The sequence below is a fragment of the Ipomoea nil genome, unplaced genomic scaffold, assembly GCF_001879475.1.
Source record: "Ipomoea nil cultivar Tokyo-kokei standard unplaced genomic scaffold, Asagao_1.1 scaffold0519, whole genome shotgun sequence".
Classification (NCBI taxonomy): domain Eukaryota; kingdom Viridiplantae; phylum Streptophyta; class Magnoliopsida; order Solanales; family Convolvulaceae; genus Ipomoea; species Ipomoea nil.
In genome coordinates, this window is record NW_017616947.1 from 1,147,984 (window position 1) to 1,205,096 (window position 57,113).

At 39.9% G+C, this 57,113-nt stretch overlaps 2 protein-coding genes and 1 long non-coding RNA gene across 7 annotated transcripts; all 3 read left to right on the forward strand.

The window, feature by feature from the left end:
• The first annotated feature begins 4,843 nt into the window (after positions 1–4,843).
• LOC109174082 lies at positions 4,844–32,108 on the forward strand. Its single transcript, XR_002053005.1, has 3 exons — positions 4,844–4,941; positions 5,512–5,643; positions 31,977–32,108. It is a non-coding gene; the product is annotated as an uncharacterized LOC109174082 (long non-coding RNA).
• A 3,504-nt stretch (positions 32,109–35,612) lies between these two features.
• Positions 35,613–37,350, forward strand: LOC109174034 (disease resistance protein RPP13-like). Its single transcript, XM_019323327.1, has 3 exons — positions 35,613–35,943; positions 35,991–36,509; positions 36,599–37,350. Exons 1-3 carry the CDS (start codon positions 35,613–35,615, stop codon positions 37,348–37,350), a joined length of 1,602 nt encoding a protein of 533 aa, XP_019178872.1.
• A 12,986-nt stretch (positions 37,351–50,336) lies between these two features.
• On the forward strand, positions 50,337–54,657 carry LOC109174109 (nuclear transcription factor Y subunit A-7-like). 5 transcript variants are annotated; one of them, XM_019323395.1, is made up of 7 exons: positions 50,337–50,518; positions 50,675–50,713; positions 51,004–51,077; positions 51,763–51,887; positions 53,209–53,307; positions 53,381–53,545; positions 54,032–54,657. In XM_019323395.1, the coding sequence occupies exons 3-7, from the start codon at positions 51,050–51,052 to the stop codon at positions 54,215–54,217; spliced, it is 603 nt and encodes a 200-aa protein (XP_019178940.1). In that variant the 5' UTR covers positions 50,337–50,518; positions 50,675–50,713; positions 51,004–51,049; the 3' UTR covers positions 54,218–54,657. The 5 variants fall into 5 exon arrangements, with proteins under 5 accessions (XP_019178940.1, XP_019178943.1, XP_019178944.1 ...); XM_019323398.1 differs by having other exon boundaries at positions 53,393–53,545; XM_019323399.1 differs by having other exon boundaries at positions 51,004–51,062.
• The last annotated feature ends 2,456 nt before the right edge of the window (positions 54,658–57,113 follow it).

Below are 57,113 nucleotides of genomic sequence, written 5' to 3' on the forward strand. Positions count from 1 at the left end.
AACGATCTTTCGTTCAGAGCGCAAAGCAGCTGATAAAGTTTGCCACACAAATGTTTTCCCAGTACCACCGTAACCGTAGACAAAAAAAAAAAAAAAAAAAAAAAAAAAAAAAACCCTGTAGCATTACCAGTCGACGATAGAACAGTGTCATAAACAAAGCGTTGCTCGACTGTCAACCGCTGGACTAAAAGTTCATGTTCCTTTGCTAACAATGCATAATCATAAGATAATTCTTCAGGCAATAATCGATTTTGAGAGACGTACAAAGAAGTCATGTCTGGCACAGGCATACATGGGTAATCACTCAAACTCTTGCTCCATGTTGACAAAAGTTTCTTAAACTCTATCAAGCCATACATTTTCTTCTCTTTTTCCGACAACATTAAGTCTGCACATCATTTACATTTTTTTACATTTACAATAATTACTATATAACTTTATAAGCTGAAAATTGCAAAATAATATACATATATATATATATATATATATATATATATATATATATATATATATATATATATATATATAACAACATTTTACCTGGATTAGCAAATGATTTACGTTGATTATACTTGGCATCCTCACATAGCAGCCAAACAACATCACATACTTTTTCAGGTTGACAAAGTGAATTTGCCGTTAGTAAAGTTACAAATAATCTCCTAAGAGCTGCAGCAGTCTACCATTGACTTGCTTCAACTATCGCATCAATATATTCTTTTTCATCAAAAATCAATCCACGAGCGTAGCATGCATCTCGAAATGACGAATATTCAATACCATCAACAGTTTGTATGTCTTGAAAAGATGTTGGACCACGAACTAAATTTAACAAACATCTAAGATAAAAAAAATCACCCCACTACCTGGTGGGACATAAAACATACGACCAATAGCAAATCCCCATTTTCTTGGATGCCACTCGCGGATATCCGTTTTCCAAACAAAAGCATTAGGCATTTCCCTATAACTCAACGCTCGAGCAGAAGGATACCTCTTATTTGCTTCAAACCATGATAAGAACATGCTATTTCTAACCGTTTGCCTTTCAACAACTGTTTCAACCGAAACCTCATCATTGAAAACAATGCTCTGTTCATTAGGCAAGTGGAAGCTAAGACGTTCAACTGCTGGATTACGAAACTGCACATCATAGCTAAACAAACGCCATGCAGCTTCGCATGGAGAAATATACCGACAATCATAATACATACTGATTTCATCTATAACTTCACTACTTCCTCGGCATTCGGTACTCCTATAAAATTGCACAGTAACTCGATCATGACCTTTGTTCACATATTTAAACAAATATTTGATAGACCGAGATTGGTTACACCATTCTACATTGATGTGTGCTCTATACTTCATCAATAAATATCTATTGTGAGGCACAACAAACCTATTATCCAGTTCAACATCACTCTTAACAATTGTATTACCATTATTTCTACGCTTATAGATGGGATACCCATTAGAATCAAGAATTGAACAATAATCCATAAATTTTTTAGGAAAGTGTTTTGAGCAGTTCCCCTTAACCATACGTGGAGAGTTTTTCCTAGTCACACCACATGGACCATGCATCATAAACTCTCCAACAATTGTATAATACTCAGGATCACTCTCTTTATTAGGAATCTCGGCAGATATAATGGAATCAACATTGGAACCAAATGTAAGAGCAACACCACGATCAATGAACAGAAGAATATGTGCATGTGGCAATCCCCGTTTTTGAAATTCCACGGTATAAATTACTGGAAAGAAATTAATACACATAAGTAAAGCAATCAAAGCGTTGAATTAAAAAATAAAATGTAAACTTAACTTGAAGCACACATACCAGTGACAATTTTCCCAAAGACAGTGCCAGATCGTATCTCTTTAATCAAAGCTTCCAATTTCATTTTAAACACATGGCACAAAATATCAGGCCGATCTTCATATTTCAAGCCTCTACATTGCAAAAAACGTTGAATTTCTGGCCATTTTGGATTGTATGTAAAAGTGATAAAATATTTGGATAACCAATCCAACCACAAATTGCCATTGCATCTTGGTAGTTTTGAACCATATATCGTGCTCCACCAGTAAAAGTTGATGGCAATACAATTCGTCGAGCTTGAGTCCGGGGGTCAACTTCTCCACGTGTCAAAGCATCAAACAATCCTTTATATGAACCACATCGTAGACTCTATTGGTGTGTGCGAATATACAACAACCGAGGAGATTCAACCATCGTATACCCATCGGCCAAAAATTGTTGAAATAACCTTCTGGCATACAAAAATGTTGAGATCTCATCAAGTCTTTCATGAACACGAAAGGATAGGTATTCACGAAGAGAAACAATGTGCCTAGCACCTTTCTCAACACTTCTTTCTACATGGAAAGGAATGTATTCTCTATAACCATCTTCACCATATGGGAACAAAATTGGATATTGAAGTGGAAGATATGCTGGATTAAGTTCATTAATTCTCTTAAGAACACCCGACCGTGTTTCTATCAAAATATCACGTTCACCCAACGTTGGATCCAAATCACCAACAATAACAACAGCAGCCTCAGACACTATTGGAAGTTTATATGTTCTCGCATCTTGGGTGCGTTTCCCAATTAACTTCATTCTAACATCAACTCTTGGATTTGCAAGTATCACTTCTCTAGCCATCCGAAATGACTTTACCAAAACATTATTCTCATCTAATGCTAATTGGATATCAGAGACAATATCTGCATGTAATTCGTTGATCTCATTACCAACCCTACAATAAAGAAAGAATACCAATTAATCACATCACATTACATTCCTATAAATAAAAAAGAAAAAATTAACAATAGCCAGCAACATACCTAACACAATCAAGTCTATTGAAAATCTCATTCTCAGAATCATGGATGAAAAGTTGTGCAAATTTAGGTTTATTACCATCAACAGGTAACAAACTTCCCAACAAATGGAAATTTTGACCATTTAATCTGAAAACGGGAGGTGATTTTCCTGTATTAACATCTTTGTCAATACGACCTCCCATAGATGTGAAGTTAAACATGTTATTGTACGACCTTATATGTTGCAAAAAATGCTTGCTTCTTGCAGATGGATTGAAAAATAATTCAAGAATAGTTTTAGGCGGAACATTCAATTTCGGTAACTTAATTTTGCCATTAGAACAACACCCTGAATATCTTGGAGAAGTAGTAAGCTTCACATTCTTCACTTTCTCATCCCGCCAGAAGATAGTCGAACAATGTTTACAATTAAAAATCGGATCTCCCAGGTCATAATACGGTACTACAATAAAACCAAAACATAAGTCATTACAGAAATCAATTGAATGAAAAAATAAAATTAATAAAGCATAATTTTTAAATCCTTAACAAACAATCTCACCTTGATTAGGAAAACACGAATCTCGAGTAGCCGTAAATAACACATTAAAGTTCACTTGATCTCCTAAAAATTTAAAGAAAAAAAGAAAGATACATAAACATATAAATACCGAAAGTATTAACAACTTTCAGTATTTAAATTATACATATTAGACCACGTAATAGATATAGATAATGGTTTATAATAACACAAACAAAGCAATACCTATCATCATTGCACCCAATTTATCATATTCAATGGTAGAGTAACAATTGACAGTACTTGAGCTGTTTGCAACATCGGACACAACAGGAGATCCGAACTCAACACCCTTGGATTGCATATTATCTGATTTTTTAAGTATTAATACGGATTGAAAATTGAAAATTTTTGTTCAATTTATTAGTAGCATTTAAAAATAAAACACATTATGTTATATATACAGCAATATATATTAAAACAAATTTATTAATTTATTAAATACTTATATATAATATTTATTTGTATAGAATCAAAGAAATTTATACAAATGAAAAAATAACTTTTCGATACCAACAAAATATTATTTTTTTTTTTCATTATTCATAGGCAAATTATTGTGTGGACCATGGTCCACACAATGTTATGTGGACCATAATAAAAAGTACATTTTTAATATATTAAATGTACATTATTTTTGTACTGAATGTACATTATACAATATAATGTACACTCAGAACAAAAATAATGTACATCCCCTGAATAAAATATACATTATTTTTGTATTGAATGTACATTATTTTTATACTGAATGTACACAATTTTACAATAGACAAAATATAGTCCATACAACTTGTGTAGACCATAGTCCATACAATAATGATTGTTATTCATATGATGAGAATTAATGACACTTGTTCCATTAATTATATTAAGTATATTATAAATATGGGCTAACCATAGCCCAACCACAAACTCTAGCCTAATTATAACCCAAATATAAACTCTAGCCTATCAAAGCCCAACCCAAAACCCAAGCCAGAACAAAACACCCTAAACAACTAAATAGTTAGACCATTTTGCCAGAACCCTATCTTCTCGGCTGCGCATATCTTCTCTACACTGTGTCTACTGTTTTTGGAAACTACATCATCCACACATCGCCATTATTGCTTAAGCTATCGCCTCTAGCTCGATGTCATTTTCTAGCCATCTCCATGTTCAAACATCACATTTACAAAACTATGTAGTCCAATCGGAACTACTAACCAGTTACACCCAACAAAACCCTAACACTACCTATTCTTTGTAAATCGATTCTGAAAATTTAACGACATACACATCTATGAACCATTCTTTTTCTATCTCGAATTGCCGTTCTACCAATCTCATTCTCTAACCTATTCTCTATATCTTTTGATGTATTCGATTCACAAATCTAGACTAATTACACCAAAGAAAAGTGTAATCTTGTGTTCAGCGTTTTCAATTCTACGAAACACCACTCAACAGATGAATTGGAACAAATGTTCATATGTTAAATCTAAAAGAAAATCAGCAACCGTGACTACCACATCTATAAGGTAAACATTTATACTTTACTAATTTTGAAGTTAATAATTTATATTTTTTGGTACAAAGACATCTATTATGCAATTTTACCAAAATTAGAAGCATGCATTTTTTTTTTTTTTGTATTTATAAAAATGAAAATACTCAGCTCAATTTGATGAATTTTCGTAAAATCTATGTTCTCTTTAATTTTCTGTTTAATAGCTGCGTTTTTATATTAGATATGTTCTATGCATGAATATTGTTGGAAATTGTGGAAAAATAGTATTAAGATTAGTGTTGTTGTACAATTCAATAATTTAGTTTGAAATTGATTAGTAATACTGAAATTGATTAATTTAGTTTTTTTGAGAGTTCTTTCCACTTCACATGCCATCAAAGGCATAATTTCAGTTTACCGTTCTGCTTAAAAAAAAATGAGTTCATTCCTAAAAAAGTTCAATTTAAATCATATTCACCTGTTATTAAGTAATACTATTTTTAAATCATTGTATCAACAAATTTTATATACAAAACATGTCAACAAACATATTAGTAGTGTTTTGATTTTTTTTAATGACCTCAATAATATTCATTTGCAGGTGTACAGGAAAGTGCTGCATTTACACTCTCTCAATACACTGACAAAAAAAGAAGAGACATAGGGAACCAAATTGGTGCAGATATAGTAAACAAATGGAAAGCAAAGAAGATGAGTATTGCAAACCAAAAATGTAAGTTAACATTTGTTACAATTTTAATGAAGAACAACATGTATGTTTCATTTTTACCTTTGTCTTCAACAACAAGCTTTCTTTTTCCACGAATGATAGTTGAGCTAGTCAATTTTTTCATTATTGTAATTGCTAGCTAAAAACTTTCAGAAGTTCTCTTTTGGAATGAATATATAGTGTACATGTTGCATTCTTAAATGAAGTATATATAGAGATACCAAGTAGTACACATGCTAAGAAGTCTCAATCAAACATTAGTATATAATAGTCAACACTTACCATCCACATTAAATGCTTAGGTATAGGTATAGGTGTATGTGAAAAAGTATTCCTAAATGTATGTCTTGGGTATTGTGTAATTTGTACCATGGCATTGTCAATTTGTTTCTCACTTCTCAAATTGCAGTCCACACTTACCATCCACATTAAATGCTTAGGTATAGGTATAGGTGTATGAGAAAAGTATTCCTACATGTATGTCTTGAGTATTGTGTAATTTGTACCATCGCATTGTCAATTTCTTTCTCACTTCTCAAATTGCTATATGTTGCCATATATATATATATATATATATATATATATATATATATATATATATATATATATATATATATATATATATATATAAAATTTTGTTGCTATAATAGGATTAAATATAATTATTTGCAATATATATATATATATATATATATATATATATATATATATATATATATATATATATGCAATTGATATCCTTTTTCTCAAAAATCAATCTGCTAATCTGCTTTGTCTTTTTTTCCCTTTTTAAAAATGATTTTACCAGGGCCTCTCTGAATTTGTTTGTCATTTCTCAATTTTCAGTATGATGCCACTCTTTTAAAAAAAAAAAAAAAGAAAAAAAAATGTTCCTACATGATGTTTGTGAAATAATAGATTTATTTGCAATACATATGCAAGTCCTTTACCTTAAATATGAGCATGCTAATATATGATATAACTGTTTTTTTTTTGGTATATTAAAGTTTGTTTAATAATAGGTTAATTTGGAATAGATCAGTAATTGAAATACTTTCTATACATATATATGAACAAATACTAACAATCTAAAATCAAAAGCAAGTGATGATAAAGGAGTCTGATGCTTCCTTTTTTTTTTTTAGTTGCTATAATTGAGTTTGTAAAATAAAATATTTATCTGGAATACATGTGCATGGGAGATCCTTTTCTTTAATGATCAGCCTGCTAATCTATTAAATTTTTATTTTTATTTTTGCCCTTTTTGTATATGATTTACCATGGACACTATCAATTTCTTTGTCATTTCTCAAATATTAATCTTTTGATACTTTTTTTTTTTAAATGGGTTCCGATTATTTCACTTAAGGAATAATATATTTCTTTGCAATAAATATGCAAGTAATATGCATTTACTCTAAAATCAACCTCCTAATTTGCTATACCTTTTGTAATTTCTCCCTTTCTTTTTTATCTCATTTACCAGGAAACTATCAGTATGCTGCAATTTTTTTTGGGCTTGCTATAATAGACTTTGTGAAATTATAGATTAATATGATTTAATTTGTTCCTATAATATGCTCTAACTGTTTTTTTCTTTTTTCTTTTTTTAATGATTTGGATTTCTATATTATATATTATACTTTGATTAATAATAGGTTTATTTGTAATATTTGGGTAAGCAATATATACTTATACTTGAATAGAATAAGAACCAAAACACATTAGTGGTTGATTTGCAATTAGAGCAACCAGTCATTACATTTAAAATAGATTAGCAACTGCAACATATGCAGTTTTACACACATTGCCTTCCAAAACACACACTACATACATTGTATTGCTTACCAATACACTGAAACACCTGCAGTGTTCAAAAAACAAACCCATAGGCAAAAACACACTACACACAATCCACTGGCTAACAGTACATTGCAAAAAGCTACAGTTTTCTAGGCATAACCATCAGTTTGGTAGAATTTAGAACACAAAACCCACTTACCAGCTTAGTATTAGTACAACCTATTTCTAAATAAAGAAATTTTCATTACTTTTCCTGCTTCACCACCACCTCCTTAGCACTCGTCTGCTTTGACCCACTGACCCGAACCGTTTGACCCTGGCCGACTATAAAATGAGAACTTGAACGTATCGGGAACCCAGACCTGGGGTATATATCCTACCAAGAATTTTCCCAGGGTTCTCATACTTGCTTTGGACATACAATATACCCCGCTATACACTTCAAATACTATACATACATGGGTCAATACCCCGTATCAAATGGCGCTGTCTGTGGGGACTGCAACAAAAAGTCGTGTCCTCCTAATCTCCAATCCGGTCAACTTAACTAGAGAATCCAGCTTCTACGTTGTGAATTGGCTCCAACTTTGGCTTTGGAATACGCTACTGGCTTTGGACAGCTCAACAGTTCTCCCATAGGCTTGCCAAACGCTACTAATATGAGGAAACGCAGAGTTGTGCTCCCAATCCAAATATCCGATGAATTGATGAAAGTAGAGACCAAATTTTTTGCATGTTTAGCTTTGATGTTCTGTACGTGTGATGTATTGCTGACTGGCTTCGCCGGCGGAAAGATCAGGCCACGAACCATCCTCAAAGCTCCGCCATCATCATCACCTTCTTTGGCAACCCACCAATACGCGTTAAGTATCAATACATATACATAGATATAGTCAAAACCATTTGGAACTGAGGAATACAATATATAGCATTTGAAAACCAAGAGATGAGACAACACTCCATATGACACACTCTCAACAAGAATCAAGACCAACAACTTCAATCAAAGCAATGGAAACCACAACAACAAGCGACAACCACAACTCTAGATGCAACCTACCATTCATAAGGTAGAGTTCATCATAGACATAATCATAAGCAGGAAATACACAATCACATAATGACAAGACACACATTTCAAGTGTCAAGTTCCAACCTTATGGCTACCCCCGACCTTATAACTAGTTCCAACCATTACCTCCAAGTGTCACCCTGTACTTCTGAATCCAACCTTATTCCGCTTGGGACGGTCGTCCCCCACCAATCTCATAGTATTACCACTGATCTCTCAATACACGAGGGTACCATTAAATAACACAATATTACCACCGATCTCGTGAGCAAAGCTCAATAATATTACCACCAATCTCATTCATAGTTACAGATAGTCATTATCAAGAGGATTGAGGCTCATCAATAGCCCAATCAAGTATCAACAAAGGGTACGGTACAACGATTTGTACAAGATCACACCATAAGAATCAACCAAGGGACTTCAATAAAGACATGAATCAATACCCAACAACAATGGACCACAATCCAATACCAAAATGATTGACAACACGAGTTGCCGACCCTCAACAAGAAGGAACAAACCATACATACTAGCCTAACAACATCAAAGCTAGCATGCTCATCAAACGGGTAAACCAAAATGGTTCCAACGAATCTTCAAGACTTATATTAGTCCAACGAATCACAAGGTTGGACCCTTATCACGATTCAAGACTCCAGATCCTAACATAGATTCCTAACACATCGTTCTAGACATACGAAACATCAAGAAGACTCACAAAAGCTCAATAATCCAACAACGGGAGGTCAAAACATCACATACCAAAAAGAAAGAACCATGGGGAAACAATTCCCCGCACTACCAAACACGTTCCCTGCGGGTGGGGTGGCAGGCAGGCCACTGCCTGCCGTTCATCAACAAAGCCAAGTTCAAATCCAAAACACCCAAAACCTCACACACCACAAAGATATGACTTGAACCCAAGAATAGCTCAAAGAAAGGCATTCAAGAACCCTAAATACAAGCTCTAAACATGCATTATCACAAGATCATGCATCAAATCACTCACAACATGAAGAATCATCAAATAGAAGCCAAGTATAAAATAGGGTTTGTAGAGCATGGGTTACCTTTGTAGACCAAAAACCTCTTTCTTCATACACTCTTAAGCCTCTCATTGAAGCTCTTTCTCACCAAAAACTTCTTGCACAACCAAACCACCAACAAAACACCAAAATAAGATAAAGATACCTTAAAGATAACTAAAAATACTAAACAACTTAAGATCTTACCCTTTCCTATGCTAGGGAGGTAGAAAGGTGGAATCTTTGGGTGGAACCTTGCAAGGATAGAGAACCCTTCTTCTAGTTTGGAGAGAAAGCTAAGGTTTCTTTTAGAGAGAAGGTGGAGTGTTTGTCACTTGGCTAACAAGGGAAATGAATGAAATGTCTTGCTAGGGAAAACTTGAGCATCAAACATGTGTGAAAGGTCAACTTTAACGTTACTAAAGTTAGGAAGACAAAAAGGGTTGAGGTACAAAGCATAAGGCAAAAGGTACACTTGGTTGACTAAGGAGGCTAGTCAAATTCTAGTCCCTCGACTATTAAATTTCAGGATTTTTAGAAGGAAATTATCAAAGGAAAATTAGGATTAATTCCTCAATTAATCCCAATTAAGGGTTAGATTTACGGGGTTTCACATCCTCTCCCCCTAACAATAAGCTTCGTCCCCGAAGCTTGGGCACAACGAGATTAACAAAAGGCTAACGATGAACAAAATGTGACAAGAGTAAGAAATGAAAAGGTAAATGAGACTTTAAGCAATAAAGGTGTTCACCAACTAACTGAAGCTAGAGAAACCAAGGATTCAAATTAAGGTGGTAAGATTGATAGACTTAGAAATAAGCTGAAGGTTCACAAAGGTAAGTCAAGAAAGAAAGATAAGGTGATAGATAAAAGATTTACCGGAAGGGAAAACTAATTCTACCTTAAACTCAACTCTCTACCCATTACTAGCCACCGGTCTACACGGAACTAGACGTCTTAGCTAAGGAACAAGCTACAACTAAAACTAACACCAGGATAACTCTTAAGCTGGATTACCCGAGAACGAAGAACAAGGATCACATTTTCAACAGTTCACCGCTGATTTCTCCAACCAAAGGAAGCAAGGTCCTCACAATGCACAACTAGATCTTGGCATCTGCTTGAACTTGATCTGTCACTTCCAAACAAAGACCACTACTGCCAGCTCTAAAACACGAGCAGGATGTCCTTCTCCCTAGATCTTGGGCTAACTTGATGCAGACTGTCAACTTAACACTTGCATTAACACACAACCCCCAACTCTCAAGAAAGAAAGGCTTGAAAACTTCAAAACTTTCGGTCCGGATGAAAGGTCCAAACAGGAACGGTAACAAAGAAGAGAGGTAACTCAGGGGAAAGAAGGTTCACAAGGAGGGATTTGGTTCGACGGAAAAGATTAGAGTGAAAGGTTTAAGATTTGAAAACTCGAAGATCACATTGGTTAAGAAGAAAAGAAAGGCAAACAAGGCTACAACTTAGGAAGTCAAGGTTGTCACCTTGCACGGCAACAATTAAAGAAGAAAGCAAGAATAAGGTTTGGGAAGAACAACGAGGGCTTCTCGGCAAGAAGGATGGTTGGTTCGACTAAAAAGGAGGGAAAAAACGGGTTAAAGAGGGTTAAAGGCTCTCGACTTCAGGCGATCCCTTCTACTGGGCAAGCTGCTTAAAACCTTTTTGACCCACTGACCGATCTCTACTTCGATTCTGGCATGACTTCAAACGAAGATCTTCATTGGACTTCCTTCATGTGCTGATAGAACAACCAACTTTACCACTTCCGAGGAGGACTTCTCACGACGAAGCACAACCGTACCTTTCCATCATAACCCAAGCCTTACGTGCAACTAGATAACTGAACCAAACTGTTAACTACTTTTCCCATTCTTTCCAAGATCTCTCACGGACTAATCAACTGTGAGTTGGCTTGCCTTCCATATCGGTCTTCATCGTTACGTCAGTCATGAAACTCTTAGTAGTCATTCTTAGTCTTCTTGGAGATTCTACTTAATGTCTGACCTTGTTACCCATTAACGGTTAAAACACTGACCACCGCTTTCCTCTTTCCTTAACTGCACTCGGTTGTCTGTTCTTGTCATCACATGACTTGATGATTTTACAAACCAAACTTTCTTCCTTATCGAACCGTAGGACCATCGAGGTCTAGCACCAAAGTATTCCTTGTACCTTCCTTAACATTGTGAACCTTGGTACTCTAACTCTTACCAAAAACTTGTAGAGAGTCATTGGTGTACCCAATCGATAACCACCACTGTAAGAAACTTGCTCCGACCTTAGGGCACATTCCACAGCCTTTGTAAGTCCATAGCGCAAGTTCCCAACTTGCCTCATTGGTCTGCATGATTTTTTCCCGTTAACCATCTAAAGCTGTTTGAATCGTAGAGCTCAACTGCAACCTTAAGTCGAACGCAAACGGTAGTATTTCTCCAAAAGGGTGACGTAAGTCAAAGTCTTTACCAAGGTCAACTTTCTGAGACATTCCAAGATTCCTTACTCAAAGGTTTACTCTTGTCTTTACCAACCGTTCAGTAGGTCGGGTCTTGATCACAGTTAAAAACCTTGCAAACTCTTTAAGTCAGTCAGTTAAAACCCAACTTTGTCTTTTCTTGTCTTGGCTAAGGGTAAGTCTTCCCTGAAAACTTCATTGCCGCACAAACCTTTACCGGAATCTCACATAAGCCTTCACTAGCAAAGTGCAACACACAAGATCAAGAATTTATTCAATTATTAATGGGTTAACAAGACCATTGGCAAGAGAATAGATCAATCATGTGTTACACCTTGACTCATCAATCACAAGTTGAGTTGTAACAAGTTCCACCAAGGCAAACCACAAACTAACAAAGAGGGAGTAATCACAACTTCAAGTGTAGAAAGGCAATTTATTCAACACAAAGCACTATGAGTCATCCAAGCAAATTTTCAAAAATTTTATCAAATTTTGGTCCACCCCCACACTTAGAAATTACATCGTCCTCGATGTGAAAGAAAATAAAACACAAGGGGAAAGGGTAGCACAATAAGCACAAGGAGAACAATCTCTACTAACTATACAAATTAAAGTAAAGCATTATACACAACTTAAAGAAAGTAGAGAAGGTAGATGAGACTCCCCTAATGAATCTCTTGTGCCAAAGAATCATCATGAAGCCTTCTTGGAAGTGAGCATACTCCTTAGTGTCATTCCTAGAGTCAAGAGAGTATATACATGAAAGCACATGTGAAAGCATGGTATATCAAAAATCAAAATATAAAGAAGAAAATAAAATGCAATAAAGTAAAGATAACATGGGGTGCCTCCCATGAAGCGCTAAGTTTAACGTCGCTAGCTCAACTCAACCTCTCAAGTGTTCAACCATCAATGGATTGGAGGAGAAAAATTCCCAGTCATCTTCCTATCAACCTTGCCTTCTAGGTATTTCTTCAAGTGGTGGTCATCAATAAATGTTGTTAGGCTCAAATTCACCACTCCAAGGCTCAAGAGTTGATATTCCTCCACATTAAACTTCATGTTCCTCTCATCTTTAAATCCATTTTTGACCCATAAATCGAACATGGATTTCTTCTCAAACAATTCATCTTGATAATATAGATGAGAGTGATTCATTTCTTTATGCTACCAGACATACCAAACTCTTTCAGCAGATATCTCTTAAGAGGAACACCCACATGTTCACTTTCCAAATCAACAACACCCTTATCCTTAGTTTTGTTAGAACCACCAGCAGTAACCAAATCTTTGACCATAGATCCCTTAACAGCATCAGCAATATGCTCATCCCCTAAATCCTCATAAATGTCATCCAAACCAACAGTGATATCATCTTCCACACCATCAGAGACATCCTCCACTCCAAAAAAACTCCTCTTCATCACTGCCAAACTGTTGCTGCATAAAAATAGTTCTGACCAGTCAATAACCTACTTAGAACCAGTTATAAACCCAAAAATAGAATAATAAGTATACCTCAAAGTTACATCCAACATCCAAAGAACCTCCGACATGACCTGGAACCATTTCAGCAGAAGGGGCACCTGTAACACCCCGTGTTACGGCCCCTAAAACCATTTAATTAATCAATCAATAAGCCCAAGAGAAGGAATAAATCATAATGATTAATTAGGGAAAAAGGCCCACCATAGTCCATGGGCCCTCATATATAAACCCAACCCCTAAACCCAATCCTTAGTTCCGAAATGAATAGAATTAGCAAGCTTATAATATTAGTTCCTAATTAGGACTCCTAAATATATAAATAAGGGACTTAGGAGACACCTAGAACTTCCCACACGCCTAAATGCCCCACCTCCCCAGGAGAGCTCCAAGAATTCCCCTAGAAGAAAGCAAGAAAGCAAGAAAGCTTAAAGAAAGGCCCTTCATAGCCAAGGAACTAATTAAGGCTAAGAGGTAACCCATGTCTCAACAAAACCTATTTTCATAGCTATGATTTCCCCCTTAGGGTTTCCCCATATTATTGTGTATTAATGACTTGTGATAATTATTGTTGATGATTGATGTGATGATCCCATGGGGGATCTTGATAATCTTGATATGGAGAGATTCTTGATAATTATGATATTCTTGATGATTACGTGGAGTTCCTGATGATTATATGTTGTTCTTGATAATTGGGTGATGATCTTGATGATTATGTGTTGTTCTTACCGAATCTTGCAATTAGAAGACGAACCGTATTCTTGTTGATATAAAAGTGATTAGAACCCTAGGTTGTATCGTATGATCTTATTCTTGGATTATCGGGTGGGGAAATCGCATGTTTGGGTGTTGATTATACTTAGAAAAGCATGATAGGTTATGTGCCGTTCGTTCCTCGTATTTGATTCGTTGATTGTCTACGGGTTGTCGTTAATTGTGTTCTAAAGTGTCTAAGCATGGTTTCGGGTTCCATAACGGTTCCCGGGGCGTAAAGTGTGTGAAAAGAGTCAGTGGGGGGTAGGGGACCCGCCACCTACCCATAGCCGTAAACCACCGCCTGGCAGCGGGTGGCCGGCGGGCGGGCAGCTGCCCGCCGGCGACCCGCTGCCCGGAACAGTAGAAACCGGCGGGCAGCCGGCGGGTGGCCCACCACCCACCGGCTACCCGCTGGAAATTCGTCCCACTTGGGACCCCGGCTTCCCCGTTTGACGTTCCCCGTTCCCCGTGGTGTCCCAATGGACCCCGTTTATCGTGCCTATGTCTAGTTTGATGTTTCGGGTACCGTTCGTAGGTTTATGAGTCTATTATATTGCATGCTAGTTGAATTGGTATCCCGTTGACCTAGGTGGAAGAAGTATGAACCCCTTAGGACTACTCTTAGTAAGTGATGGATCACGCATAGGTTTTGTTATACGTTTTCTCCCCCTTCCTAATGTGTAATGTGGGTTGCATGTGCTTGCTATGTGTTATGTGTGTGTTACCCCAATTCGGTTGCGATCGGATTGGTTATCCTGAGCTGCGGTTCAGAAGCTGGCTGCAGTCAGATTGATACTCTTGGGCTGCGGTCCACTGTTTGGTTGCGATCAAACACTATGATGAGCTGCGTTTCATCGGTCGGTTGCGATCGACCCCTCCGTGTTACGATACGGGGCAGGGTGCTGCGGGGCCGTGTCAGAGCTATATGCGCTGACCCTCATGTATGGGCATGCGATTGGTCCTGTGGCGCCAATAAAGTGTGCTATATGTTGTGATATGGATGAGTTGTGATTGTGAGTGTCTTGGGGGATGTGACTATGGGACTTATATTGGGGTTTGATCAGGTTGGGTTATGATTATTGTTTGTGCTTTGCCTTATCTGCCTTATCTATTGTGAACTGCATATGCTCGTTATAACTGTTGCTTGTGTCTGGCCTTATCTGTCGAGTCATTCCCGGTTTTAAAGTTAGAGTTCGTAGGATATATCTTCATGCTCATAATGGTTTTCGTATATCTATATATATCTCTATATGTATTGTATTTCAACGCGTTGGAGTGGGTTACCAGCATCTCTCGCTGAACAGATATATTTGGCTTTCAGGCACAGAGGACTAGAGCACTGGAGCGCGCTAGAACTGGAGCGTAGAAGTAGAGTAGTTTCCCTTTCGGCCTGCGTGCCATATTATGCATTGTGTTTCAATGGATATTAGCTAGACAGCCTGTGCACCTGGGTTCTCGAGCCCAGGTGTGGCATAGCACCCCGTACACTTATGATATACTTTGGGATGTAATGAGATATTACCTTTATTATATAAGCTTAAAATGTCTTGAAAATCTGGGGTGTTACAGTTGGTATCAGAGCCTAAGTTTGACCCTAGGAAAAGACTCTTAAGACCGGACTTTAAGACGTTAGGCTTGAACTCTAAGTACCTAGGAACATAGGACTCAGGGATCTTAGGACGCGCGGTGAGACTGTGAAACCTACACATAACTTCCTTACACGTTGCCTTTCCCCATTCTAAAACCCTTCCCCACTTATCACTTCACCAGAAGTGCGTCGAACTCTAACTTAACATTCTTATAAACACTGACCAGAAAGATGATAGCATGGCACCGAACAGAAGGCAATCAAGGACTCCGGAACCCGCCACCGACGACCCCTTGACCCAAACCCTACAGCAACTAACACAAGTCGTGCAGGCATTAAGCGACGCGGCCCTTCGCAACGCCAGGCCCCCACCGCCTCCGGTGAATGCAAACTCTGACGTCGCTCGACAAGTCTCGAATCACCGACCACCCACGTTCTTCGGAGAGGAGGACCCCGCAGTCCTGGAGGAATGGATTCGGACTCTTGACAAGATTCTAGGGGTAGTAGAATGCCCCGAGGAGCGTCGTGTAGAAATAGCCTCGTTCTACTTCGGACACGAGGCCGACCTCTGGTGGATCCACGAAGGACCCACCCACCGACAAGAACCAGGGTTCAACTGGGAAAGCCTCAAGGCACGATTACGTGAACGGTTCTACCCAACCCACATAAAAGCATCCATGTATGAAGAGTTCCTTCATCTAAAGCAAGGGACGGCCACCGTCGTGGAGTACCATAAACGATTCCTCGAACTGGCGCGCTTCGCACCCGAACTTGTCCCCACCGAGGTGACCAAGGTAGAAAGATTCGTATCGGGCCTCAACTTCGAAGCCCGGAAGGCACTAGTAGTAAGTAGGCCCCGGACCCTCAACGAGGCTTACGTCAGTGCCGCGAACCTCTATCGGATCCAACTACTTCAACGCGGAGCTCAGGAACAAATGCGAAGAAGGAACACCGGAAGTGGGGCACCACCGGTGAAAAGAACAAGGAACGACATCGGCACGAGGTCAAACAACCCGACTAACCCAAGACCGCCCCCGGGAAGCAACGAAGCGAACCCAAGAAACTTTCCTTGCCCGAGATGCAACAAAAGTCACAGAGGCAAGGACTGCGCAGGCAACCCCTGGCGATGCTTCAACTGCGGGGAGGAAGGACACAAGGCCTTCCAATGCACTCGGCCCCAAAGACCGCGTCCCACCACCACAGGCCAACACGGGGGTACCGGTCACCAAGGGGGCTACGGCGCTCCCGGAAAAGTATTCGTCATGAGCCAAACGCAAGCCGACCTCGGAAACGAAGAAGACCTAGAAGGGGAAAACCCAATCCCTGAAGACGAGGACCATACGGACCCCGCCAAAGAAAATCCCGAAAGTGAATTCTGTCTAGGATAAGCCATCACCCCCTTGTAACCGCCCCCTGTATCGTATAAACCACTTATTCAGTTTAATTACTTCGAGAGCATTATGTCTACTTAGCTTAGCTACTTAGAAAGTATTATGAATAAAGATTCCTTTTCGTTCAAATTCCGATTCCACTACGAGGGTAAAACACAAGTTATGCCATCCACCCAACCCTTCCTCACTAAAAGACGAAACAAGGGAAAGGACAAAAGTCACCCCATCAAGGAATGCCTAATGTCACCACTAGGGATTGAACCTTAAACCTCCCATTTATAAGTCCAAGTCCCAGCCACCAAGCTATGAGTGTTTCTTGAAACCTTAAGGGGACACTCCCTTGTTAAACCCCTCTAAATCCCTAAAACCCACAAAATCCCCAAATCAAAAACCCTTCTTCCTCTTCTTCTTCTTCTTCTTCTTCTTCTTCTTCTTCTTCTTCTTCTTCTTCTTCTCTCTCTCCCTCCCCACACCCTCTCCTCCTCCCTCTCGCATACCCCACTGCCCCACCACAGCCACCATCTCCCACCGACGCCGCCACCGCCCGGACGCACCCCGGCAGAGTCGCTCGCCTCGCCGCCGCCCAGACCAAGCCGCCGGAGACCACCCGCCATCCGCCCGGAGTCCGCCCAGCCGAGACCCGCTACCGCCTCCGCCCGAACGCCAATCCCACGCCACCTCCTCCTCATCGTGAACCCCACCTCGCCGCCGCCTCCCTCGCAACCGGAAGACGCCGCCTCGTCGAGGACGCCCGCCGGAAAAACACGCCGGATCGCTGCCCACCTCACTCGCCGGAAATCTCGCCGGAAGCCTCGCCGGAAAACCCACCGGAAAAGTACCACTTATCGCGATGCCAAAGAAACCCCTCGGAATCCGCACCCCGGAGTGGAACAATGCCGATTACACCGTGATCGGAGGTAAAGCACTTGAACCCGACCAATTCTCTCCGGAATTGGTTGATATGCTTAAACACCAAGGACTTTTAGATACGTATCTCACCATCAAAGGGGATACGTACCCCGAATTGGTGAAGGAGTTCTATCAACACCTTGTAGCCACCAAACGGGGTGACAAGGTAGAAATCACCGCCAAGGTCCGCGGCAAGGAAATTGTGCTTTCCGAAGGCCGTTTGGCCAAGCTCTTGAAATTGATCACCACGGGTGTATCCGACTATGACCGGAAGGGGTGGATTGACACCCAAACTACGGGATACAAGGACTATCTCGGGTACTTACTCGGGAAAGAGGATGGGTTCACCTCGGCCACCCGACCAAACCGGAAATGGCTATCGGCGGAGCAAAAGATATTGGTTATGATTGTAACCGATAGCCTCTTGCCCACCAATAACAAGAGCAAGGATGTGGGAAGCTTGGAGTGCACCTTTGCGTATCTCCTAAAACATAAAATCAAGTTCAACCTGCCGGCACTCATGCTAAAGCACATAGAGTTCTGCAAAACAAACAACCGGCTTAGCCTACCTTACGGGATGATCCTAAGTTGGATCATGGAGAAAAAGGGGGTAGACCTAAGCCACACCGAGGTCAAAACCGCCAATGGCATGGTTTTCATTGCCCAAAACCTCCGCCGCAACGACATCTACTTCATCGAAGGAGGACACTATCTCACCCTCGAAGAAATTTGCCAAAAACCCGATGAGGAACGTAGGGAATTGGTTGATCGGTTGGACATCTCCAACAAAAAGCTCAAGCGGGCCATGCAAGATTGCGGAGGCACGGAAGAAAATGAAGAACAAGAGGAGGAAGACGGGCCTAACCCGTCAGTGCACCCACGGCCAGGAGGGAACCCGAGGGGGCAAGACGAGGGTTCGGTCAACGAACGCATACTCGCACAGCTCGACCGACAGAATCAAATCATGGAAGAAGGGTTCTCATCCCTGATCCGCACCACACACGCACTCGATCAAAGGGTAGCAGCGATCGAGGCCGCCTTGGGCACTTGCGGTGCACCCAGTTCCAGCGCAGGAAACCGAGGTACAACCGAAAACTTCCCTATCACAACACCATCAAAAGTTCAGCCTACCCCAAGCCAAGACAAACGTAAGGCCGCAACCCTAATCAGGAGGCCGAGCTACGAGGTGTCTAGGGGTGAAAGGATGGACTATAACACCGGGCTTCGGGGACGAAGCCCCTTGTAAAGGGGGGGAGAGTGTAACACCCCGTGTTACGAACCCTAAAACCATTTAATTAATCAATCAATAAGCCCAAGAGAAGGAATAAATCATAATGATTAATTAGGGAAAAAGGCCCACCATAGTCCATGGGCCCTCATATATAAACCCAACCCCTAAACCCAATCCTTAGTTCCGAAAGGAATAGAATTAGCAAGCCTATAATATTAGTTCCTAATTAGGACTCCTAAATATATAAATAAGGGACTTAGGAGACACCTAGAACTTCCCACACACCTAAACGCCCCACCTCCCCAGGAGAGCTCCAAGAATTCCCCTAGAAGAAAGCAAGAAAGCAAGAAAGCTTAAAGAAAGACCCTTCATAGCCAAGGAACTAATTAAGGCTAAGAGGTAACCCATGTCTCAACAAAACCTATTTTCATAGCTATGATTTCCCCCTTAGGGTTTCCCCATATTATTGTGTATTAATGACTTGTGATAATTATTGTTGATGATTGATGTGATGATCCCATGGGGGATCTTGATAATCTTGATATGGAGAGATTCTTGATAATTATGATATTCTTGATGATTACGTGGAGTTCCTGATGATTATATGTTGTTCTTGATAATTGGGTGATGATCTTGATGATTATGTGTTGTTCTTACCGAATCTTGCAATTAGAAGACGAACCGTATTCTTGTTGATATAAAAGTGATTAGAACCCTAGGTTGTATCGTATGATCTTATTCTTGGATTATCGGGTGGGGAAATCGCATGTTTGGGTGTTGATTATACTTAGAAAAGCATGATAGGTTATGTGCCGTTCGTTCCTCGTATTTGATTCGTTAATTGTCTACGGGTTGTCGTTAATTGTGTTCTAAAGTGTCTAAGCATGGTTTCGGGTTCCATAACGGTTCCCGGGGCGTAAAGTGTGTGAAAAGAGTCAGTGGGGGGTAGGGGACCCGCCACCTACCCATAGCCGTAAACCACCGCCTGGCAGCGGGTGGCCGGCGGGCGGGCAGCTGCCCGCCGGCGACCCGCTGCTCGGAACAGTAGAAACCGGCGGGCAGCCGGCGGGTGGCCCACCACCCACCGGCTACCCGCTGGAAATTCGTCCCACTTGGGACCCCGGCTTCCCCGTTTGACGTTCCCCGTTCCCCGTGGTGTCCCAACGGACCCCGTTTATCGTGCCTATGTCTAGTTTGATGTTTCGGGTACCGTTCGTAGGTTTATGAGTCTATTATATTGCATGCTAGTTGAATTGGAATCCCGTTGACCTAGGTGGAAGAAGTATGAACCCCTTAGGACTACTCTTAGTAAGTGATGGATCACGCATAGGTTTTGTTATACGTTTTCTCCCCCTTCCTAATGTGTAATGTGGGTTGCATGTGCTTGCTATGTGTTATGTGTGTGTTACCCCAATTCGGTTGCGATCGGATTGGTTATCCTGAGCTGCGGTTCAGAAGCTGGCTGCGGTCAGATTGATACTCTTGGGCTGCGGTCCACTGTTTGGTTGCGATCAAACACTATGATGAGCTGCGGTTCACCGGTCGGTTGCGATCGACCCCTCCGTGTTACGATACGGGGCAGGGTGCTGCGGGGCCGTGTCAGAGCTATATGCGCTAACCCTCATGTATGGGCATGCGATTGGTCTTGTGGCGCCAATAAAGTGTGCTATATGTTGTGATATGGATGAGTTGTGATTGTGAGTGTCTTGGGGGATGTGACTATGGGACTTATATTGGGGTTTGATCAGGTTGGGTTATGATTATTGTTTGTGCTTTGCCTTATCTGCCTTATCTATTGTGAACTGCATATGCTCGTTATAACTGTTGCTTGTGTCTGGCCTTATCTGTCGAGTCATTCCCGGTTTTAAAGTTAGAGTTCGTAGGATATATCTTCATGCTCATAATGGTTTTCGTATATCTATATATATCTCTATATGTATTGTATTTCAACGCGTTGGAGTGGGTTACCAGCATCTCTCGCTGAACAGATATATTTGGCTTTCAGGCACAGAGGACTAGAGCACTGGAGCGCGCTAGAACTGGAGCGTAGAAGTAGAGTAGTTTCCCTTTCGGCCTGCGTGCCATATTATGCATTGTGTTTCAATGGATATTAGCTAGACAGCCTGTGCACCTGGGTTCTCTAGCCCAGGTGTGGCATAGCACCCCGTACACTTATGATATACTTTGGGATGTAATGAGATATTACCTTTATTATATAAGCTTAAAATGTCTTGAAAATCTGGGGTGTTACAGCACCTAGAAAACCTGAGCAGGGTTGTGTAACTAATGGCTCATCCCGGCAAATCCTTAGAACCGTAAAGGCAGAATAGTAGCTCTCCACCTGTTCCTTCTTCATAACAATACGGAAAACCATAGACATCCCACGCAAGCGACCAAGTTCTGGTGGAATACAATTATTTCCCTCGAAATATTGGAGAACAGATAAGACATACAAAAGCCAACCACTAAACACCCAATAAAGAAGTGAAATAGTATAGTATACCTCAAGGTACTTAGCCTTTAACTCAGCCGCTGACATACCAACCAAATCTGCACATTCACGATCCCATATAAGCATAGGAGCATCTCCAGTGTGGTCCGCCACACGACAATCAACCTATACCTCACAATTCCTTCATGCCAAGAATTCTTACACCCACCACAGTACATCATGCCACCTTGTTCAGCAAGCTTCTTCTTGAAAGAATTAGTCTTGCAAGAAATGAAATACCAATCACTTATACTCTCTACGCCAACAATTCAGCCTGCAACCCAATACTCCCCCAACTGGTGCACAAAAAAAAAATATCTAGGTCATCTCTTTTATTCTTAGAATTTATAAGTATATAGAAAAAACAAAAAAAAAAAATTAGTAGACAAACAGAAATAATTATCAATTAACATTGTAGCATATTAACCTGTTTTTTCAAGTAAATATCTTCAATAGGAGTAATCAAAATATCATTAGGATGCAGACCATTAGTAGGGAAACCAACATCAAGCCTAGAACCAGATTCTATACACCTCAAAGGGGTGTAGTCACCTGTAAAGCTATTAAAAATAAAAAAGTAAATACTTTCACATCCATTTTGATTTAAAAAGTTGAACAAACACCATAAAATAGAAACACACCTATTCCTGAAGTCACGGGACTCCTTAGACGAATGAGTAAAAAATAGTTGGGTAGCATCAAAGGAGATTTGACACCCCAAAAATCCACACTCCAAACCATGAATTAATTGAGTAATTAATTATATTTCTTTTGAGGAATTGATTCCTAAAATCCTGATTTTTTGATACTCAAGGACTAGTATTTGACTAGTCAATCTTTAAGTGGTGTTGTACCTTGTGCTTTGAGAGGAGTTCCCTTGTTCCAAACACTTTCTAAGAGTTAGTAAGGTATCCTTGTCTTTTCACCAAGAGCTAGTTTTGTAACCTAAACCTAGAAGACTTCTTCATTTTTCATCCCTTACATTTCCTAAAAAATATCTCTACCTTCTCTCTAGAATAGAAGAGTAGCTTGTTCTTCAAGCCAAAAGAAGCCTTTGTCAAGATTCCAAGTTTTGCTCCCAGGATTCAATCTTTCCTCTATTTTGGCATCTAGAAGGGTAAGATCTAAGCTTGTATAGTCTTTCTGGTTCCATCTTGGTTGTCTTTTTCTTAAAGGTTGGATCTTTATGATCTTTTGGTTTGATCTTGAAGTGGGTTTGGCTAGTGAGCTTAGTGGAGAGCTTGTTGCCGTGTAAGAAGAGTCTTTTGGTCTTCAAGAGGTAACCCATGCTCTACAAAACCTATTTTGCTTACCTATATGTGATTTCTTGGCTTCTACATGTGTTATGCTATGAAATGTGAGAGTTTATGCATTTATCTTGTGATATCGCATATCTAGAGCTTGTGTTTAGGATTCCTTTGTGCCATTGCTTGGCATTTTCCTTGGTTCAAGTCATTTTGTTGTGTTTGGTGAGATTTGGCATGTTTTGGACTTGAATTTGTGTTTGGAGGAGAAAATCCCCGAAGGGATTTGTTGTGGTACAGGGACGTACCCGCAGGCGGAACGGCGGGCGGGGCACCACCCGCCGGCCTACCCGCGGGTACATAGCCTGTGGGAATATGTTCCCGCGGGCGGAACCACGGGTGGGGCGCTACCCGTGGGTCCACCCGCGGGTACATGGTTGGTGCTGTGATGGGATTTGTTTGTCTCGGTCTTTGATCTTTTGGCCTCCCGATGTTCTTTTGTGGAACTATTTGAGCGTCTTCTTGATGTTTTGTAGGTCTAGAGCTTTATGGTAGGTATCCATGTAGGATCTTTGGTGTTGTGAATCGTGCTAAGTGTTCAACATTGTGTTTCGCTGAACCGTGTGGTGTCTTGTGTGTTCCTCGGAACTATCTTGAGTTTTCCCGTTGTTGAGCTTGCTAGTTATTATCTTAATGCTAGCGTCGTTGTTGTCGTTGGGTGATGACCCGTCTCTTGATTGAGTATGTTTCATACCTCTTTTGCAATCCGTTACTTGTTTCGTGTGAGTGGTGGTGCGTGTGTGGCTCTACCTGGATTGCACGATTAGTGGTATGGGACGCTAGTCACCAAGGTATTGCAGCGGTCCTCGTGGTGGCCGTGACGTGATTATGGAGTTGTGGCTCAATCCACGTGTTTGGGGGATAACATTGTGTTATCCAGGCATGTGTTGTCGTGAATTGGTGGGTTTTCGTTGGTGGTTATAGGTGGGGGACGACGGTGCCGGCGGAATAAGGTTGGACTTGGCTGTACAGGGGTTTTCTGGAGGTAATGGTTGGCTTTGAAGGTACAAGGTTGGGGGTAGCCATAAGGTTGGAACAGGGCATAAGGAAAGTATATCAACTCGTGATGTGTGATGTCACGAGGGCTTGTGAAGCCGTTGTTGTGTGATCTTCTCTCGTGACGTGTGTAGTCACGGAGTCCTGTGGTGTTTTGGCATGTGTTGCCGTTGGGTGAGTCTTTATCCTTGTGTGTGGTTAACCTTTGTGGTTGGGACGTGTTCCCGGTGTTATCCTTGTGAGTGGTGAGTCTTGTGTTGTCTTTTGATCTTGGCTTTTGACTTATATATATGTATTCCGTTTCGAAAATGGTTTTTATATTATATATCTACCTATTTATGATACTTAACGGTATTGGTTGGTTACCAGCATCTTTCGCTGACCGGGGGTCGCCTCGATGTTTATCTTTGTATCTTTCAGGTGATGCATAGTCGAGCGCGATGTCTAGAGCCGGTAGCTTAGCACCTGTATCTTTAGACAGTGTTTTTGAGGCCTGTGTGCCAATGTCTTTAGATTGTTCTAGTTTGTTGTTTTTGGGATAGTGATACACTTGCAGATTGTCGCCGTAGCGTTTGCCAAGTGTGGTATACGTGGCATAACACCCCGTTTTGGATTCCTTTTATCCAGTTATCTTTCTATCTTCCGCTGTGCTAGTGTTTTGTTGTTTATCTGCATGTGTTAAGACTTGTTTTTAGGTCTTGTTATTTTTGGGGGGTGTTAGAGTTGGTATCAGAGCCTAGGTTTGAACCTTGGTTTAGAGCCTAGGAAGAGTTAAGTCTAGACTTTCTAAGTGTTTAAGTGTGTTTTGAGACCTCTAAGCGACCTTAAGAAGCTAAGTGTTATGCTTAGGACTCTAGGTTGCGCGGCGAGATGTGTGTTGTTTTCTGTCTTGCTTGCTTGCTTTTTGTGGTAACCTTGTTGTTGTAGCAGAAGTGCGATGCCTCCTCGTCCTCACGCCCGCTCCCCAGAGACCCCGACCAACGAGCAGCTCGCCCAGAATCTCCATCAGTTGACGCAGACGATGCAGTCTCTCAGTGAAGCTCTGTTGAACAACAATCAAGCTGCACCGCCTCCGCCTCCGGTTGGGCACCGCGATGTGGATCGTTTAGTGTCCGGGCATCGGCCGCCTTCCTTCGCTGGTGAAGAAGACCCTGTAGTCCTTGAAGAGTGGCTACGGGTGTTTGATAAGATTTTTACCGTGGTGGGTTGTCCCGAAGAGAGGAGAGTAGAACTGGCAACGTTCTACTTCTGCCAAGAAGCTGATCTGTGGTGGGTTCACGAGAGTCCGGCCTTTCTTGAAGAGCCTGGGTTTGATTGGACCGCGCTCAAGGACAGAATGCGCGAAAGGTTCTACCCAGCGCATGTGCGAGCCGCCATGTTTGATGAGTTCCTTCATCTGCAGCAAGGACCCCTATCTGTGGTGGAGTACCACAAGAAGTTTTTAGAGCTGGCGCGCTTCGCGAGGGTGTTGGTGCCTACAGAGCTTGCCAAGGTTGAGCGTTTCGTTGCCGGTCTGAATTATGAGGCACGAAAAGCGTTGACGGTGAGTAGACCCAGTTCCCTCAAGGATGCGTATCTGTGTGCCGCGGATCTGTTTCGTGTTCAGCAGCTTCAGAAGAGTTCGCTTGAGTTGGCTAGGAAGAGAGTTGAGAGTGGTGGTTCTTTTGCTTTCAAGAAGCCCCGACCGAGTTTTCCGGCTAGAGTTGTGTCATCTTCTTCTCAAGGACCAGTTAGGATGGAGCCTCCGGTTCAAGCTAAGTCGGTTGGTTGTCGCAAGTGTGGGAAGGTGCATCCGGGTCAAGTTTGCTATGGCCAGGCGTTTAAGTGTTTTCGCTGTGGGGTTGTTGGTCATAGAGTTGCGGAGTGTCCTCAGCTTGTCGGTCAGAGAGTGTTGCCGCCACCCCCGGGAGTCGGAGGAGCACCAGGAGGGAGTTCGAGTCGTGGAGCTGTTGGAGCTAGGCCGCCGAGGAGAGTTTTTGTGATGGCGCGTTCGCAAGCGGAGTCGGAGGGTCTGGTGGAGGATGAGTTAGCAGGTAACCCTTGTTTGAGCCTATCCTTGTGTCCCCGAGAGCTTTGTGTTCTTTGTTGCCTTGGGTGCTATCTTGTGTTTCGTAGTTGTCTTTGTGTTCTTTGTTGCCTTGGGTGCTATCTTGTGTTTCGTAGTTGTCTTGGTTTGGCAATCCTTGGCTTGTTTCCTTTGCTTGTTTTTCGTTGGATGCTTAGTATAGACTCTTTTCTTGCTAAGTGTTTTCTTTAGTTGGCATCTTGTTTGTGGTAGCCATCTATCCTTGAGTTATCTTGTGCTTAGCCCAATTCTTTCACCTTTGGACTTGGTTGTTTTTACAACAATTCCTTGTGCTTTTCCCTAAATTTTCCAAGTATTCTTTGATTTGGAAAATAGCCAATCCCTACCAAAATCTTTCCTTGTGAAGCCTAAAAATTGAGCCTAATGTTTCTTTGTAGCCTTTAAGTTTCAAACCCTAGCCAATTTCTTTTCTACCCAACCTCTAAACCACTTAAGCCAATTATCTTTCTTGGAACCTAACCCATTTTAATTCTTTCTAAACCTTAAATCCCACTTTGTTCAAAATCCCCAAATTTAATCATCTTTTTCCCCAATCTCACCCAAATCCCTAATTTCTTTCCCCAAAATTCTCTTCTTCTTTTTCCTTCTCCCTACCCGTGAGCTACCCGAAGCCACCCCACCCTGTCGCTCCTTCGCAACCCGCCACCACCAACCTGCCCGTCGCCGTTCGCTGCCGCCTCGCCGTCGGAGCCTCGCCGTCCCGTCGCCGCCGCCGTCCTGCTGTGTGTCGTGCCGCCGAGCAGCCGCGAGAGAGAGAGAGAGCAGCGAGAGAGGGAGAGCCGCGAGAGTGTGGTAGAAGAAGAAGAAGTTGTGGGCTTTGTTTGTTGAGCTTTGGATCATCTTTCACCATGCCTAGAAGGTCAAGTTTGGCAAGAAAAGCGGAATGGGTGGATGCCCACTACCTTGTGCTTGAAGGTAAAGCTTTTGACCCAGAATCTTTTTCAAGTTCCTTGTTGGATTTGCTTAAGTTTCAAGGTTTGCTAGATGGTTTTCTCACCATAAGGGCCGAGACTTACCCGAGTTTGGTGAAGGAGTTTTACCGTCACAAGGTTGTGACGAAGGAAGGTGAAAGGCTTAAGATCACCTCTAAGGTGAGAGGTGTGAAGGTTGTGTTGTCTGAGAAGAGGTTAGCCCAGTTGTTGAGTTTGTCTACTACCGGAGTGGCTCAGTACAGTGGCCATTCTTGGATTAGTACGGATACCATGGGGTACCGTGACTATTTGAGCTATCTGTTTGGCCGTACGAGTGGTTTCACTCAAGCTTCGAGGCCGGAAAAGAAGTGGTTGTCTGCGGAACAAAGGATCTTGGTGATGTTGGTGTCAGATTGTTTGTTGCCTAACAACAACAAGAGCAGTTTGTTGGGTAAGTTGGAATGTACCTTTGCTTTCTGTTTGAATAATATGGTTAAGTTCAATCTGCCTGCTTTGATGATGCAACACATGGTGTTTTGCCGGGATCACAACCGGAAGAGTTTGCCGTATGGCATGGTGTTAAGTTGGATCTTGGTTAAGAAAGGTGTTAGTGTGGATGGTTGTCCCTCGAAGGCTGTGGGAAAGATGGTGTTGGATACCGCCAATCTCTGGAGTTGTAATCTTTTTCAGTTGGATAGTGGTGAGTACATCAAGCTTGAAGAGGTTGCTAGGAAAGCACCTGTTAAGAGAGCAGAGTTAGCTGCTGGGCTTGAGATTCATGCCAGGAAGTTGAGCCTTGCAGTCCAGAGTTTGGGTGGTGACGAAGAAGTTGAGGAGGAAGCAGATCACGAAGAAGAGGAAGGAGCACCGGAGACCGCTGAAGCTGAAGTAAGTGAATCAGACGGTGAGGAACGCCGTAGAAGGGAAGAAGTTCGCACCAAGAGAGGGCATGATGTCGCCTCTTTGCTTCGTCAGCAGAACAGTTTGATCGCCGAGGGTTTTGCGTTTGTGAGGTCACAGTTTGCCGCAGTGCATCAGAGGCTGGATCGGTTTGAAGCTAGTTCTAGTCACAGAGTTGAAGCCGAAGAAGAAGAGTCTGAAGAGGCCGAAGAGTCGGAGAGTGAAGAGTTCTAGTCGTGTTGTGGTAACCCCGTTCGCTTCTTTCTTTGTTGTTTCTTAGCCTTTGTAGCTTGGTGTTTGGTTGTTGTGTGCTTTGTGTGCTTGCTTGTTTTGTTTGTTGCCTTGTTGTTTAGCTAGTGTGTTAGTTGGTGTTTGAGTTAGTAGTTTAGTTCTTGGTTGTAGGCTAGAAGTTGGTTGTTGTGTTGAGGTTAGAGTTCTTGATGCCCAATCTATCCGTTTGTTGACCTCTTGCCTATCCTTGAATTCGTAATGTCTTTCTCTTTGCCTTGGAACCTTGTGAGAACTTTTGGAACTTTTGACCAAAAGGGATATTCTTGGACATCTTGTCACAATTTTGTTTCCTTGTTACCTTTCGTTCTTAATTCGTTGTACCCAAGTTTCGGGGATGAAACTTCTTTGAAGGGGGAGAGGATGTGACACCCCAAAAATCCACACTCCAAACCATGAATTAATTGAGTAATTAATTCTATTTCCTTTGAGGAATTGATTCCTAAAATCCTGATTTTTTTATACTCAAGGACTAGTATTTGACTAGTCAATCTTTAAGTGGTGTTGTACCTTGTGCTTTGAGAGGAGTTCCCTTGTTCCTTACACTTTCTAAGAGTTAGTAAGGGTATCCTTGTCTTTTCACCAAGAGCTAGTTTTGTAACCTAAACCTAGAAGACTTCTTCATTTTTCATCCCATACATTTCCTAGAAAATATCTCTACCTTCTCTCTAGAATAGAAGAGTAGCTTGTTCTTCAAGCCAAAAGAAGCCTTTGTCAAGATTCCAAGTTTTGCTCCCAGGATTCAATCTTTCCTCTATTTTGGCATCTAGAAGGGTAAGATCTAAGCTTGTATAGTCTTTCTGGTTCCATCTTGGTTGTCTTTTTCTTAAAGGTTGGATCTTTATGATCTTTTGGTTTGATCTTGAAGTGGGTTTGGCTAGTGAGCTTAGTGGAGAGCTTGTTGCCGTGTAAGAAGAGTCTTTTGGTCTTCAAGAGGTAACCCATGCTCTACAAAACCTATTTTGCTTACCTATATGTGATTTCTTGGCTTCTACATGTGTTATGCTATGAAATGTGAGAGTTTATGCATTTATCTTGTGATATTGCATATCTAGAGCTTGTGTTTAGGATTCCTTTGTGCCATTGCTTGGCATTTTCCTTGGTTCAAGTCATTTTGTTGTGTTTGGTGAGATTTGGCATGTTTTGGACTTGAATTTGTGTTTGGAGGAGAAAATCCCTGAAGGGATTTGTTGTGGTACAGGGACGTACCCGCGGGCGGAACGGCGGGCGGGGCACCACCCGCCGGCCTACCCGCGGGTACATAGCCTGTGGGAATATGTTCCCGCGGGCGGAACCACGGGTGGGGCGCTACCCGTGGGTCCACCCGCGGATACATGGTTGGTGTTGTGATGGGATTTGTTCCCCGTGATTTGTTATCTCGGTCTTTGATCTTTTGGCCTCCCGATGTTCTTTTGTGGAACTATTTGAGCGTCTTCTTGATGTTTCGTAGGTCTAGAGCTTTATGGTAGGTATCCATGTAGGATCTTTGGTGTTGTGAATCGTGCTAAGTGTTCAACATTGTGTTTCGTTGAACCGTGTGGTGTCTTGTGTGTTCCTCGGAACTATCTTGAGTTTCCCCGTTGTTGAGCTTGCTAGTTATTATCTTAATGCTAGCGTCGTTGTTGTCGTTGGGTGATGACCCGTCTTTTGATTGAGTATGTTTCATACCTCTTTTGCAATCCGTTGCTTGTTTCGTGTGAGTGGTGGTGCGTGTGTGGCTCTACCTGGATTGCACGATTAGTGGTATGGGACGCTAGTCACCAAGGTATTGCAGCGGTCCTCGTGGTGGCCGTGACGTGATTATGGAGTTGTGGCTGAGTCCACGTGTTTGGGGGATAACATTGTGTTATCCAGGCATGTGTTGCCGTGAATTGGTGGGTTTTCGTTGGTGGTTATAGGTGGGAGACGACGGTCCCGGCGGAATAAGGTTGGACTTGGCTGTACAGGGGTTTTCTGGAGGTAATGGTTGGCTTTGAAGGTACAAGGTTGGGGGTAGCCATAAGGTTGGAACAGGGCATAAGGAAGGCATATCAACTCGTGATGTGTGATGTCACGAGGGCTTGTGAAGCCGTTGTTGTGTGATCTTCTCTCTTGACGTGTGTAGTCACGGAGTCTTGTGGTGTTTTGGCATGTTTTGCCGTTGGGTGAGTCTTTATCCTTGTGTGTGGTTAACCTTTGTGGTTGGGACGTGTTCCGGTGTTATCCTTGTGAGTGGTGAGTCTTGTGTTGTCTTTTGATCTTGGCTTTTGACTTATATATATGTATTCCGTTTCAAAAATACCTATTTATGATACTTAACGGTATTGGTGGGTTACCAGCATCTTTCGCTGACTCGGCGTCGCCCCGATGTTTATCTTTGTATCTTTCAGGTGATGCGTAGTCGAGCGCGATGTCTAGAGCCGGTAGCTTAGCACTTGTATCTTTAGACAGTGTTTTTGAGGCCTGTGTGCCAATGTCTTTAGATTGTTCTAGTTTGTTGTTTTGGGGATAGTGATACACTTGCAGATTGTCGCCGTAGCGTATGCCAAGTGTGGTATACGTGGCATAACGCCCCGTTTTGGATTCCTTTTATCCAGTTATCTTTCTATCTTCCGCTGTGCTAGTGTTTTGCTGTTAATCTGCATGTGTTAAGACTTGTTTTTAGGTCTTGTTGTTTTTGGGGTGTGTTACAGGAGCTGCAAATACGAACCTCGCCATCTAACCAGAAAAAATTTTGCTCATTAGGAGATAGGATATTATTTGAAATAGAAAGCACACCCATCCTGGATTAGAACTTATTGTCCATAAACTTGGCCCTACAAAGTTGAATGAGAAGTATGACTGGATCAGATGCAGCAATGTGGAAATAAGGAGTTAGTTGATCCACATGCTCATCCCATAATGTACACTTAATCTAATTTTTACTGCATGAAAATAGAAACCAATTTAAATACCCAACAGAATTAATAATAAGATTTACATCAGCATAGCCAACCCAAAAAAAAAAAAATTACCCATTGTCTTCAAGAACAAAGTCAATAAGCCTTGTTTGTTTTCCAGCTATCACTTTGTCAAGTGGTGTATAAATTTCAACAACTCGGCCAATCACATCTACATAAAATAACAGCAGAATATTAGTTTTGATAGCTATGGTTGAAAACATAATCAAAGTAGCATTCCTTCATTTGAGTATTATATATGTATGCATCCAGTTAAACTCTTACCTATCAACACTTTCTCATCAACATTCTTCTTTGAATGTATGTCCAGGAAACTCTTAAACCGGAACATTATTTTAGGGAAATTCACACGCTGATATTGCTTCAAAACAGTGTCATGTTTGAATTTGATCATATAACGATGTGTGCTTGTTTTATACTTGAAAAAGTTAGTGATACATAGGAAATTTCGAATACCATAGACTTTACCCTCCTTGAACATATTCTGGTATGTTGCAACAATATCCTTAGGTATGTGAACATGAATAAAAATACCCTATATTCAATACACAAAGAAAATATCATAAGTACTTATAAACAGTTAGCAATAGACAATAAAATTAGAAGATAGTAATCTAGGAATAGCACACCTCTTGATCATGAAACACACACTCTTGAATTCTAATTTGTTTTTGTGCTCTGTTTTAAGTGACAACATAGCTCCGCACACAACGCAATCTAATGGCCTTAGAAGTCTGCTGCGGGTGAAGCTGGGCACCAACTATGAACTGCCCAGTCATGTTGGTTTTTGAAAGCTGAAAGTTGTAATATTTTGCTTCGTTTTGTGGTAACACAGATGAAAGAAAGTTGTAATATTTTGTTTTGCTTTGCTTTGAGGCATGAATGTGTAGCTATATATAACCAGCAAACTTAGAGTCTGACAATTGCAAAAATATTAAAATATTACCTATGCACTGCAGTTTAGATCACTCCCATACCAATTAGACTTAAATCACACGTTTCCTATCTAGAAACCCATTAGAATACTAACTCCACAATAGCTCACACCCCTAAACAGCAGGCCTAAAATCATACGGCAATACCAAATCAGTAAATTAAAATTTTCAAATAGGCGGGAAATTGAATAGATTTGAAAAAAAAAAAAAAAAAAAAAAAAAAAAAAAAAACCTAAACGGTGTCGTGTAATTTAGGCGGGAAAATGGAAGGATTTGATTGGCCAAAATCCTATGGCCTTTATATGTATATAGATTTATTGGTTTGATTCCATTGGTCTCAGACTACGTGATAAGCGCCTAATATGCTATGTTTTAGAGTCTATTTTATAGGCTAATTGTGCTTTAATTAGAGTCCTTTATGCTTAATTTGTGCTTAACTAGCTTAATCGGATAGAAATTAGGATTAAGGACTAATTGTATTGCCTTTGTAGAAAAATAGCAAAACATTGTCATTTTGAGGGCATTCCGGTGATAGTTCGGTAGAATGATCATATCTCGAGCTAGGAGTGTCCAAATGTGTTGATTCCAGCGGCTATGGTTCGGCAACTTCAATGGCTACAACTTTGCAGAAGACATAAAGGGAAAATTCCAACGCATGCGTGTTTTACATTGCGTTGTCGGGGAGGACTAAAGTTTAACGAACCCAACAACGCGCGTTGTGAATGCGTTGTGCGGCCAGATTCGTGGAAAAATTAGATTTCAGCCTATTTAAATTCTTGTAATGGGTCTAAATTAGGGGGGATAAGGCATGGATAAGGTAAGTAATTTAATAAAATATCCAAGAATTTGTTGAAAGGAATGGATAAGGCAAGTAATTTAATAAAATATCTTTTTCCTTCAAATTTTGAAAATACTAGCTTATTGACGATTATTTATCAATTTTCAACTTTTAGACCTTGGAAAGATTTGAGAGATTACCCTACAATCAACAAGAGATTGATGAAGTTAGAGACGTATGATCCAAGCTTCTTATTGATGAATATTTTTTAAAAACTTTTAAATAAAACATATGACATCAGTTTTTAGCTTTAAAAAAAAAAAATCAACGTCGTATGTTTAAATTTAAAAACTTTAAAAAATATATGTCCTGAGTTTTTTTATACCTGGCGTCGTATGCATCAAATAACCAACGTTAAAAGTGTTATTTGTAGTAGTGTATGGATATATATATATATATATATATATATATATATATATATATTTTTTTTTATTTATTTATTTATTTATTTATTTATTTATTGATAGTACTAATAAGATATATTGGTAGGATGTATGTACATGTATGTAAGATATAAGAACAATGAACAAAGGAGAGAACAAATGATATAGATCCAAAGGTTCTTTTATTCATGTATGTTCTTGTCAGTTGCTTTAGAGAGCAGGGGGAAGTTTTGGGAGATATGCTCAGAGAGAGAGTGGGATCATGGAGAATTAACCAAAAAGTCCCTACCTTAGAGGGCCAAGGGCCCTTTTATACGCTCGGTGGCGGGTTTGACTCATCACCTTTAGTCTGGACCCGCAGTCCGAGTCCTGAACCGCTCGATCCTGACCTGACTACATACGAGCCCATGGACGTACGGGTGGTCGTGCCGGGGTATATATCCTATCAAGAGTCCCCCCCCCCCCCTCCAGTCCGTGCCCTAACGATGAGCTAACGAGGAAGGGTTCGGGCTGGAAAAACTAGTTATACGGTCTATGAAATGCGCCGGTTGCCTCATTAAAAACCTTAAGCTGATAAAAATCCAGTGGAAAAAAATTTAGCCCAAGAAAAAAGAGCATAACTTTAAGCACAGTCTGGTGAACCAAAAGGGAGCGCCCGACCTAGTGGTCGGACTTGCAACGCAATTTGCGAGATCACACGTGGGAATGCTCTTCCCAATGCCCTTTATTCGGACTAACCACGTGGTCGTCGGTTCGACCCCCACAGACGGCGCCATTTGATAGTACTAATTGCCAGTGGTAGGATGTATGTACATGTATGTAAGATATAAGAACAATGAACAAAGGAGAGAACAAATGATATAGATCCAAAGGTTCTTTTATTCATGTATATGTTCTTGTCAGTTGCTTTAGAGAGCAGGGGGAGTTTTGGGAGATATGCTTAGAGAGAGAGTGGGATCATGGAGAATGAACCAAAAAGCCCCTACCTTAGAGGGCCAAGGGCCCTTTTATACGCCTGGTGCCGGGTTTGACCCGTCAGCTTTGGTCTGGACCCGCAGTCTGAGTCCTGAATCGCTCAATCCTGACCTGACTACAAACGAGCTCATGAACATACGGGTGGTCGATGTCGGGGTATATATATATATATATATATATATATATATATATATATATATATATATATATATATATATATATATATAAGTTCTATTGTAGGTGAATGCTTCACGTGCGGTTGTGCTTAAGTTTTGTACTTAATGTGCGTGAGTTTTGTATTTAATGTGCGTGAGTCTTGTGCTTAAGGTGCATGAGGTTTGTGCTTAATGTGCGTGAATGTGTAGTGCTTAATGTGCGTAAGTTTTGTACTTAAGGTGAATGAGCTTTGTGCATAATGTGCGTCAATTATGTGTTTAATGTGCGCGAGTGTGTATTTAATGTGAGTTGTTATTGAAACTTTAAAGTGCATGAGTTTTGTGCTTAATATGCGTGAGTTTTGTACTTAATGTGCATGAGTGCATACTTAATGCGAGTTGTTGTTAAAACTTAAGGTGCGTGTGTTTTTGTTGTAATGTGCGTGAGTTTTGTGTTTAAGGTGCGTGAGGGTGTACTTAAGGTGCGTGAATTTTGTGTTTAAGGTGCGTGAGTTTGTGTTCTGAATGTATTTTGTTTGTGTGTTTAATGTGCGTCTTAAAGTACGCCAGTGTAATGCTTAATGTGAGTCTACCCGCACAACCGCACGAAAGGCACCACCCGCACCTGATCCCTTCCTTTATATATATTTATCTCGTTAGCTTCAAGGGTTTGGTGGAGATCTTCTCGATGTTAGAAAACAGTTTTGTTTTTCCTCAAGTCTTTATTGTAAGATTCCCAATCTCCATCACAAAAATGCATCAAATATATTTCTGTGAAAAAGTGAGAAAGAGTCTTAATTACATCACAAACAGACAGGGCCGGAGAATGAAGCCGGCCGGCTGCCGTCCTGCTTCTTAAGCTTTTCATCATAAACTCAAAATACATGTAATAATACATTAATACTAAATCTCAGTGAAAGTGTGAAACTTAACCTTTACAGACCAAGTAGGGTTCCAATTACATTACTCACACAAACAAAGAGAGAGATCAGATCGAGTAAAAAAAACACATTTCAATTACAATACAGAGAGAGAAGGATGGCTTGTGTAGCTGTAACTTCTCTTGTAAGGACATTAGAGCTTGAGTTCATGCAACCTCAACTACGTCCAATTGTACAAGACAAAGGACTCATCTCTGGAAACGAAGAGCTCATCAGATCACTCCGCCAAAAGCTTATCAATTTGATGGAACAGTTGGATGATAATGTGCAAAGAATCCATGGAGTTGAAGCAATTAAACGCTTGGAAACAAAGCTTAGAGATGTAGCTTTCAGAGTAGAAGATGAAATAGAATTTCACATAGCAGATCTTTATGTGGAAAACACTCCTCTTGACCGGAGAAATCTTCATCGAGCCAAAGGAAAACGACGTCCTTATTGTCACATCTTCATCTTATATTGCAACGAGCAATAAAAGACATTAATCCCATCGAAGAAAAGTTGGTGGAAGTGAAGAGCAAGTACAAGGATGTCACAGATCTGCAAGGGACAAACACTAGTACTACACTTGATTCCTTCCAACATGCTTCCCACTATGAAGGCATAATGGTTGGGAAAAATGATGAGTTAAAAAGTATTAAGGATATGCTTACCCTACATCCATCTAAGCAACGAGAAGTTGTCACAATTAAAGGTATGGGAGGAATCGGTAAGACAACTTTAGCACGGAAAAGTTATGAAGATTCATCAATTAGTTCCCACTTTGACAAGAGAGCATGGGTTGTTGTGTTACAATTTTATGATAAGAGACAAATGCTCATATGTCTTCATAATTCAATTTTGGAACAAAGCAATGCGGAAAGCTTAATTAATGAGGAACTAGAAGAGCAAATCTACAGATGTTTGAAGCGTCAAAAGTACTTGGTTGTGATGGATGATGTATGGAGCAGAGAGTCGTGGGATGCTATAAAAGCTTGCTTTCCCGATGATGGGAATGGTAGTAGAGTGTTGCTAACTACTCGCTTGAGGAGGTGGCTAATTGTGTAAGTTCTGGCAATGACTTTTCTCACCAAATGAACTTGTTAGATCATAGCGAGAGTTGGACTCTGTTTCATGAAAAGGCATTGTCGGGGGGTGTATCGTCTCAGGGTGTTGAATTCGAGATGATTGGAAGACCCATTGTTGAAAAATGTAAAGGATTGCCTCTGGCGATTGTTGTGGTTGCGGGGCTATTTTCCAAACTGAACACACTAGATGATTGGAAAAGTGTTGCAAATGCTCTTGATGGTTCATCAACTACAACAACTATTGTAGAAGCATGCTCGAAAATACTGTCCTTGAGTTACAACCATTTGCCTCACAACTTTAAGGCTTGCTTTTTATATTTGGAAATTTTTTCAGAAGATGAAGAGATTTATGCTAAAAGACTCGCAAGGCTATGGGGTGCTGAAGGACTTATAAAGGCATCTAAGGATGAGAGTTTGGAAATGGTGGCTCAAAGGCACATAAAAGAACTTATAGATAGAAATCTAATTCTACTAAGCGAGCCGAGCTCCAATGGGACAAGAATTAAGACATTTAGGATGCACGATGTGTTGCATGCCTTCTGTGTGAGAGAAGCTCAAAACGAAAGCCTTCTACATGTTGTCAATGGAAAGGGAACCGAATTTGCTCAGAAAAGTTTCCGTTGGCTAAGTATCCAATCATCAAAGTTTGACATCTCTAGATTATATTCATACCCAAAAACCTGCCGCTCCGTCTTTGATATTTGCAAGTATCAACCATCAAGTTTGGTTTTGCAAAATTTCAAGACATTTGAGAGTTTTGTACACAACTGATACAAAGCCTAAACCATTATTAGTCTATAGAACTGTGCGTCTTGTCAATCCCATCCATCTCAGGTACCTATCTTCCTCAATAGATAAACCACTGAATTCAAAATCGTTGAATGCTTGGAATCTTCAAACACTTTGTGAATCCGTTCCCCCACTCAATTCCATTTCCTCTTTTGACTTAAACTTTCCACATCTAAGCTATTTTCATTGTGACAAAATAAATTGCCTAGATCCTCCAGAGTTTGTTCATCAAAACATAGAGAGCATTTCAGATTTGGGTCTTTTTCATTGCACAAAGGAATTATTTAAAAGTATTCCACATGTGAAGAAAGTAGGCATTGTTGGAGGTAGTTCAAATAGTACTCTCAATTGGGTTCGTTGTCGGATTGGAAACCTTGCCTATTTACAACGACTCGAGAGATTGAAAATTTATGTTTACCATGGTTGTTTCAATTACTCAATTTGTGGCCAAATTGCTCTCTTGAAAAACATTAAGAAGTTGTCGTTTTACAATACCAACTTTTTGTGGGAAGAAATAGGGGTTCTTAGCAAGTTGCCACGGCTTGAGGTGATGAAGTTGGAAAGATGGGCCTGCAAAAGCCAAAAGTGGGAACTAAAATAAGAGAGATTTTGCCACTTAGTTTTTTTTTTGAAATTTGGTGGCGATGATCTCGAGAGTTGGGAGGTCAGTGATTATAATTTTCCTAAACTTGAGAGGCTAATCCTATATGATTGCTCTCGTTTGGTAGAGATCCCAAGAAGCTTTGAAGATATTGTAATGTTAAAGTCAATTAAGTTGAGAAGGTGTCTTCTTTCTGCGGTAACTTCAGCCAAGAAAATTGAAGAAAGCCAACATGATTGTGGAAACAAAGACATGCATGGTTGTCATAGAGGAGAATACAATATGTCAGGTCTCTATCCTTTTTTCTTTTTTCTTTTTTAAAGAAAAAAATTATTTCTGAACTTCATTTAATTTGATCATACCCTAATTTAGTTTGAATATATGATGATTATATTCATGGCAGAGCTGATAAGGCAGGCAGGCAGTATGAGAGTAGAGTAGTAGAAGAAGAAATGGGTATGTATACCTATGTATCCTACTTCTTAAATTACAATACCGAAATTGATATTATATTATATTTTTACATTCTCATTATTACCCATTTACTAACTGAAAAATATCTCCAGTTTTCTGGAAAAACTGGAGAATTGAAGAACATAAAACAAAAAATATGTACTAGCACAATTTTCTATTTTAAAAACAAGAAATAATTTTCTAGTTTTCTAGAAAACTGGAAAACAATTAAAAATTGTTCTCTAAATAAAAAACAAAATTATTTATCTATCTATTTAGTTATATGACACTATAACAACATTCTCACGATTATCAACTTACATAAATTTATTCATTACTATGATTACACTCATTATCATCTTCTTTTACTTATTACCATTTTCTATCTTTTAAACTTGCATTAGGTTTGAATATTTTTATATTTTGATTGAACTCAATTAATTATTGGTTCGAATATTTTTAGTTATGTTATATCGTAATATAAATTTAGTCCGGATATCAAATATTGCGTATATTACTATATTAGAATTCAAACTAAAAATTATATATTTATATACATGTCATTCAAATGAATATATCTAAGAATATTTTAAATATTAGCTCAAAAAAATATTAATATTATCTAAACTAAATTTTAGTTGAACTTAATAGGTTATTGGTTCATATATATATCTTTAGGTATGTTATATAAAAATATAAAGTTGGTTTGGATATTAAATGCAAAAATCTTACATATATTATTGGACATATATAAAAGTAAAAATTATATTTAAACCAAATATATATATGAAGTGGTTCTAGTGCGATGAATGACGCAGGTGAAACATTCAGATAAATCTCAGCCTTAGATCAAGTGCGTGTGTGTGTACACACATATCCCTAAACCAAAATTTAAATGGAGAAACTACAAAAAAAAAAAAAAAAAAAAAAAAAAAAAAAAAACTAAATCCCTAAACCAAAATTTAAAATGGTGAAACTAACAAAACTAAATCATAAACTCTAAAGGATGAACCCTAAGTGCACTACACTTCTACATGAGGTACAATAAACTCTATAATATTATTACAAATTGTACTATGTAGTATCGCAAAGTGCATTTAAAAGTTCAAATTATTTATCAAACTGCCATCACATTTTTCTCTCTCAGCTCATTGCATTACATTCGTTAGAGTTTTCCAGATAGAGGAGTAAAATTGATTCTTAATCTTCTCCGAAGAACAAGTTCTGATCTCATATGATCCCTCATCCTATATATATGCACACATGTTATATTGATTTGCTTAGATTGGAGGAGCTTTTTCAACCTTGAATATGAATTCACTGAACAATGAAGCATTTAATTTATACCTTGTCTTCACAAAATAAAACCTAGATAGGCTCATCTATATATGTTTCTGATTTTCGAGCACTAGCTTTTAATTTCCAGTGGAAAACTGGAGATATATGCTTTTTGCAATACATATGTCATGCATGTCTTACTGATATGGTTTTTATTTCTTGCAGAGTTTCGAGAAGAACATTTATGTAATCAAGATGGATTTGTGGTTTACAATGTTTTCTTTTTAATAGATTTCAATATTATTGTGGTTTGTGATATGTACGTACTACTTTAGCTGTAATTGGATTTGTAGTACGTTTACAATGTTTTCTTCACTAGTACAAGCTTGATACTTTTTTTTTTCCCTTTTTTGTTTTGTTTTGTTTTTGTTTTTGTTTTGTTTTTTTTTTTTTTGGTGGAGGGCTTGTGGTTTGTACTAGTTTTTCCCTAGACTGTAAGATCAGATTTTAATGTTTTGTGAAAAGTTATTATTGTTGGTTTATAGTCACTATGTACAGTTTCATTAAGTCATTATTAATTGTTGATTTATTATTGTTAATTCATTCTTCCAAAAGGCTGAACCCCAACTCTAAGGGCCCCACACACCCCGACCCGACAGAGCATTTGGGAGGATGTAAATCATGGTAACTCAACTGAACATGAACCACATAGGCTAGACCGATGCGCACTGCGCACAACTGAACTGAACAGAACATTATTGTTAATTCATAAAGTCACTATTGCATGCTCATCAATGTCAGAAAAAAGATTGAATGACTTGACAATTTCGTGTATTAAAAAGAATATGCTAAATTGTGGACAGTTCAGTTTGTTCTTAGATGATAGATTGTGAATAATAACATAGGATCAGGCGGGATCTAGTTCTCAGGCCCGCCCAACAAAATGAGTTGCATTTCTTGAAATTATCATGATCTTGGGAACCAAACGACAGTTCAAGCTCTAGTGGAGATGGTCCACTCTAAGAGGCTCATTCTTGTTTTTTTTAAGGGAAACATGAGACAATAGCAATAGAATGCAAACCATTAGGGCATCTTCAATAGTTGGAGATTTTTTTTTCAGATTTTTGTGGGCCCCAACATCCACTATCTCACTCAATTACAAAACTCTTCTTCCATTAGTTTTAAGTTTTTTCATAACAGGTTTTCAAAAAAAAAAAATTCATAACTTTTTGTGGACCCACCATTTTATCTCTCTATTTTGATTTATGGGGAAAGGGAACATAAGAGAAGGTGTATGGTGGGACCACACTGCCAAGCTTGGGGGTTTAAAATTATGACATGAACTTCTCATTTGCAGGAGATAAATTTTGTCAAAAACTTCCCTTCCAAATGGTCAAACCCAAGGGGATTTTACTATTCCAAAAATTGATGATGAATCCCCTATTAGAAATGCCCTTAGAAATAAATTAAACTTCTCTGGTCTATTTACTGTTGGCAGTCTCGATGAAAGCAGAGGTTTGGCCCTCCTTTGAGAAGAGGACATGATAGTTAATATTATGAGTTATTTAAAAAATCACATTGACACAATGGTTACTCTGGCAAATTGCAATACCCCTTGGAGATTTACTAGGTTCTATGGAAACTTGATACGATCGCCCCGCAAACGTATCGATCGTTCTTTTCGAGTAAGAACTAACTCCAAAGAAACTAAATATTCAAGAATACTGTATTTCATTCATGTCTCATGCTTCTTATTATAGAGCTTTTTATAACATGCAAAATAACTACTAAGCTTAAAAGTAGGATCAAACTAGACTAGTGGATGTGAATAATCAGCAAGATAAGCCGGCAATTTACACGTTCTCCTTGGCCTGTCTCTACTGAGTCCACGTACTGCAATATCACCACCCTTGGTATGCATGGTAGTAGTATCATTCATGGCAGTATGTGATAGTGGTGTATCAAAACCCCCACCGGTAGAAGTCACCTTGTCCTCAAGGTGGAAACCTGGGAAGAGATCAGAAAGCACTGCTGTAGGTACCCAAATAGCCTCCTCAGGCGGTAAATCAGCCCAATGGACTAGAACTTGATCTTCAAGTGACCCTCTGTGAAGGACAGAGCGTGAGTCAATAATCTTTAACGGCATCGGCGAGGCATCTTGAAGGAAATCCATTGGCATAGAGGAATGGGAAGTATCAGTAGCACCACCCTTGTAAGGTTTTAGAAGGGATACATGAAATGTGACACCCCGTAATCCAAATTCCATTATGGGATTAATTAAGTAATTAATCCTAAACCAATTGGTATTTTAATTCCTAAAAATCCTGAAAATTCAATAGTCGGGGACTAGTAATTGACTAGTCAACCCCAAAGTCAAAGTTGTACCTTGAGCTTTGAGAGGAGTTCCCTTGTTCCCTTACACCTCTTTATGTTAGTAAGGGTATTCATGACTTTTCACCTTGTGTTAGTAATGCAAGCTAACCTAGTAGACAACCCTCATTTCTCTCCTTACACTTTCCAAACTCTAGCTCTATCTTCTCTCTAAAAAGGTAGATAGTTTTTCTTCCAAGCCAAGTTGAAGCTTTGTCAAATCTTCAAGAGTTGTCTCCAAGATTCTACCTTTCATACATTTGGGCATCTAGGAGGGTAAGATCTATGTTCATCTTGTGTTTTTAGTGTTTTCTTAGGTGTCTTTTCTTAAAGATAGAATCTTTATGATTTTTTGGTGTGTTCTTGAAGTGGGTTTGGAAGGTGAGCCTTATTAGAAGCTTGGTGAAGTGTTAAGTGAAGGTTTTGTCTACAAGAGGTAACTCATGCTCTACAAAATCTATTTTTCTTACCTATATGATGATTTCTTGGATTCTACATGCGTTTTGCTATGAAATGTGAGTGTTTATGCATTGTCTTGTGGAAATGCATATCTAGAGCTTGTGTTTAGGGTTCTTGTATGCCATTGCTTGGCTATTTCTTTGATTTAAGTCATTTTGTTGTATTTGGTGAGTTTTGGCATGTTTTGGACTTGAATTTGAGCTTGGAGTTGAAAATCCCCGAAGGGATGTTTTGGTGTACAGGTATGTACCCGCGGGCGGAACGGCGGGTAGGCGTCCACCCGTCGCCCACCCGCGGGGTACATGGCGCTTGTGGGTAATGTACCTGCGGGCGGAACCACGGGTAGGGGCCTACCCGTGGGTCCACCCGCGGGGAACATGATGTGGTTTGGCGGGGATTTGTTCCCCGTGATTCTTTTGACTCGGTATTTGGTCTTTTGACTTCCCGATGTTCTTTTGTGGAACTATTTGAGTGTCTCCTTGATGTTTCGTATGTCTAGAACTATATGGTAGGAATCCATGTAGGCTTTGGTATCTTGAATCGTGCTAAGTGTTCAACATTGTGTTTCGTTGAACCGTGATGAGTCTTGTGTGTTCCTCGGAACTACGTTTGGTTTACCCGTTTGATAAGCATGCTAGTTCGGTATTTAAATGCTAGCGTGTGTGTTGTTTGTACCTTCCTATTGTTGATGATGACTTGTGTTATTCATCGTTGTTGTTGGACTGTGATCCATTCCTTGATTGAGTATGGTTTCATATCTTCGTTGTGATCTGTTGATTGATTCCTGTTGAGGTGTGATGTGTGTGTGGCTTTACCTGGATTGCACGATTAGTGGTATGGGACACTAGTCACCAAGGTATTGCAGTGGTCCTCGTGGTGGCCATGACGTGATTATGGAGTTGTGACCTTTGTGTAAGGTTCACGTATTTCTTGGGAGGCATGTTTTGCCGTGTGTGTGATCGGTACCCTCGTGTACTATGAAATCGGTGGTTCTGTTGGAGGGACTGTTGGAGGGGGAACGACGGTTCCCGGAGGAATAAGGTTGGACTTGGTGTATAGGGGTCCTGGAGGTAAAGGTTATAACTAGATATAAGGTTGGGGGTAGCCATAAGGTTGGAACCGGGCATAAGGAAGACATATCAACTCGTGATGGGTGATGTCACGAGGGCTTGTGTAGCCGTTGTTGTGAGTTCTCTTCTTGTGACGTGTGTAGTCACAAAGGCATGTGTTGCCGTTGGGTGTGTCCTTGTTCTCTTGTGTTATGCATGTCGGGTGTTAATCTACTGTGTGATGGTAGATTATGCCTTGAGTCATTCTTATGAGTTATTATTGCTTTTTGGCGTGTCTTGGGATGTGTTCCCTTATCTTGTTGTGAGTGCTTTGAGTCTTGTGTTGACCTTTGCTCTTGGTTTTGAACTTATATATATGTATTCCGTTTCGCAAATGACTTTACAAACATATATCTTATCTATGTATGATATTTCACATGTATTGGTGGGTTACCAGCATTATTCGCTGACCAGGCGTCATCCCATCCTTTTATGTATTTCTTTCAGGTGATGTTTATACGAGAGCGCGGTTTAGTGCCAGCTAGTGTAGCTCCTTTCATATGTTTTGTGGCCTGTGAGCCAATTTAGACTTAGTACTTTGAACATGTATGGTTTTAGACATTGAATTATGCAGATGTTAGCCTGTGCGTTCATCTCTAGATGAGCGTGGCATAGCACCCCTCTTCTTCCAGTTTATATATTTCTCTTTCAGTCTTTCGCTGTGTTTGATGTTTTGTTAGATATCTGCATATTTAAGGCTTTAATTAGCTTGGAAAATTAGGGGGTGTTACATGAAAGACGGGATGAATCTTTGCCTATGGTGGAAGCTGCAAACGATATGCCACGCCCCAACACGCTCCACAATTTTAAACAGACCAAAGTAACGAGCGCTTAATTTAGGAAAAGGACGCTTAGCAACTAACAGTTGTCGAAATGGCTGAAGTTTAACCCATACCGTATCGCCAACCACGTATTCTACCTCACGGAGCTTACGGTTAGTTATTTGAACCATTCGATTTTGGGCTACAGTTAGATTCTCTTTGAGTTTTGCCAGAAGTTCGTTACGCTCCGTCAAGAGATCATCTAATGCACTAATATTAGTAGAGTTCGGGGCATAATGTGGAATTATCGGGGGAAGTCGACCATATAAAGCCTGGAATGGACACATTTTGAGGCTATGGTTGTAGCTGCTATTGTAGCAAAACTCCGCCCAACTCATTAACGAGACCCATGTTGTCGGTCTATCACTCACAAATGCACGGAGATATTGTTCAATTCCCCTGTTCACCACTTCTGTCTGGCCATCTGTTTGCGGATGGTAAGCAGTATTGTGACGGAGACTAGTCCCACTAAATTCAAACAAAGTCGCCCAAAAAGTGTTGAGAAAAATTGGATCACGATCCGATATAATTGAAGTCGGGAATCCATGGTGTTTGACAACAATATCAATGAATAGTTGAGCTACCTTCTTGGCTGTGAAATGGGTAGGTAATACGCCAAAATGAGCATATTTCGTGAGTCGATCGACCACCACCATTATGGCAGTATATCCCTGCGAAGGTGGAAGCCCAATAATAAAATCCATTGTGAGCTTGTCCCACACTGAGTCCTGGATTGGCAATGGTTACAGCAAACTAGCGAGTGCGCTCGTTAAGAACTTAGTTTGTTGACAAGTAAAACACGAGGCAACAAAATCTTCCACATCTCGTCTCATGTGCTGCCAAAAAAACAGTGCGGACAATCGGACCAAAGTACGTTTGACGTCGGAATGCCCCGCCACCTTGGACGCGTGAAATTCCCGCAATAAGGTGGGTTTTAAGGATGAGTGGCCGATGATGTAGTAGCGTTTGCAATAATATAAAATACCATTCCTGCGAGAGAAAGCTACTGGTAATGTGTTATCATCCATGCGTTGGTGGAGAGCCTTAAGGTCCTCTAGTTCTTGATTCTCTTTCCTCAGTATCTCCAAGAATTCTAACACAGGCCAACTAGCAATCATCATTACAGAAGCACCCTCATGCAACCGGGATAAAGCATCCGCAGCTACATTTGTTTTCCCAGGTTTGTATTCGATCCGAAAATCATATCCCATGAGTTTGTGGATAAACTTTTGTTGGTCAGGGGTGTGAACCCTTTGGGATAGGAGTTCTTTAAGACTAAAATGATCTGTCTTAACAAGAAAGGAACTCCCAAGTAAATAGTGGCGCCATTTTTGGATTGCTGCGGTCAAAGCCTGTAATTCCTTTAGATATGTCGATGTTGATTGCCATTTCCCATCCATTTTCTTACTGAAATAAGAAATAGGATGACCTTGTTGCATGAGAACCGCCCCCAAACCAGTGTCTGACGCATCTACTTCCACGTTAAAAGGCTTCGTGAAATCGGGTAGACTCAAAACAGGACTAGAAGCCAATGCAGCCTTGAGATATTTTAAGGCATTATCAGCTTCGGGACCCCACTTGAAAGCATCTTTTTTTAGCAAGTCTGTAAGTGGAGCTGCAATGTCAGCAAATCCTTTAATAAAGCGACGATAATAACCAACTAACCCAAGGAACCCCTGCAATTGTTTGGCGTTCATCGGAACTGGCCAAGAGAGAATTGCTTCAATTTTGTTGGGATCCATTTGAAGCTGCCCCTGATGAATGATGTGCCCAAGATATGTGATAGAATCTCGTCCAAAATCACATTTGGATAACTTCAAATAAAAATGATTAGTTTGCAAACAACGAAACACCTCACGCACATGTGCAACGTGATCCCCCATTGACGAGCTATAAATCAATATATCGTCAAAAAAGACGATTACAAATTTCCGCAGGAAGGGACCCAAGATAGAATTCATGGCTGCTTGAAAAGTAGATGGCGCATTCGTGAGACCAAAGGGCATGACCAAGAATTCATAATGCCCTTCGGAGTGCGGAATGCCGTTTGAAAAATATCTTTTTCTGCCATTCATATTTGGTGGTACCCCGCTCACAAATCCAACTTTGAAAAAACTGAGGCCTTTCCCAATTCATCAAACAATTCGTCAGCCGTGGGAATTGGAAATTTATCTCGAACTATGATGGAATTTAACGCCCGATAATCGACACAAAAACGATATGTACTATCTTTTTTTAAGACGAGGAGAATGGGCGAGGAAAATGGGCTTCGACTTGGCCTCACTAGACCTTGGTCCAACATTTCGCGAACCAATTTCTCAATTTTAGCCTTATGAAAATAGGGGTAACGGTAGGGACGCACATTTACTGGTTTGGTGTTAGGTAGCAAATGGATGTTATGATCAAAAGCTCGATGCGGTGGCAAGGTAGTGGGTGACTCAAAAATGGACGCAAATTCAAGTAACACTTCGTTTAATGGGTCTGGAATGGTTGGGAGAGCTGTTTGAATGTGAACCTGGGCGATGGGTTCGACTGTATTTATTGGTTGTATCTCGTAGAGGGCCCTAATGTCACCCTTGGTAGCCATTGTAACTAATGGAAGGTTATGGGTTGATTATTGAGGATAGTCTCACCTTTGATCGTGATTTTCTTTGTGCCCATGTGAAATGACATAGTCATTGCCGAGTAATCATGAGTTACACTTCCAAGGCTTTGAAGCCATTGAACACCTAATACCACGTCCGGACCAACGATCCTGAGAACATGCAAATCAACAATGAACGAATTTCCTTGCATGCAAATCTCTACGTTCAGACAAACATGTTGGCATCCTAACGTATCACCGTTCCCATTATAGACTTTAAATGGCTTGATGACTATTGTAGGTAATTGCAGTTTCTCCATAATATCTGGGTTTATAAAATTGTGGGTACTTCCATTGTCTATTAACAATAGGCATGGAGACTGCTTTATTTTGCCCACGAGACGTAGCGACCGTGGGTTGCCTAGTCCTGTCATTGTGTTAAGCACGAATACATCGCCAGCAATGAACTCCTCACTAGCAGGATCTTCCGCACAAGCAACTAGTTCTGCATCCATGGTTGGTTCCTCGTCGTCGCCAATAAGCAATAAGAAACGACCTTTGCATCGGTGACCTTGCGAATATTTTTGGTCACAATGGAAACAGAGACCCTTATCACGCCTATCACGTATCTCCGGTGCCGTGAACTTCCGTATGGGCAAGGCAGGGATCGTTGGTGCAGTAGGCGCTGGGAGAAATTTCTGGGCACTAGTTCCCCCAGACGAAACACCCGAAGGTTGCAAATTTGGGGCTGGCCGAATTACTACCTGTGAAAAACTGGAACCTTTGGGTTGCCAACGATTTTCTTCCGGGATGGTAGGAGGTCTTGGGTTTCCGCGGTAGGTCGTGCGACATTTAGCCATTAATTCATTATAGCGAGCTTCATGAGCTTTGGCTAACTCGAAAGCTGCTAGAACGGACCTTGGTTTGGTTAATAATAACTCCTGTCGTATGTGCGGTTTCAGCCCTCCAATGACATAGGAAACCAATTGAGTCTCCGACACTCCTGTCACCTTGTTGAGTAATTTCTCAAACGCCGCTTGGAAGTCTGCTATCGTTCCTGTCTGCATAAGTTTGGCTAGTTCGGCCAGAGGATCTTCAAAATGCGTGGTACCAAACCGGAGTTCAACCTTTTCCAGGAAATCGTGCCACCCAAAAATCATGCGATTTCGTTTCATCCAACGAAACCACTCCGAGGCATCTCCCTCCAAGCAGAACCCAGCAATTTGCAACCGTTGGGTCTCCGGAGTTTGGTGGAAATTGAAATATTCCTGTATGTTGAAGATCCATTGTTGTGGGTCAGCTCCTCCAAATTTTGGGATATCAAGTCTCATGCTATTGTGTTTCTGTACGAAGGCATTACCCTCCGAAGAACCTTCATCAGTAGGGGTGGTCTCAGGAGTTGCCCGGAATATTTGGCGACGTTGGGAGTGTGGTGTGGACGCCTCAAACTCTTGCACCTGCACTGCCTTAGCTTTCTCATGTTGAGCATGTGACTTTGCTTCCATCGAGCCCATGAAGGATTGGAATTGATCCTTCCATTGGCTTTGCAGACGAGCTTCTTGGGTGGACAGCATCTCATCAAACATCTGCTTAAGATTTTGCATGGTTACTGGAAGATCAGATGATTCTGACATCTTGCTTCGCTGTATTTCTCTCTCTCTCTTTGTTTTTTTGTTTTTTTTTTTTTTGTTTTTTGTTTTTTTGTTTTTGTTTTTGTTTTTGTTTTTTTTTTCTACTAAGTATCGTACTTTTAATCCTCTCAACAAGAGCACCAAATTGATACGATTGCCCCACAAACGTATCGATCGTTCTTTTCGAGTAAGAACTAACTCCAAAGAAACTAAATATTCAAGAATAATGTATTTCATTCATGTCCCATACTTCTTATTACAGAGCTTTATATAACATGCAAAATAACTACTAAGCTTAAAAGTAGGATCAAACTAGACTAGTGGATGCGAATAATCAGCAAGATAAGCCGGCAATTTACACGTTCTCCTTGGCCTGTCTCTACTGAGTCCACGTACTGCAATATCACCACCCTTGGTATGCATGGTAGTAGTATCATTCATGGCAGTATGTGATAGTGGTGTATCAAAACCCCGAAAGGAATAGAAGAAGAGATAATTGCAAACTGCAATAACTCATTTGTGGACCATGATTCACACAATAATAACTGTAACTCAACAGGCAAGATCAAATGTCAATAGTTATGCTGTGCAACCGTGTGCACCATGCATGGTGCACACGGTTGCAAAACGACGTCGTTTTGACTAAAAACGCGTGTCCCATTAAAAAAAAAAATTCAGTTTCGATTCCCCTCAACAGCATTATTGTGGATATATTGTTATGAATTTGTGGATATATAGTTATGAATTTATGGATATTTAGTTTATTCATTGTGGATATTTAGTTCATTTATTCTGGATTTTTTGTTATTCATTCACTGTGGATATATAGTTATGAATTTGTGGATATATAATTCAAATTATGCACAAAAAATGTTATTGCCGGGAATCAAACATGAATTTTTCTTTTTTTAAAGTGGGACGCGCGTTTTTAGTCAAAACGACGTCGTTTTTGCACAGCATAATTTGCGATCAAATGTATGTGCACACAAGAATCGGCCCACTTTAGGCATAAAAATAATATTTATGTAGTGTTAGTTATGCTGTGCATCCGTATGCACCATGCATGGTGCATACGGATGCAAAAATGACGTCGTTTTATTAAAAATGCGCATCCCACTTAAAAAAAAAAAATCAGTTTTGATTCCCCTCAACAGCATTATGTTGTTCATTCATTCTAAAATTTTAGTTCATAGATTCTGGAATTTTAGTTCATAGATTCTGAATTTTTAGTTCATCGATTCTGTAATTTTAGTTCATAGATTCTGGAATTTTAGTTCATTCATTCTGAAATTTTAATTCATAGATTCTGAAATTTTAGTTCATCGATTCTGGAATTTTAGGTCATTGATTCTGGATATATAGTTCAAATTATGCATAATATAATATTGTTATTAGGAATCAAAACTGAAATTTTTTTCTTTTAAGTGAGACGCGCGTTTTTAATAAAACGACGTCATGGTGCATACGGATACACAGCATAATTTGCCTATACTGGCAGTACGTTAAAGCAATGGGTTTAATCGAAAAGAATGCTGTTTTAATCTCGGAGAAAAAATGTAACGTAACTAACTTTGCCAGAATTGGCGTACGGTAAAAGCGGCAGTTATTTGGATAATATAAAAGGAAATAACTGTAAATACCCAAAAGCAGTAAATTGTAGTATTTTCCGTTGCAGTCTTGTAGAGGTGTTCCGTTCCTTCCTTTCGTTTTCAATTCTCTCTTTCCCACACGGCTTCTCTAGACTGAGACATTCAGCGCACAGAAATCGCCGGAAGGAAACTAAAGAAGTACGACAGACTTCAATCAGTTCCCGCTCTTCAATTCGCCGGTAAACTTTTACAGAGGTATAATCTTCAGCCAAAGCCCTAATTTCAAGTTTGTTTTTGAATATACGTTTGAATTTCAGACGATTCGATACATAAAAGTAAATAAATAAATAAAAATTCTATGCTTGAATTCCTACTTATGCTCTTTCTGCAAATCTCCCGAAATTCCATCAGTTGTCGCTGAGCAATTTGCAGTTTAATTAGCAGTTTCGGGTACGTTATGTTCTAGAAGCTCAAACATTTGTTACTTCTATTTTTTTATTTTATTTAATTTAATTTATTGCTTTGCTATATTAATCATGGCTCGTGTGTTTGAGAGTGACAGAACTTGCTACGAATCACTACTGTACTTCTTGGTGTTTTGCATTGTTCTTTAGTTATTGTACTCCGATTAGGCAGAGAAATGTAAAATTTGTCCTTGTCATAGCAGGGTGTTTAAATCTCTGGTGTCATAGATTATACCGATATATTACTACTGGGACTTTAATTGTTTGCCCTGCCAGGTCTGTTGTCAATTCGGGGGGTTTTGCCTTCTTGGTAATCAGTGCAATGACATCTTCAGATCATGACCTTTCAGGTATATCCCATTCTATTATATGGACCTGTTAAGAGTCTTTACATTGAAAATACAAGAGAGAGTATATGGGTTTATAAGGCCATGGGTTAGACAAACTAATTGATTGGATTCAATCATTTAGTGTGTTTTGGCACTTTGGTCATGTGCATTATAGCCTAGTTGAGTGACCTGGCCCAATCTTAGATAATAACAAGCTAGTTAGACTAGCTAATTAATTGGATAATCTTATGTGATCTTCTGAACTTGTACTCCATGTTGATGTAATGGGAACTATGAATTTGTAATGACACTATGTGAACAAACATAATATATCTTATTCACAACCAATGTTTTCCATATTATTAGAAAAATTATTTTATTTAATTAGGCATAACATTTTGAACAATCGATTCCAACATTGTCTATGAAACAGTGAAACCAAGGTTATAGTATACTGTTTATTATAGTCATGTCACTTAAAAGCTTTTGGTCAAGACTACTTGAATTTGGCACAACTATTTAGCATGACTTATATAAGCATATTATTCTCTTCTGATCTTGTTTGGTTAAAGTTCGTGGCATTTGAAAAATCCTACGCATGCATGATTTTTATGGTATTCTGTTTTCATTCTTTACTCTGTATCTTTTGAACATTGATTATATGAAATTTAGTGCAATATGTTTCTAATATTTTGACGGATTTCAGATAATAGTGAGACTGGACAGCATGAAAATCAGTCTTCACCTCCATCACAAGTGATGCCTCATCCTGGCACCGTGGCTCCTATGCCTTCTGGAATTCTTCCACAACTTGGAAATGGAAATGCTATGGTAGTATTAGAAGCTAGTTTCACTGTCATTTTACTTCTTCATGATACAACATTTTGTCAAACTTTTGCACCATCTTTTGTTGGTCTGGAAGAATTAGATTTATGCATGAACTGTTGCTAAATGATGTCATTTCTGTTAAACTCTCAGAGTTGCGGACTCTTGCTCAAGTTTTTGAGTTTTTGTGTAGATGCTATTACATGTAGGATGCTAGCTGATAGGCTGATGTTCCCAAGTAGTTATAATTGTGTAGTTGCATGTTCATAAAATATTTTTGTGAAGATACAATTATATAGCTCCCCTTTTAGCAGGAGATTTTAGTTGTGGAAAAAAATCCCTTTTGGGGCATTCTTTCCAAGGGTGCATACTAAGTTTTTTTTTTTTTTTTTAAAGGTTGTGGGCCTTAGTGTTTGTTTATGTTGACATATGGATCTACCAATGATGGAATGATGCAATAAAATTAAGTTTGTAGAGTGTGAGAGATCATCTTGAGGCAAAAAGCTTATTCTATTGCATTTTTAATAACTTCTACATAATTTGGATGCACTAAGTCACTAACAAACCCATTTACATGAAATCATGAGAGTATGATTGAAATCAAATTTTCTTTATAGGCTGCAGGCTGAGGATAGAGGGTAATTTGCTATCAAGCTTTTCTGCTTTGTTAAAAGTTTAAGGAAAATTGCATTTTTGGTCCTCCATCTCATACTTAGTCCCTAAGTTACATGCATGACATCTTTAACCCCTAAGTTATGCACAAAGTGACAATTTTAGCCCCTAAAGGACCAAATCAACCACTTTATTAAGTGACATATTGGTGGCAGAAATAGTCCCAAGGGACTAAAATCACTACTTCACACATAACTTAGGGGTTAAAGATGGTCACACATATAACTCATGAACTAAGTCTGTACCAGTACCACCGGGTATAATTGAAGGACCAAAAATGCAATTTTCCCAAATTTTAATTTGTACCAACTTTTAGTTGTAAGAGCCCATACATATTCTGAAATATCAGAAATAAAAGTGATGTTTTTAAGGTCTCACAGGACCATCATTTTCTCTATTGATGCACAGTGCTGACTCAGATAATTTGTCTAATGTCATTCTGGCCAGTTTGTTGTTCTTTCCCTTTTCACATACCAATTGCCATGAGAGATTGTTCAAGTTATCCTTCTAAAGAGTAATAATTAACAATGATATTTAAATCATTTCTCATGTTAATATGTGATTATGGATCTTGACTGTTTCTTTAATAACTTGAATTAACTAAATGCACGAAGTACTGATGATCATATTGGTTTCTTTACAATATTTTTTGCAGGCTCAAACAGGTTATCCTTATCCAGATCCTTATTATAGAAGCATTTTTGCTCCTTATGATACACAGCCATATCCACAACATTTTCCTGCTCAATCAATGGTATTATTTGTCTCAAGGTTAATAACTTCGTTGATTTGGTAGATTGTGCAAAGGTTGTACTGTGACTTCACAGGTTAATCTTCAGTTGATGGGAGTTCAACAAGCTGGCGTTCCCTTGCCATCAGATGCAGTTGAAGAACCCGTATTTGTTAATGCAAAGCAATATCATGGCATCTTAAGACGTCGACAGTCTCGAGCAAAAGCTGAATCAGAAAATAAACTTCATAGAAATCGGAAGGTATGTTGTCTGCACTAATTTTTTAAAGTAATTTCATGAAGTTACATCCATCATTCCGATTCCTATAGAAGAAAAAGGTTATCTTCTTGTGCAAGTGTTTCTTCTAGCCATTAAGGTGTGGTTACTTTGTTAGCAGTTAATGTTAAGTTTTATCTCCCTGTTTATTACTTTTACTAAGCATGTAGGATGAAGTATATTTTAAAGAGAGTAATGTTCCTTTAGTCTTTGCCTTTCATATGAAGGATAAGCAGCTAGCTAGATACTATACTCTCTATAAGTCAATCCTGATATTTTGAGTTTACTTATGCAACCTCTGATATCAGCCTTATCAACAAATTTAATTGAAATGGGTTAAGGGACATACACTCCTGAGGTTACATTCTGTGATGTTTTATTTGGCAATGTTATCTTTACAAAAGATGCACCATGCTCAGATTTTTAGTGCCTTTCACAAGGTTGTTTACAGTAGTGCAAATTATCTTGCAGCCTTACTTGCATGAATCTAGACATTTACATGCACTACGAAGAGCTAGAGGATGTGGCGGTCAGTTTTTGACTTCAAAGAAAAGTGATGAGAACCAACAAAAAAAAGAGGAATTATGCGATAAATCACAGCCCACCGGCAATCATAATTCTGAAAATTGTGATGTTGCTTCAGAAAATGGCTCCTGATTCCAGTTGCAATCCATCTTGGGACCTTGAAGATAGAACCATCTAATTGAAGTAGATGTGATGACAGGCTTTTTAAATTTAGTTCTCTGTATTATAAGAATCATCAGCAGAAGTAGACTTAGTCTGCTGCAAGACTAGGCGTATATGCAGCAGTCGATGGATTTAAAAGAAATGTTACATGTAGAAGTCGGGTTTGATAGTGATAGTTTGTTGTTTCATCAACCAGGGAATGATAGGGATGTTCTACTTTTCTAATTAGACATTCTTTTTTGTTTTGTTTCATCAAGTCCACTGCTGGGTTAGAAAATAGATTGTAAGATGTAATCCGTAGGAGGATAAGGTTGTAGCCCAGAGGTGAGGACACCTTCTCAATGTCAATATGTTGAATAAGGAACCTTAAGAGTGAAATCAGTGTTTCACTTTCACTATTCTTTTCTCTGATCTGTAACTCCATCCCTTGTTATTATACATCTTTGATTATTTGGGAAGATAAATCAAAGCTAATGGTGGTGGTATTGGTGGCTGTGGTGGTGGTGATGGAGATGGGGTGATTGTGGTGGTGTTGGTCGTGGTGGTAGTGTTGGTGGTGTGTTGTAGGCAGCGTTGCAAAAATCCTGCTTAGGTGCCGGCCGGTCGCCTAGCGTATCACTATAAACGATGGTTTAGGCGGCTAGCCGACTAGGCCACCTAAGCGCCGCTTAGACCTCTTAGGCACCGACTAGGCCGCCTAGTCGACCGATTAGGCCGGACGCACACCCCCAACAACGTACCCCCATTCACCGAAATACAAACCAGTAGCATTCGCACACGCGAAACGCCACAGACGCACACACCGACGCACCATCAACTAAAATTCAACTTAATAACACACTTGCTCTGTAAATTAATTAAAACTCAACCCCACATTATGCACTAAGTACACACAATCACAGTTGCACTAACCACATAGGCCGGACGCACACTCCTAACATCGTGCCCCCATTCACCGACATCCAAACGAGTAGTATTTGCACACGCCAAACGCCACAAATGCACACACTGATGCACCATCAACCAAAATTCAACTTAATAACGCACTTCCTCTATAATTAATTAAAACCCAACCCCACATTATCCACGTAGTACACACAATCACATACGCACACTCCCAACAACGTACCCCCATTCACGGAAATAGAAACAACTAGCATTTGCACACGCCAAACGCCACAAACGCCATAAACGCACACACCGACGCACCATCAACCAAAATTTAACTTAATAACGCACTTCCTCAGTAATTAATTAAAACCCAACCCCATATTATCCACTTAGTACACACAATCACATTTGCACTTGTTGAAACACAAAAGTTGTGTCTGTAGAAATATAGCTGTTGAAGTTGTGTAGGATTGTGTCTGTAGGATTGTGTCTCTTAGTCTGTATATATTTATCTGTTGTCTCCCAATTGAGACAAGCAAGTAATAAACAACAACTTCTTCTACATCTTTCTCAACATGGTATCAAGAGCCAAAACCAAAATTTGATTTTTTTTTTTTGTGAACAGTAAAAGTTACTGTTCATCCGAAACTAGTTTTTCAGATTACTTGCTATTGGTGAGTTATTTTATCAAATTAGTACTACAACTCCCTTACCCATCCTCTGGCGACCCTTGCCCATGAATTCCGGTCGCCGGAATCTCCTCCACGCACCTCCATGCGCTACCACGTCGCTGGCACTCCGACGCCACGCGCCAGCGCGTGAGGCCGTCTCTGGCGGCCTTTTCCGGCGATAATTTCCAGTTCGTCTAGTCGGCTCTCCTCCATTCCTTCCGTGCAATCAGATTTATTTTTGGTCGCGATGTCTTCCGACGAAAATTCTGATAATTCGGGTACTGTTTTTCCTGCCAGTAATCTACCTACTTTTTCGAGCTCTATTTATGTGCCTAATTTGTCTGGAAGCCCGGTGATCACTTCTGAAAAATTATGTGGTTCTCAAAATTACCACTCTTGGTCGGATGCCGTAGAGTTATGGTTTATGGGCCAAGGTGTTGTTGACCACTTACAAAAGGCAGTGGATAAGATACCGGAAAAAGACAAGACAGTTTGGCAAAGGTTAGATGCTCAACTTTGTAGTCTCCTTTGGCAGTCTCTTTCTCCACATTTGTTGCATCTATTCCGACCCTTTAAGACATGTGTCGAGGTATGGAATCAAGCTAAATCTCTGTACACTAATGATGTCTCTCAGTTTTACAATGTTGTTGACAATTTAGTTAACCTGAAGAAAGATAGTATTGATATGGAAACTTTTCTTGACAAAGCCCAAAGTTTGATTGCTGAGTTTGGTACACTCATGCCTATTGGTGGTACACCCACAAAGCAACTTACTCAACGAGAGAAATTTTTTGTAATACTTCTCTTCACAAAATTAGGTCCTGAATTTGAAGGCATCCGGAATCAAATTCTTGGAAGCAAGACTGTCCCAGGGACCACTGAGTTGTTCAAACGTCTCTTGCAGGTAACCTCCATTCCAGTTCCTCACACATCCACTACCGAACAGTCTGCTCTAGTCACACAAGGGGGTCGTGGACGAACTAACGATCGTGGTGGACAGAAAAACACTAGAGTGTGTACTTATTGTAACAGAACTGGACACACACGGGATCAGTGTTGGAAACTTCATGGGAGACCGGTACGTATCCAAGCAAGTGTTGCTCAATCTCAATCCGGAGAATTACATTCTCGAACCATTTCCGCTGCTGAGTATAAAGAGTTTGCTCGATTTAAAGCCAATTCCAAAGCTTCTGGTGTCATTCCTACCACCTACACAGATATATATATATACACACATATATACATATATATATATACATATATATATATATATCTATATACACACACACACGTATATATATGAG

What these genes read in the sequence shown, in the direction of transcription:
- LOC109174109 (XM_019323395.1), top strand. Translation starts at nt 51,050, where the DNA reads ATGACATCTTCAGATCATGACCTTTCAG. An exon ending in TTGGAAATGGAAATGCTATG is followed by an intron (nt 51,888 to 53,208) that starts GTAGTATTAGAA and finishes TATTTTTTGCAG; the next exon opens with GCTCAAACAGGTTATCCTTA. An exon ending in AACTTCATAGAAATCGGAAG is followed by an intron (nt 53,546 to 54,031) that starts GTATGTTGTCTG and finishes ATTATCTTGCAG; the next exon opens with CCTTACTTGCATGAATCTAG.
- LOC109174034 (XM_019323327.1), top strand. Translation starts at nt 35,613, where the DNA reads ATGGCTTGTGTAGCTGTAACTTCTCTTGTAAGGACATTAGAGCTTGAG. An exon ending in TCGAGCCAAAGGAAAACGAC is followed by an intron (nt 35,944 to 35,990) that starts GTCCTTATTGTC and finishes GAGCAATAAAAG; the next exon opens with ACATTAATCCCATCGAAGAA. An exon ending in CTTTCCCGATGATGGGAATG is followed by an intron (nt 36,510 to 36,598) that starts GTAGTAGAGTGT and finishes TGAACTTGTTAG; the next exon opens with ATCATAGCGAGAGTTGGACT.